Source organism: Curcuma longa, chromosome 2 (genome assembly GCF_044706935.1).
Source record: "Curcuma longa cultivar G26 ecotype Majalengka, Jawa Barat chromosome 2, ITB_CL_G26_1.1, whole genome shotgun sequence".
NCBI lineage: Eukaryota > Viridiplantae > Streptophyta > Magnoliopsida > Zingiberales > Zingiberaceae > Curcuma > Curcuma longa.
The window spans coordinates 14246580-14317056 of NC_133862.1; the positions used below are offsets into that span (position 1 = coordinate 14246580).

Consider the following 70477-nt stretch of genomic DNA (forward strand, 5'->3'; position numbering starts at 1 on the left):
CTAAAATTATCCTTAGAATTCTCATGCTTCCTATTTTCATGATAATTAGCACCAAGATGATAAAATCTATTTCTAACATGCTCATCATGATATAAGGCAATTGCATTATGAAATAATACCTTAGACTTTACCTTAGGAGCTCCCCCTAGGTTTGAGCTTTCTCCTTTGTTCTTGTTTTGATGCCTCCCCCTTGGACATTGATTTCGGTAATGTCCTCTTTGGTTGCATGTGAAGCACACAATGTGCTCTTTGCCTTTTCGCACCAAGGGTTCAATTTCCTTTGGCTTCTCCTTTGTCTTAGGTGTCATTTGAACTTTCTTCTTGATTAATTGTGGGCACTTACTCTTATAGTGCCCTTTGTTCCTACACTCAAAACATATGATATATTTTTTATCTTTATGAATTAAAATTGATATACCTTCATAATTAGAGCTCTCTTGACTTGTTGAGGTGACATGATCTTCCTTATTGACTCCGGATGTGGATGATTCATCTTGTTCCAATGTCAATGTTCTATCCTCCCCCTCAATCCTTGATGTAAGAGTTTCTTCCATATCATCCTCCTTGGATGTTGAGCACCTCTCAACTTCCGAATCCTCAATTTCTTATTCCAATGAGTCTCCCTCTTTGGATTCATCTTCACTTTGCATTGAGGTTGGAACTTCATGAAGCTTGACCAACTTACTCCATAGCTCTTTTGCATCTCGATATTGACCTATCTTGCACAATATATCATTAGGAATTAAATTTACTAATATTTTAGTTACCTTGTCATTTGTCTCCGATTTTTGAAGTTGTTCCTCGGTCCATTTCTTTTTCTTGAGGAGTTTTCCTTTGCTATCCATTGGGGCTTCAAATCCTTCCATTAGAACAAACCATTGCTCTATATCCATCTTCAAGAAATACTCCATTCTTAATTTCCAATGATCAAAACCTCCCAACCCAAATGGTGGAGGTACTCGGATGTCGTATCTGAATCCATCTTGGGGATCCATTCCAAAATTCAAACTCCCTTTAGTGTTGACTTCTTCCGATGGTCAATCGGATGACTTGTTGTTATCAAAGAGCTTAAACTCACACCTTCTTCTTTTTTCTCTAGCTTTGTACTCCTTCCAGTGGTTAGTCCGATGAGGAGTGGCCTTGCTCTGATACCACTTGTTAGGACCTGTGCGAGCTAGAGGGGGTGAATAGCTCCGATCGCTTCTTGTCTTGATCTTATGCTCGTCGTTTGAATGCGCAGCGGAAACCTTGATTCAAACGTGACTCCACATGCACAACTCCTAGATTTTACTTGGTATCCACCTCCTTGAGACGACTAATCCAAGGGTCCACTCTGAGCTATCTACCTCCACTATGAACTCCTCCTTTTCGGATACTTTCCGGAGGCGGAGAAGCCTCTCACAAGTTTGTTCTTACAAGAACACAACAATACAATAAGAAATAGGAATACAAATACAAATTAAAGTAAAAATACCTTTACAAATGAGATCTTACTTTGGATGATTTCTTGTTGCTTGGAATAGCCTCTTGTTGGTATGGAAATGCAGCAGCACTTCGTCCTCAAACCCCCAAGAACTGGCACCTTCTCCTTCAAATGAAATTCTACTTATACAGTTGATGTTAGGGTTGATTTTCACCTATCAGTCGACTGATATCCTCTACCAGTCGACTGATTTGGTCAGCGACCAAATAACGACTTCTGAACCTTTTGAAATCTATCTGATTTTATTGATTTTCAAATATCAGATTCATTTTTGACTGAAACCAATCAATCGAATTGATTCATTTCTATACACTTCTAAAACAACATCAGTCGACTGATTACCTGATCAGTTGAATCGATTTGCTTCTATTCAATTCTGATCCAAATCAGTCGACTGATACACATAATCAGTCGAATCGATTTGAGTAAAAAGATACATCTCTGAATGAGCTTCGTTTCGCACCAAAGATTATCTCATTCTGATATCCGAGTCAAAAGTTATGACCTTCGAAAGTTTGTTATGTCGTTTCCAACTTCCTTTGCATGACATCCGGTCATCCTTGACCTGTCAAGATGTCCCGTTGCCTAGCATATGGTCAACCTTGACCTATCAGGACTTCATCTGACATCTAGTCGAGTCAACCTTGACCTGCCAGGACTTATAGTTGTCTAGTATCTAATTGACCTCAACCTACCAAGACTAGGACTTCATTGTTGTCTAGCATCTGATCAACCTTGACCTGCTAGGACTTCAAATCACCAAGTGTCTGGTCAACCTTGATCCATTTGGACTTTTCTCTTGCCAACTTTCCTATTGGACTTCCGATCACCAAGTGTTCGATCAACCTTGACCCACTTGGACTTTCCATCTCGTGCCAAGTGTCTGGTCCTCCATGACCCACTTGGACTTCCCATCTCGTGTCAAGTGTCTGATCCTCCATGACTCACTTAGACTTTTCACCATCAAGTATTCGGTCAACCTGGACCTACTTGACACCTAACCAATATATTGATCAAATATCAAAATTCAACTCGAATCAAATCGAGCTTGGTCAACTTGATCAACCTTGACCTGAGGATTGATTGCACCAACAGCGACGGAATATTAATGTCGTCGCTAAAAGGCATGATTTAGGATAAAATAAAGCCATCGAAAATTAAAAACTAGCGACGGAATAAATTTTTCGTCGCTAATTCGACGAAATTAATTTTCCATCGCTGTCGCTTAAGTCGTCGCGATTTAGGGTTCCCTGCCCTCTCTTTTTCTCCGCGCGCGCGTTTTCTTCTCAGGCGATCTCTTCTCCCGGTGATCTCTTCCTCCCGACGATCTCTTCTCTTGTCCTGACGATAGTTCCGGCCGTGTCTCCTCCCGGCGGTGAGCCTATTGCTGTCGATTTCCTCCGACGAGCTGCTTTCTCCTCTCTCCGCTTCCCGGCGAGCTGATTTCTACTCTCTCCGCTTCCCGACGAGCTGCTTTCTTCTCTCTCCGGCCTTCTCTCCTACCGGCGGCGAGTTCCTCGCGACTTCCTCTCGGCTAGCTATCTCTCCGGCCTTCTCTCCTATAGGCGGCATACTTCAACAATAAACCCTAAATCCGTTCCTCTTTGCTATGTCGTTGTTCTTATCCTGTTGAGTGTTGGTTTTATTGCCTATTAGTATGTTAGTATGCTCAATGCTTACCATCAAGATGAAGCATAAGGCCTAGGTAACAAATTTGGTTTTACTGCCCTTAAGATGAAGCATAAGAACTTCTTGTCTTTCATCAAGAAGAAGCAAAAGGCCTAGGTAACAAATTTGTTTCTCGTTTTGTTTGGTTCTTCAAATAATCTGCTGCACTCTTCTTGAGAATTTAGTGCATTGATATATGATAAGCTTTAGATAAGTTCATGTTCTAGTTTGATAGTTGATATGTTGAACTAAGTTTATGTTATAGTTTGATAGTTGATAGGTTTTTGAATTCTTTATCATTCCCAATTATTTGTTACAATTGACTGAATTATTTGTTACTCATTTAGTCTATGAGGCATTTTTAGGACTCTAAAGTGTTGTTCTGTTTATATCCTTTGCATCATTAATCCGAAAGTCCTTAATATGTTGCACATAAGATAACATGATATGTCGATTATTTGGTTAGGCATAAGCTTAGTTATCCATCTATCTAGGTTCTGTTGCCAGTAGTTTCTAGGCTTATACCAGAACTATTAGTGTATGCTCAGTTAGTTGTATTTCACATTTGCTTGTTGAATGTGCATAGGTTCAGCTTTTAATAGTGGGTGTTGTGCTTGCTTGTCGTTTGATGCCTCTTATTCCCTGCTTCTCATGTTTCTTAAGTTGTTCCTCGTGTTCTTTCTTGTCCTAGTTCCTTTCTCAATTGTCTCGGCATAAATAAACAGTACCAATTTAACAGCTTGAGGAGCAATCTTAAGAGCATATGGTTGAAATATGTAATTTTAAAAACATATTTAAAAATCAAAAATATTTTAAAATATATTAGAATATGCTATTCGAAAAATATTACTAATTGTAGTATTTTTTAATTTATTTTATTATAATAAATATCAAATATTTATTACATTTTTAATTCCTTTTTAGCCAGATAAAAAAATTATACTAGATTGAATAGACAAGAATATTTTTTTAAATTTCTATTATCTATTTGTTCTTCTATATTTTTTGTATAAGAGCAATTTATTTTCGAAAGTTTCTTTGCTTATTAATGCAATTGCTAAAATAATTCCTTAAAAATAAAATAAAATAAAATAAATGCATTTGCTCCTTCATTGCTCTATAAAAATTTTAAATAATGTGTGCGTTCAATTTAACATATCATTTATATGCAATAAAAATTTGTCTTTGCAGAAGGTTACAATGTATATGAATAAAGCTTGGATGTACAATAGATTAGACGATGGATTTATCCGAGCCGAATTTTATTCTGGAGTTGAAGAGTTTGTAAACTTTGCTAAGAGTCATCCAGAATGCATGAATGGTGCAGAGTTACGGTGTCCGTGCAATCATTGCAAATGCAGAAATAAAGCTTTCCGTGATGAGGATACCGTCAAAGTGCATATATGTAAAAATGGTTTTGTTCCAAACTACTACAATTGGTATTGTCACGGGGAGCCTTATGTCTCAGAACGAATTGGAACTTCGGCTGCTTCTTCATCTGGCACAACTGTTTTAGATGAATCAACATCTAGTGATCAGATGATGCAATCAATGGTTTATGACGCTATTAATGCAGTTGATCCATCTAATGTAGATGAACTACCAACACCTGCAGTCCAGCAACTATATGACATGTTAAAGGCTAGTGAAAGAGAAGTGTGGGAAGGTATTCCATCTGGTCATTCCCAACTATCAGCTACTGCAAGATTATTGAACATCAAAGCTGAACATCATTTCTCAGAACGATGTTACGATGACATTTGTCAATTGATGTCAGAGTTGCTCCCTGCTGATCACCAAATGACTGATAGTTTTTACAGTACAAAGAAATTGGTGAGGGGTTTAGGTTTGCCCGTAGAGAAGATCGATTGTTGTATAAACAATTGCATGATATATTGGAATGAAGACAGTGAACTGATTGAATGCAAATGTTGTGGTCACCCTCGCTACAAGCATCGTAGTCGCATTGCAGGGAAGAAAAAGAAAAATATTGCATGGAAGGTTATGTATTATTTTCCCTTAACTGCTAGACTTCAACGCTTGTATGCATCTGCCGCCACAGCTTCCCACATGAGGTGGCATCATCAGCATATGCACGAAGGAGGTATAATGTGTCATCCTTGTGATTCCCCTGCATGGAAACATCTTGATACAATATTTCCTACATTTGCGATGGAACCACGTAATGTGAGATTGGGACTTTCTGCAGATGGATTTCAACCATTTGGTCAGTCAGGACAACAATATTCATCTTGGCCAGTTATTTTAACACCTTATAATTTACCGCCATGGATGTGCATGAAAGATGAATTTATGTTTCTGACTGTACTTATTCCAGGTCCAACGAACCCGAAAGAGAAGATAGATATTTTCTTGCAACCTCTGATTGCCGAGTTGAATGAATTATGGAATGTAGGATCAGAGACTTATGATGTTGCAAGTAAAACCAATTTTACCTTGCATGCTGCTTTATTATGGACAATTAGTGATTTTCCAGCATACTCAATGTTATCGGGATGGAGCACAGCTGGTAAATTAGCATGCCCACATTGCATGACAGAGTCTGATGCATTTTCATTACCATGCAGTGGAAAGGTATCTTGGTTTGATAATCACCGTAAATTTTTGCCACTTGAACACCCTTTCAGGAGAAATAAGAAAAATTTTCTAAAGAATGTTGAAGTCAGAAAATTACAACCAACAATGAAGTCAGGTGCAGAAATTATTGACCAAATAGACAGTTATGGATTTCTACCAGTATATGATCAAAATTCTGAGGAGATAAATAAATACATTGTCAGGATGTGCAAATGTGGTTGGAAGAAAAGAAGCATTTTCTGGGACCTGCCGTACTGGAAGTTTTTATTGATTCGACATAATTTAGATGTGATGCATGTCGAGAAAAATTTTTTGATAATATATTTAATACAGTGATGAATGTTCCTGGAAGAACTAAAGACACTGCAAAATCACGAGAGGAATTAAAAGTATTGGTTAACAGACCAGAATTACATCAGAATGAAACAACAAGAAAATATCCAAAGGCTTGTTATACATTAGACAGAGAAGGTAAACAAGCTTTATGTAGTTGGTTGAAACAGGTAAAATTCCCTGATGGGTATGCTTCCAACATGGCACGATGCGTGGATATGAATAGGTTAAAAATGTTTGGAATGAAGAGTCATGATTGTCATGTGTTCATGCAAAGACTTATGTCAATAGCTTTTCATGACCTTCTGCCTAATAATGTTTGGCAAGCACTTACAGAACTGAGTCTATTTTTCAGAGATTTGTCTGCCAGGTGTATTATGGCGGCCGATATGCTTAAGCTTGAAAAAGATATTCCTGTCATATTATGTAAGCTTGAGCGTATATTTCCACCAAGTTTTTTTGATTCAATGGAACATCTACCAGTTCACCTACCTTATGAGGCACAATTAGGTGGTCCTGTTCAATATAGATGGATGTATCCCTTTGAAAGATTTTTGAGAAAATTAAAGAATAATGTTCGCAACAAAGCCAGAGTCGAGGGATCTATATGCAATGCTTATTTGGTTGAAGAAGCTACTTCTTTCTGCTCCTATTATTTTGCTGATAATGTCAACACGAGACATCGCAAGAATCCCAGAAATTATGATGATACTCAGCCAATTGATCCTTCATTGCTTTCTATTTTCAAGTTTCCTGGCAAACCATTTGGTGCTTCTAATTCAAGATGGTTAAATCAACAAGAATATCATGCTGCAAGAACATATATACTCCTGAATTGTGAGGAGGTCAAACCATACATAAGGTGAGTTGATTGATATAATCAACTAGTAATCCCTATTTAGTTAATCTTGATATCTGATTAATTTTTATTTAACTTTTAATCCATTTCAGCCTTTACGAACAACAACTTCATTATGAAAATCCATCTATCAGTCAAAGTGAAGTCGAGGAAAAGTTAGAGACAGAATTTGCACTGTGGTTTCAAATCTATGTAAGTTAAAGAATAAAAAATTTTTCATACAGGAATATCAAAGTTTTATCTAATTTATATCATATATATTATTATAGGTGAGCGATCGTAGATTATCAAATGTGGAAGATGGAAGGATAATAAATCTTGCATCTGGACCCCTCCGTAAGATACAAGTATATTCTGGTTACTACGTTAACGGTTTCAAATTCCACGTGACACAACGGGAATCACAAAGATTGACCTTTAATGCTGGTGTTTACGTAAAAGGATCTATCAACAACAATAACTCAGAATTTGATTATTACGGGAGACTCGAAGAAATTATTGAGATTGAATATCCTGCCTTACCCATAAAAAGATGTGTGTTATTCAAATGTTTTTGGTATGATCCGACTCCCAGAACAGGAACCAGAATACACTCAAACTACAATTTAGTTGAGGTTAATGCAAACAAAAGGTTTAACAAGTTTGAACCTTTCATTTTTGCGGTCCAAGCGGGTCAGGTTTTCTATCTTGAATATCCGACGAAGGCAAGAAGAGTTAGTGAATGGTTAGCTGTTTGTCATACGAAGGCCCGTTCAACCATAGAAACACCGAACTCCAACATAGCTCAACACCATGATGCATTTCAAAATGAAGAAGTAGAGACACATTTAGTAGATTCTCAGATTCAAAATTCATCTGTTTTACTTGTAGATGCTAATGTAGCTTACCAGGAGATAGATGATGGAACCAATTCGAGCAGTGAGGAGGTTGTTGAGCTAACTGAGTCTAGTGAGGAGGATCAAGAAAATGTTAATGTTGATGATTGATATCTGCCAGTAAACACATTTTGTAAATATTCTCTCCATTCTCATTTGTTAATGTTGATGTTGATGACTTTTCCATATTTTTATTCTTATTTGCTATCAAAGGTCATCCTCTTATTACATCAATGTTGATCAATGACTTTATCCAAACCTGTTTCTTCATTCTATTTAATTTTACATTATTGTCTCTAAATTCTATTTTAAAATGTGTCAAGTATCAAAATGAAAATTTATTTTAATTGTTTTGTTATTTTAATTCTTTATATTGTTTCCTATGCTATGCTTCTTTCTTTTATATTGAAAGAAGATTAATATTGCTCAATGCTAAGTGATTTAAATCTAAGATGTTAATATTGATCATTCATAGCATGCATTTCATCACTTGAATGCCTCATGCATTTCATCAATTGAATGCCTCATGCATTATGTGATAAGAATAAACAAACAATTAACAAATGGAGATACTAATGCATCCAATTAGAAAGTTAAGTACATTTCCATAGATGTTTCTTGCTTTATTTGCAAAAAAAAGTCTTGAATTGATTTTAATTGTGCATTTCCTATTATATTGTTTCCTTTGAATTCCAAGCCTCGTTGAAACTCTAAATTGATGTTCACATGCTAACAATGTGTTTCCCTTTACTCATTGCTATCTACCCAGCTGTTTACTTATAAAGAGATGCATGCATGAGGCAGCTATAGCATTTAAAACCAAGACCTAAACAGCTCATGTTGTCACCTAAACAGCTATTCTTTTTTGCCATACTTCCATTCATGTATCAGTAGGATTTGAGCTGGTTTAACCTTTAGCCTAGGATGCATACGTAGGATTTGCATTCCAAGGAAATAACTTCTATCTTATTTACTAAATGCATTTGTTTAATTGTAACTTGCATGATTTAAAACCAAGTTATTAATCAATCTTACCATGCATGTGCTTAATGTTTTCTAGTTTTCTATTTGCCTAAGATGCTTAATGCTTAATGCTTAATGTTTTCTAGTTTTCTATTTGATTAATGCTTATTGCTTCATTTCTTTACTGAACTTTGTTATAGCATTTGTTTCTAGAACTTCTCGTTGTATAACTCAAACTTGTAGAAGTATTGATACAAGATAGGATATATAACAACAAGGCATTGTAGCATTCTTGTATGATTAGGTTGCTGGAATTCTTGTATGATTAGGTTGCTGGAATTCTTGTATGATTGTTTAGGTTCTATTAAACATCTCATGAAGTTGCCAGCTTTTTTAAACCTGTTTCTGTCATCTTATGTAGGATCTGCTTTTTTACTGAATGTAGTTCCCCCCAAAAAAATTGATTCCTGACTTATTGTTGACTATTACTAACAGATTTACCTTTGTAGTATTTTTTCATTGTATTTTTTTCCCTCTTCTTCATTTATGATTTTGCAGATATAGATATGTCTGATCAGGCAGCAGCACCAGGTGGCCGGACAGTTTTGAGAGTTGTTGCCGGGTGGTAAGTATTGGTACATTTAGTACTTTTTAATTCATAATTTATTTTATAGCATATGTCTAACATTTACATGATTTTTAATGCAGTTTTACACCAGATGGTCATAAAGTTGCCGCATATATTTCTAGTAAGTTCCGTGAGCGAGTATGTCGTTCAGGGCATACTTGGAGGCATGTCGATGAGGCCATGCGCAGCTTCTACTACGACGAGTTTTTGGTTAGTCATTTTAACCACCTTATAATGAAGTTTTTTTTATTTAGACTAATTATTTTTTTTCTTGCAGAAAAAATATACTTTTGAGCCAGGACATGAGCGGGAGTTTCAAGACGCCTGGAATGCTGCTGCTGGCAAATTATATAAAGATCTGCTATATAAATGCAGATCTAAGGGCACCAGACCATCTTGGATCCCAGAGGACATCTGGGCTGCATGGCAAGCAGTATGGCAAGCAGAAAGATGGCAGGCAAATGCAGAGATAGCTCGGTCCAACAGAAAGACCGAGATAGCTGGCCCTAGCACCGGATCCACAAAACATACAGCTGGATCCCGCTCCATTGTGGAGCATACCTTAGACTTAGTAAGTTTACAATTAATATATTTTTAATTAATTATTAATGTCATTATTTTTATTTAATTATATTTTTGATTTTTCAGGAGCACCAGTTACAGCGTCCTCCTACTTGTTGGGAGATTTTTACAAAGACACACAAGTCTAAGGATGACACTTTTATTGATGCTCGCTCGCAGGCCTTAGACGTAAGAAAATAATTTTTTTATTTATTTTACATTACCGGCATGTAATTATTTTTTCTAATCTTAAATTTTATAATAATTTATTTTTAAACAGGCTGAATATTCAGCTAGAGTTGCACAGGCGTCTGCGCCTGCAGTTGAGGGAGGAGAGAGGCAGGAGCTCTCAACCGACCAGTTGAATGAGATCTACTATGATGTGGTCGGTGGGAGGAAGAAGAGCTCCACCCTCTACGGTCTAGGGTCCCAGGCTCGAGTCGTATATGATCGTGTGATGGCCCCTAGAGCCAGGGGTCGTCCCAGCGGATCAGATTCAGCGATAGAAGCCCTACAAAAAGAAAATCAAGAATTAAGGGATCGACTCGCGGGGCAGCAAGATCGACTCGCTGCATTAGAGGCGCAGGCAGAAAGTCAAGCTCGGCTTGGGCGGCAGATGGCGGCCTGGATGGAGGCCTTCCAGACGCCATCGCAGCCTGCTTTTGATGCGCTGCGAGTGCGATGCGAGGTGCGGACCCTGATACGGAGACTCAGGACCCTAATGCTCCTGATCAGTAGCTATCTGCAAGGTAGGTTAGCATTTCTATTACTTTTAATTTTTTTAAAGTTATTACTTGTAAGCATGCATTATTCAAATAGGTTGTTGGAGTTGTTGCTTGTTGGGCAGCCGGTGTTTTTCCTTGTGTTTGGGCTGATTGAGTATCAATTGGTTAAATAAGAGGGACTCTCAAGGTAAAATGATCTACCTTATACTTTTGGTACAACTATTTCTTTGGCATTGTTTCCATTAATCTGGAATTTATGGATATTGTGGAGTTGTTACAAGGTATTCATTAGGGGGCAACAAGCTAACAAGTTTCTCAGTTATCTTCTTGTATGTACCAATGGATTAGAACGCCTATGAACTAGTGGATGCTTGTATTTTGTTGATCTGATGCAAGTCTATTAGTTTGGCATTTGGGTTAATAATTGAAATTATGTTTTAGGCTTTGTCAGTGTAAAGGCAATATAATGTCTAGTGGCATTAGTTTAGGCTTACTTGAAATTAAGTTTGGCATTAGTTCTAGGCTTAACCCTAGTGGCATGCTTTACGGATATGTTGTAGGAGAGTGGGGTTGGTATGTATAGTTTAAACTCTTGCTAAATTGCACATGCATGCTTTACGGATTGTGTGATCTGATTGCATCAAGTAAAGTGAAAGATTCTTTTTGTATCTTGCTAGCTAATAATTCACCTTTGTGTATTTTGTGTTGCTAGCTAATAACTATTAATGTTACATGCATGACTTGAACTTGCTATCACATTCAGATGAGATTGTTTCCATTTTATAAAATCACTTGATCCACTCCTACTGTGTGCCAATTTAATTCTCAGTGTTTTGAAATAACTTGAAAAAATCCTTTATAATTATGTTGAAATGGAAACCATACTTTTGTAGTTATATTTCACTTCTACAAGCATGTAACCACAACTAAACTATCTTATTCGTTTTTTGCAAGATTTTCTATTTTGCCTCGGCTCGTTTAGATATAATTTTGATCAGTTCTTGTATTTTGACATTTGATGCAGTATCATTGTATCCAGATATTTGTAATTATGTTATTGTATTCAGATTCTATCGGAGTATATTGATATGTGTTGTATTCAGATGTTATATTAGTGTTGTGTTGTATCCAGATATTAATTGTATTCAGATTTTATCGGAGTATATTGTTGGCCTATTTGTGTATTTTTGTTATAATATATTGGTTTTGTTGTTGTGTAAACAGGAAAATCAGCAAAACAGATTAAAATATTGTTAAAAATTTTATTATTAGCGACGGAATTTAAATTCCGTCGCTATTTATCATAATTTTTTTTATTTTTTTTAAATCTTAGCGACGGAATTATAAATTCCGTCGCTAATAACACAATTTTTTTTATTTTTTAAAAAATTATTAGCGACGGAATTTTAATTCTGTTGCTAATTATCGTAATTTTTTTATTTTTTTTAAATCTTAGCGACGGAATTATAATTCCGTCGCTAATAACACAATTTTTTTATTTTTTAAAAAATTATTAGCGACGGAATTTAAAATAGCGACGGAATTTTAGGAATTTAAAATTCCGTCGCTAATTATCGTAATTTTTTTTATTTTTATTTTAATCTTAGCGACGGAATTATAATTCCGTCGCTAATAACACATTTTTTTAATTTTTTTTAAAAAAATTTCGACGGAATTTTAATATCCGTCGCTAATTAGCGACGGAATATTAAATTCCGTCGCAAAAAAAGAAATATTTTATTTTTTAAATTCCAACATAGCGACGGAATATTAGCGACGGAATTTTAAATTCGGTCGCTAATTAGCGACGGAATTTAAAATTCCGTCTCTATTATTTTGCGACGGTTATAAATTCCCTTGCTAATTTTATAGCGACGGAATTGAAATGTCCGTTGCTAATTAGCGACGGAATTTTAAATTCCGTCGCTAAGATGACGTCAACGACCAAAAAAAGCGCGACAAGCTATTTCCGTCGCTAATCAGTCGTTAATGTCGATTAGCGACCGATTAGCGACGGAATCAGTTCGTCGCTATTTGATAATATTTTTGTAGTGCGGTGTCTCGACACTCGGTGTCTCAGCCACTCGGCGTCTCGGCCTCGGCATTTATCGGCAACTCGACTCTCGGCAACTCAACTCTCGACTCTCGGTAGTCGGTCATTCGGCACTCGGCCACTCGGCAGTAGGCCACTCGGCACTTGCCAACTCGGCTCTTGGCAATTGACGACTCGATCATTCGGTTGACTCAGCACTGGTGATCGAGAAAAGACTCATCCCTGCTGGCAGCTTGAAATTATCAGTTCAAGTCATCTCTATAAGTTGATTTGTCTTGTAATTTAATTCAGTAAAGAATTAATTTCTCTGACAAAGATTCTCCAACAACATATACTAAGAGAAGCAATTATTAACGCAGAGGAACATTAACAAGTCTACATGTAATAATGGAGATGTCTGTATTACTCTATAATTCAAGTTTGAAGTTTCTATCTTTAATTTTACAAGGTGTAGTAGGTCCTTACTGTTTAATGATCGTCTTCGTCAAGACACTATTCAGCTGAAGTGGGTTGACCTTTGATTACTACAAAGATCAGTTATTTAGAGGCAATGATTATGTTAGATCCTCCTAGGAGAACTAACTCAATGATCAATAAGTGGATTGAGAACTTGGAATTGAGGTGTGGGAACACTAATTCCCTCTATATATTGTCCTATATATTGTTTTGCATCAAGTGCAGAGTGACGCAGGTAATATTCCTAAAACAATAGAAATAGCAGAAAATGCTGAACTAATGGACTTTAATTAACAATATTAGTATGTATGATATGCCAACATCTTTAATAACTCCAACACATATATTTTAAAAAATAATAAAAAAAGAGCTTCAAATTTCATAATTCAATTTGTCTCAAATCTAGCAAGCAACACATTGGAATAATCTTGTGGTAGTGTGGATATACTTGCTAGAGTTTTATTTATTCTCTTTTGCTATTTTAAATGCAACACGGACAATTAGTGAAGAACAAAAATAGACTTATTGATAAAATTTAAAAAAAAACATGAAGACTTATAAATGGTAGAAAATGACATTTATTTTCAAAAAAATTATTTTTTAAAATACATAAATAAAAGAGTTTTACTATTTTTTGTTAATTATAATTTTCTATTTTATCTGACATAAAAAATTTTTTGTAAAACAAATTGACCTAAGTTATAGTTTAATAATAATAATAAATAAATAATAAAACAATAACGTTTAGTTGAAAGTAAATTTGAACTAATTAATAAATTTTTGTTCACTTTAATTTGATTTAATTATTCAAAAGAATTCAAAATAATTAAAATTCCTTTTTTTTGTCTTTTCCTTGGGTTTAGTAAAATATGAAGGAAAACAAATGCTCTCCAGATTCTGATACTAAATCAATCAGTGTTGGCAAACAATTCGGACAAATTAACATTTGAAAACTTGATTTGATAGGGGTGCGCCAGGCCTGTGTTGTAGTGCAACACACAGGCGACGCTTGAAAACCCCAGCAGCAAGCTACTGTGATGGGCTCTCCCCCACTTAAAAATTAATTTAATATCATAGTGGGCCAATGGCCCACGTATCAGATATTAAACTGATAAGAACAGATACTACACTTGATCTTAGCCAAAAGGCCGAGAAAGGTATGAGTTGCTACATCGAACTTGGTCCTGTTTTATAATCGCTCTTTGTACAATTTGGATAATAGCTTCCGATGTGGGACTATTAAAAATAAGATTCTTTTTATTTCTCTTCTGCAATTCAAGGGAAATGAGAGTTAATCAATCGGATCAGTAGAAGCGACATAAATAACACATTATGTTTATAAGATCTGAAGGCTCAGATTTCATCAAAATTAAATTAAATATAAATGAATTAAATCTGTATGTTGTGCATGTGCCTCTGAGTGTGTAAATTTATTTGGTTTGAATGAATGTGATACAAATTCACATTCAGGATATGCATGGTTCTTTTATTTTGTTTCATATATGTATTACTTTGGTTGTGTTTTATCATGTCAACGTGTTTAGGTAGAGATTGAGAGAATAATAAAGCTTTGATGTAAATATAGGGATTAGGGATGTACAACAAGTAAGAACACAAGCGGTATCTCCTCCTCCGTAGACCACTTACTTTCCTTCGTCTCGTTCGAAGAGTAAGAGGCAACAATTGGTCGTTGCAATTGTGAAAAGATAAATATTTCTTGTATGCCCATCGGTGTAGCAGCATGATTCCATCCTTTCAAACATGTAGCTGCTCTTTGTATTCCATTGTGATGTTAAATAATTTGATCTACGCATTGTTGACATCAATTCAGAAAGCCCCTCCAATGTTAACAGCGAAGATGCATGTTTTGTTCGATGATGGAGGCGACAGACAAATTTGGCTATTTTATCATTGCTGAAGCCGAAGCAATAAGTTCCTATGCTATGGTATGCTTCGCTTTCACCATGAACTAGAGGATGCCTCAACTAGGAGAAAATAGTTGAGGACAAAAAGAATGATGTTTTAAAAAATGAATAAATTAAAAACACTGCAATCACTTCCTCTTTACAAATATCTTAATTTTTTAAAATATAAAATAAAATCATAATAATTTTAAAAAATAACAAAACAATAGTTAAATCATCAACCATGGCTCTCGGGTGATAAAAAAAGAGTAATTGTCACCTTACATTGAAACCATGCTTAGATAGCAACTATTATCCCAACTCGAAACCATGCATAGATATCAGCCTTTCATCAACTTTCCTGACCGCTAAATCTGCGTCTGAAATCTTAAGCCCTCCCAATAGCTAAAAATTTAAAAATTCTGATTTAATAGGGGTGCGCCAGGCCTGTGCTGTAGTGCAACACACAGGCGACGCCTGAAAGCCCCAGCAGCAAGCTACTGTAATGGAGCTCTCCCCCAATTAAAAATTAATTTAATATCATAGTGGGCCAATGGCCCACGTATCAGATATTAAACTGATAAGAACAGATACTACACTTGATCTTAGCCAAAAGGCCGAGAAAGGTATGAGATGCTTCAGCGATCTTTGTTCTTTTTTATAATTGTTCTCTATGTAATTTGCCTTGGTAGTTCCTGATGTGGGACTATTATCTTTTTTCTTCAACTCAAGCATCATAATGTAGAATTTAATGTCGAATCATATAGTTTTTTTTATTTGCGATATCTATGTGATTTTTTATTTATTTGTAATTTTTTCTTGGATTTGAGTTTTGTTAATAAATTGGAAGCATGCCTTCTGCACTTCGATTAATCATTTTATCTTTTATGCATGCAATGCAATCCAAGCGCTACTTTTCTTCAACAACTCTATTCCATAATCAACCAATTGCTCCCGATACTATTCTTTTAAGCACTATAGGTCTAACAAACACTTAAGTAGTCTTTGTAATGAAAAGTAAATATCAACTAATCATATGTGGATTGTTAAGGCCTCAAGGAAGATACTCATTGTGAGATATTACTTTTCTAAGCACTATAGATCCACCAAAGATTTATGGACAAATGCTTGATGGATATGTGTACGCTGGAAGTAAAAAAAAACATTTATAATGAGATATTACGTGCTTGAGCATTTTAGGTTTATCAATCACTTATTGATAATAAATATTTGATTGTGTTGTAAAAAGAAATCAACAAAAATCGTACATGGACTTTTAGGACCTCAAGAAATACTTATTTGATCACTATAGTCACACATGATGCTTACATGCTAGACGAGTTACATATAATGAATTAAAAATATCAATCAAGAACATATGTGGATTTTTAAAACCTTAAAAAAGATATCCACAGTGAAATATTATATGCATACACGAACTTTTAAAACCAAAACAAAGACATCAATGAAGAATTTACCGAATATTTATGATGGCTAAGTGTTTTCATGAGCTATAGGCCATGGAAAATGTTTGCCAAAATAAATTTAAAAATGGACTAATAGAACCTAAAGGAAGATATCCACAAAACTCTTACATATTTGGATCTTTAAAATTAAAACTATGGTGAAACATTACTAGTTTGAGTAGCGTAGAGTTGCCAAAGCATTTTACCTCCTCAAGAATTCAAATGTAATCATCATTAATTTGCATTTTATATTTCATATATAAGTCATCAAATACTTTTGATTAAAAGCACTTGATAATATTATACTACTAAAATAAGTAACATCTCACAATTAATATTTTGTCTAGAGATTTAAATAAGTAATATCGCATACATCATAAATATCTTCCTTAAAATTTAAGACATTTGATTTTACTCAATATGTTTATTAAATAGTTGATTAAGTATTTAGTTACCTTAAGTATTGTGTTAATATATAATATTCGAACAAACTATATCTTACCATGGATGTCTTTGTTGAAGTTCTATAATCTCAAATGTTATTTTTCACTCTGTACTCTAGCAAACAAGCAACTAAAACAAGCTCTTGTTAATGGTAAAAAAGGGATTTGAATGTAGGGGTTATTCTCATTTTATTGATGGTTTCGAATTAGTTCCTCGTGATCGTATTTCTTCTGAATTGAAAAAAAAGATTGAAAATTTATCTTTTCAGAATTATCATCCTAATAAAAAATATATATTATTGTGATAGGTCCTCTTGCTAATCAACTCATCACAAATGTTTTGTGAACCTACTCAAACAATTTATGTCTCACTATGAATGCCTTTGAGGGGTTGACAAATGATGTGGGGGACTCAAAGGCCTTCTAAGAGTACATGTATATTCCTATTTGGTATTCTTTAAGCATAAAAGCAATCAAATATTTACGGGAGATATTCTTCTAAGAAATATTCCTATTTTCTTCTAAGAAAGAAAACAAATTAACTTTGTAAAATTAATATTATTTTGGATAAATAAAAAATGGGTATCCGAGAGAAAGTCGGTTGCACAGTTTTAGAATTCTGAAGATAATTTTGAATTGTTGATTTATTAGTGAGGGATTTTAGACATTTTGAAATCTATTCTCTTTGGATATTTCCATAAATGGCAGCGTGGTTGGACTCGGTTCGGTTTGGTTTAACACTGGTGTCACAGAGTGAGTGGATGCCTCTCGCTAATTTGGTAGTCAATTAACGCCGTAAGACGGTAACAAACGGCGTCCTTCCCGATCCCATCGTCATCGTCCCCGTCGATCGAGGTCATTATCAAGGGTTGGCACTTCGAGCGAAGAGACAGTGTGAGGATGGGCGGAGGCGGAGCGGAGCGATGGTGCGTGGTCACCGGCGGCCGTGGCTTCGCTGCCCGGCACCTGGTCGAGATGCTTCTCCGCACCGACGACTGGTGCGTCCGCGTCGCTGATCTCGCGCCGTCCATCTCGCTTGAGGCCCACGAGGAGGCCGGTGTCCTAGGCCGCGCACTCCGATCTGGCCGCGCCGCCTATGTGTCCGCCGATCTCCGCAATAAAGCACAGGTCGTTAAAGGTGAGTGACATTCTTACCTGAATCCGCCGATCTTCAGTTACTTAATGGGCCAGATCCTCTCTTACAATTTCATAGTTGGAACTGACGGAACTCGATTCTTTATTTACAAGCTTGATACCGTTACTTCCCTGCGCTTAGGTTACACTCTATACTGCTTTAGGAGTTTAATAAAGTAAACTGATGTTTGTTCAGAGTTGCTGTTGATAAATCAGCATCGAATGTTCATAGTTCTTACATGTTTCTAGCTGTCAGTTCGCCCGAACCATATGGACTTCCAAGGAGTTGAGAAATATGAGATAATAACCTCTAGAGCAGTCAGTCGAAAGATATGAAACCACTGCAACTGCCACTTGTTTTTTAACATTTCAACTGCTAGACAACTGATGTTTGATTAGTGTGATCTGTATGCTACTCAGAGTTAGAATTATTTCGGGGATGCACTGTAAATGTTTTTTTGTGTGATACCCGGAATGGGATGCTGTACCTTGATTAACAGAAAAGAAACTATATTAATTTTTGCATATTAGTCTCTTTGTTTATTTGACTGTGGTGTTGAAGCTATGTTAGCAGGTATTGGTTCCTTTAAGAACCAGAGATATTCCAATTTTAGACAATTTTGTTGTTTATAGTCACTCTTCAGTTTGCTTGGGTGACTTAATCTCACCAGATGAATATAAGACTAGCAAGACTCTAATGTTCCTTCTGACTCACTTGTGCAGCTCCAGTCATGGAATAGCTTCTGTGGTGGTAACAGAAAATTGTTCTTAAACTAGGGAGCATCTGCCTTTTATCTTTTGTCTTCAAATGTTGTCACATTTTGAGTACGATATAGTCAACCTGGGATGCAAACCTCAAGATAAAGGAGAATTGGTGAACTAGATTGCAATAAGAAAAATAGATTGTACATTTTCCTTCTAGCAATTCTTGCTGTTCAAGGGGATTTTGTTCCCCTTTTTTGTTCTCTGTTCATCATACTAGTTTTCCTATAGTTATGCAATGTAAGAAAAAAGATACTTTTTAAATTATTTTTAGCGAATGATCTCACTTACACTTGCTTTTTCTTGTTGGTTTCCTTTTACAGCATTTGAAGGAATTGAAGTTGTCTTTCACATGGCTGCTCCTGATTCATCTATCAACAACTACCAGCTTCATTTCTCTGTGAATGTTGATGGTTAGTTTTCATGTCTGTGCTGATTTTAACACTCTAATTTAGCATAAATGCTAGACTGAGTAAAGCATGTCAGTAATGTAACCTGTGTTAGCGCATGCTCAGAACAATTTTTACACATCAATATTTTGGTCAACCTTGATGTTCCTGCAATGAGAGTTATGCATTTTCAGGTACCAGAAATGTAATTGATGCATGTATTGAATGCCAAGTGAAGAGACTAATCTATACTAGTTCTCCTAGTGTGGTGTTTGATGGTGTTCATGGAATTTTCAATGGGGAAGAATCACTTCCATATCCAGAGAAGGTTCTATTTAAAATATTATCTTTCCTGGAAAAGGACCATTTTTTTGTTTTGCGCATTTATCATGTTCTGATTCTCAATTATTTTCCAACATTCTAGTTCAATGATTCATATTCAGAGACTAAAGCAGAAGGAGAAAAGCTGGTTTTAAAAGCTAATGGCAGGAATGGGCTTTTGACATGTTGTATAAGACCTAGCAGTATATTTGGCCCTGGTGACAGATTGTTGGTGCCTTCACTAGTTGCTGCTGCAAAGGCTGGCAAGAGTAAGGTAAAATATTCAACCTATGTGAGAAAATTTTCAAGCAGTTGTGTTTCAGTTTGCAATTGAGATTTTTTTCCTTTTTGGCCTTGAGCAATCTAGTTCTTAATTGAACAAGAAGTCAAGGGTTTTGCTGTTTCAATTATTGATTTTCTGCAGCCATATCTAACTCTGAAGTACATAAAATTCATAAATATATATATGGTAGTTAAAAAAAGTTCTTTCTATTAGTTTGTCTGATGTCCCTGATCTGATTGGTTGTCTTAATGTGTTAGTGCTCTTCAATCAGTGTGTTGTTACTGATCAATATCCTCTTTTTTCCCTTCCATATCAGTATATCATTGGTGATGGGAATAATCTGTATGACTTCACATATGTAGAAAATGTGGCATATGCCCATATATGTGCTGAGCGCACTCTAGCCTCTGAAGAAGGTGCTAAGAAAGCTGCAGGGCAGGTATATCCTTTCTTTTCTTTTCTTTCTGTGACGGTAGCAATAACATACTTTTTACTGCAGGCCTATTTCATAACAAATGGAGAACCAATAAAATTTTGGGAATTCATGTCATTAATACTAGAAGGCCTTGGATATGAAAGGTATGTATAGTTTTTGTGATGATAAGGCCACTTCCTACTTAGTTGCTTAGTTTTGTTATGCTCCCCACTTCAAGGAAGTTTCATAGCATAGATGGAAAAACGTATTTACAGTAAGGATGGATAAGCATAGACCATTTGGTTTTTTTTTTTTTCATATGCTAAATCATATGTATACTTCAGCAAAGATTCTAAAATTGTTCGTAGAAGATGATAAGTCATATTTGAAAGAAATATATAATAAAATGTTGAATTCATTTATTCCAAGATTTTCTTCTTTGGTTCCTCCTGCCATTCTCCACTAACATGTAAGATTTGTGTTTTCGCCTTTTCTTTTGATAATTATCATGAGTTTTTTAATTGCAGGCCAAATACCAAACTTCCTGTTTCTCTTATGATGCCAATTGCTCACTTGGTAGAATGGACATACAAGATCTTTTCACAGTATGGGATGCCTGTGCCCCAGCTGACACCTTCAAGAATTAGACTTTTGTCATGCAATAGGACTTTCAGCTGTTCAAAAGCTAAAGATCATATTGATTATGAGCCTATTGTGTCTCTTAAGGTTTCCAACGGAACTCATTTGACCTCTTATCTATCATTACATAGGTACAACTGTTTCTTTTGTTATATGAGATGTTCTCTTTTGTGAACATAGGATGGTATCCAAAGAACAATCGAGTCATACTCTCATCTTAAAGCTGAGCAGAAAAAAAGAACATCTAAAGTTTCTACGTATTTGGGCGGTGGAAAAGGTATGGATGAACTAACAGTAGATTCATTTGCTTGATGACTTTACTGACAGATACCTCCATTCTGTTTGCAGTTGCTGACACACTTCTTTGGAAAGATAAGAAACAATCATTCACAACGTTGCTTCTGTTTGTTGCCCTATATAACTACTTTTTCGCAAATGGATATACAATGATTACTGCAGTGGCAAAGCTAGTCTCAGTTGTTGCATTGTTCTTGTTTATTCATGGTGCTTTGCCTTCAAATATGTATGAATTTTTTTTATTTCATTGCATGTTATGATTTACCACTATTATCTTTTAGTTTCCTCTGTGGTTTCCGTATTTCTAGTTATTATACTTTTCTATATGGTTGTCTGCAGATTAGGGTATAATATTCAGAAATTGTCACCTTCGTATTTCGAATTGTCAGAAGAGCAGGCACGTAGGCTTGCTCATTCAGCTACTCATATATGGAACAATGGAATTATCATATTGCGCTCACTTTGCAAGGGAAAGGATTGGGCATTGATGTTTAAGGTTTGTCTTACTATATTTGTTAAGTTTTTGCTCCCTAAATTTCTTTACAATTTACATTGCTCTGATAAGATTCTCAATTTCTCAACTAAAATTTAGCTGAAGTGGTCCTGAAGATATTTATGTCTTATGTGGAATCAAACAGGTTGTTTTCTGGTTATTATTTCTCAATGTCCTTGGATACATGTCGCCGCAGACAATGTATAAATTAGGTAAACATTAGTTTTTCTTCTCAACTTATTATACTTAAACGTTGCCATGCTGCTAGTTGTTGATGTAACAAAGAAGCTCTTTGATTTTGTTGCAGGGCTTGCTATAGCGTTCTTTGGTTTGTATGTTTATGATAGATGGGAAGATGAGATCGACAAACATATTAAGGATGCGTACTCCCATGTCAGAAAGTTGACATCGAAGGTTCCCCGAGGCCCTTGAGGCACTAGTGATGTTGGCCACTGCTGGTTTTGTCTGCAGAATTTGATTAGAACATGTTCCAACTTTGCTTTGATTGAGGGAGCTTGAACCCATCTGTGAACTTTGCTGCATATTATTTCTCAATGATGGGTCCTTTGTTGAACTTAACTAATCATGGTAGAACTGTGGATTTTCAGGGCACTGGCAAATTCATCTGCCAAGTGTTTTCTTTTATTTGGAAAACAAAGACCAAGATATATGGATGTGAAGTAGAGGAAAACAAAAGAAACTATCAACTCTAAGATTACTTTAACAAGAAGAATTGGAGGGATGAATTTTTTTTTGCTATGAAGGTGAAAGTTTTTTCAATCAAGTGGTTTCTTTGAAAGCAAAATGAAGCCGCGATAGTTTATAATGAACATGGGTGGTGAGGGCAAAGAGCCTTTCAGAACGGGGGCATCCTTTTCTGGGAGGAATGTTAATCCCATGACCCGATATGAGGTCTGATCTGATAGCTGCCAAGCTTTGAGAAGGAAAGGTAAAGCTGAGATCAGTTATATTCACATTCAATTTTTGACTTCTTGTTGTCAACTGCATTTATTTTGCATAGAGTTCAGTCTGCCAAAGCTTTTGTATCACTTGGTTCGTTGTAGCCCAACTAGTTCACTCGACTAGTTCATCTCTTCCTTTTGTATGGTAGACATGGTCTAGCTTCCAGAACCAGGTCTGACCGCTAGTATCTTTACTCTTCCTTCTTAATCTTCCATATCTGTCCCTCTAGCCAAGTGCTTATATGGCCTAAACCAGGCTCCTAGCCCATGGTATAATAGTAAGGGGTAGAGTGTTTTTCTCCAACAATTAACCATGATTATAAATAAGTTTGAAAATTCTAAAATTCTCTAGTTAAAGTATAATCATATTGGCATTGCCCTATTAAACTTTTTTTTACATTTATTTATGTTGATTATGTGTTAATTATTTTATGTCATTACTCAGCCGAGTTTAGTTTTTGGTTTGCTTTTTAATTCTATGCACCACATTGTATTGTCATACATAAATGATGCATTTCTTTATTATACAACATAAATCATTATATAAATTATTTATTAATTTAACAGATTTAAAAATAAATTCAAATTTTAAATATCCACCATCTATTAATGATGTCTATGTAACTATGTTACATCCAATAGCTACAACTACAGGTTAATTTCCATTATATGGACACGCTATTCGGCACGCCCCGTCCCGTAACACCGGGTCCTGAACTCGGTGCCAGCAACTCGTAGGGCAGCACCCCAGCTCCGCACCGATTCCGCCGACTCGGGTCCGCGTTCCGGCTCTCGATCTCCTCCTCCGCGGCCGCCACCTCCGCTGCGAACGCTCTATATACCGCCGCAGCCTCCTCGTCCGCTGTCCACGCGGCGGCACCGTCCCTCGTCTCCCCGAGGTACTCCTCGTCCGGTGAGTGCGTCGAGAGCGTGTCGACTACCGCCATGAACTTGGTCGCCTGCAGCACGCTGGGCATGGAAGAAAGGAAGAAACAGTGCGGATCGGCGAGGAATGCCTTGTATTCGTCCGCGTCTCGCTCGGGGTCAGGGACGAGCCGCCGCATCAGCGGGGGGCGATTCGGGACGTAACCACCAAGGGGATACTGACCGAAGTTTAGGGCGGCGTGCTGGGCGGATGCTATCCAGATGAGGGTGGTGAGCAGCGCGACGAGGTCGGACGCAGTGTCCAGCGGCGGCCACCACGAGGCGTGGCGGTGGTCCCCGTGACCGACGTCGACGCACTCATGGTACCACGCCTGGAGTTCCGAGTCTGAGCGGACTCTGTTGGGGTCCGAGTCGGGGTAGTAGATCTGGACGTAGGCGCCAACGAAGCGGGTGATGGCGGACCAGAGAAGCAGGCCGTCGTCGGCGTAGGGATAGTCCGGGAGGATGAGGCGGAGGCCGTGCGGCTGCGTGTGGTCTGCAACTGCCATGCCCCTGAAATTTCGCACAAGTATTTGTTAAAAGTCCGCTGAGAGTGTAGATTGGATTGAAGATGACAAGATCCAGTGTGGTAGCGATAGGAAGAGGACGTGCCTTCGGATGAGATCAGCCGGCAACCCTTCGAGGTCAAATCGCCAGTGGTGCTTGTAATAGGCGGCGCTCATCTCCATGCCTATGGGGCCGGGAGTGAAGCAGGACTCTATGACGCCATCGGCATTGATCAGGCTCTGTCGCGCCAGCGCATTGATCTCCAACGTGTACCGCATGTGCGGGTGCAGAAGCTTGAACACCGGATGCATCGTGCTCAGCTGCCTGTGCGCTGCCAATATGAACGGCTCCATCGCCGCGTGCGTCTTCAACCTACGCCATGAACAGGAATCACTTAGCTAAAGGTGATGTTGTTATTACAAATTTGAGTAATGAAGTTGGTACATTTTTATACCAGTGGTTGACGAGTTGATGAACACCAGCGTCGTTTGAGCAGACATGGGCCTTGCCGAGCATCCACAGCCAATTGGTGGTAGCATCACGCGGCGGCATCAACACCATGCTGGGACGGGATGCGCCTGGTTGCTGTGGAGGGAGTCCAAGCTCGATTGCGATCGGTTTCAGTGTCCCAATGGGAGTCAAAAAGAAGAGGGTCCTCGTCGCGTATGCTTTCCGGCCATCCATCATGTTGATTCTGTCGACGAATGGCAGGTATATATCGTGGAAGTCCAACATGAACAGCTTCCCTTCCTCCACAGCCTTTTTTGTATTGATAATAACATGACAAGGGTCAGCTGTAAGGAAATGCTGTGAAAGATAAACACGGTAATGCACTTTGTCTCACCTGTTGGACTGTCAACCCCTCGAGTTGACCGCTTATGTGGGCTTCTGTGATTGCAGATTCAGGCGGGCCATAAATTGCAGGGTCAAGATTGCCTACTGGAGGGAAAGACTGTTCCATAATAGCCTTGTTAGTGTTTGCAACTCAGTTCAATATACAAGTGATGGAGATACACTGCTCGTGGGGGATTGAAGAGGGCGGTGGGATTACCTGAAGCCTCTCTATGCTGACAGGGTTGATCCCTGCAACTGTCTGCCGAGCAAATTCATCATCCCGGAGCCATGCAAACTTGTCCTCTGCAGTGCAAACCACATGAGCATGTCAGCATGAGAACTGGTTCTTGTTAATGTCTACTCACTAGGTTTGTTCTTTCTGTTGCAATTTGATCATTTTCATGGATTTCAACTTCTTAATTTTGATCTCAAAAGTTAATTACTGCTAGACTGCAAAAAAAAAAGTCATAACAAGGAGCATGTTGCTTCACTTACTCGTGAGGATGCTTGGGGTGTCATATCGAAGCAGACCCTCGCTTGATTCTTGTATCTTTTTAACGAATGGGAGCTTCTTGAGGAGTTGTTCCTGGAGGCCAAGCTTCAGGATGAGGCCCTCCTTGTAGAGGTTGTCGATGTGGTGGAACCCTTTGAAGTCATGGTTATCAGCAGAGATGGATGCAATGAGTGACGGGATGAAGCTGTGCAGCACAGCCTTGAGCCTTCCAGCTGCGAAAGCTCCCTGTTTTAGCTCCTCAAATGCCTCATCGCGTGGCACGTAGATCGGATGTGGCTTCTCTACTCGACTCTCAGCTAGCATGTCTGTGCCACGAGATGATGATTCACGGTAAGTTGTTTCCTGACTACGCATTAGTATCAAGGAATTATTCTCTATGGACTTACACTTTTTTTCTGCCTAGTGTTTGTTAATTATCAATACATGAATACAACTTTTGGTGAATCTGAAGGTGTAAAACTGAAAGAATTAGACAAGCATCTGCGATGCTGCTTCTGCCACGCATCTGAAAGTGAATAGTTTCTAGATGATATGAACTTGTTCTTTAAAAGGTTGCTTTTTTAGACAATAATTTAGTCACTCATCCATGGTGGGCCAAGTCAATGATCCATCAATCATCCTCTAAATTTGATCTGTCACGCGGACCACCACACTCAATTATTCTAAGGTCATAGAGTTGGGAGTTTGCACTGATCATGGAGTAATTTCTTGCAATACTGTAGAACAAGTTATGTTAGAGAACTCACTTGTGTCGGTAGGAGGACGGCCAGTCCTGCATCGCCTTGGATATGGGATCTTCTCACCTCCGAGGGTCGGCCTTGCAAACTCAGATCCTCTGTCAGGATTGCCCAAGTCATTGTATGTTGCGTAGTCATATATTCTGTCTGATAACTTCCGAATGCCTTTGCCATCCCCTCTCAGCTCATTGAGCTCGGTTTCCCTGAGTTCCCTAAGTCCTTCAGGCGTCTCAGATGGTAGATATGACTGCACAAGAAGTAACAGAATTGTTTATGGTTAGATTTCTTCAATTTCAAAGCTACAGCTGCTTAAATACTCTACTGCCAGTGAACATCTATCTATCAGCACTTTCTCATCGTTCTATCCTTCAAAAATATGATTCCTATTGTAAATCATGATTGTTGCAGTTGCTCTACGCTGGGAAAATAGCCTTTAAGATTTAGTTGTGTTTCAATCTTGTGCAGAGATTTCTCTGGCTAATTTGGACAGGTCATTATAGATCCATTTGAATGCCAAGGATAATGATATCTAGCCATCGCTTCAAATGGCTGTCAATATCAAGCTAGAAAATTTTGGTACCGACCTTATTGCTGAAGAAAATTCGCTTCTTGGGGAGGTCCTTGGTGGATTGAACCCAAGAGTTGCAGGAGAAATGAACTGGTCCACTCGTAGAGCCTTCGCCTTCGCCTTCGCCTTCGATGACTACACTCTCCAAGAAGAACTCTTTCTGGTGGCGGTTGATCACTGTGATTGCTCCAGGCTCACCGAAGCTGGAGTTCACCTCGAAGTCTGCAGTGTACACCACACGCTCTCCCTTGACGTTCTTCTTCTCGAACCAGTCCTTGATCACCGTCGCTCCGCTCTTCTTTTGCTTTTTGGTTCCTAAGTTGCAGAAGCAAGCCCAAGGACAGTAAGCGAATTGCTCAGGGGAGACATGAAACAAGGTTTATCAATCATGGGGAAGCACAAAGGAAAAAGGATTCAGCAGAATATTTGTTTGCTCTCGAGAGAACAAAGAACAAAGTACAAGATGCCTACTTTTGGGGAATTTGAACTTTCGATCATTGGGGATCTGCAGAGTACTCTAGTTTGCAAAATTACTATATATACTGATTTTTATTCTATAAAAAGTGTTTTTTTTTTTTTAAATCATGACGCAGGAGATCAAGCAGCTCGAGGGTTAATGTTTAGGAACAAACATCTTAAGATTTTTACAAGGCTTACTCGGATCGATCTCGGTGCTGATGAGTTGCAACACCACATTCCGGCCAATCTTATCTGTAAGAGCATCAAGCTGGTTGACGATCACTTCCTTGATATCCTCTTTGTGCTTCCTTCTCACGGTCAGCGCAGCCCTGAGCATGACTTTGCCCGCTCTAGCCTTTTCCCCAGCCACCATCTTGATCACATCCTCATTGATTGCTGCTTTCACCGGCGCTGCCGCGGTCTTCGCGGACCTCAGCCTTCTCCTCCTGCCTTGGCCATCTGGGCAGAGAGCAGGGAAGGCAAGACTCTGCTTGTTCTGATTGCCCCTGAGCAAGAGGGATCCACTGCCGAGGAGGAAAGAAGAAGGTCGGAGAAAACCCATGATCTCACTGCAAGCAGCCATTCTTCTGCCAAAAGGAGGTCAAGTTCTTTGCAAGGTAAAGATGGTTGCTTTCTTGCTGCCCTGTTCTTGGGAGAGACAGAGGAGGTGGTTCAGAGCTGGAAGAGGTAATGTTGTTGGGTGTTACATGTAGCATGTGGGATATATATAAAGCTAATCGCCCATTGATTTCTGGTCTCTGATCTTGTGCACGTTTTTCAGTTTGATTGCTTTTCCAGGGGACTTTCAGGGCAAAAAAGGGTGGATTATTTAATATCGAGACCAAGTCAATTGGGAGGAAAGGAGGTGGATGTTTCGTTGCGGTGGTGCGATGGCTGTGGTTCCTTTTCTAACTGAGCATTCTGATGATCTGACTCTTGACCTTATGATCGTTTTAATATGATGTTTTCTGGGGACTATGTCAGTGTCACAGATAGGTAGGGTAGTGTGTGAAACAAGCTTGTTATTGCTAGAATTTTCAAAGGTCAATTTTGAGGTTTTTCTTTTTATAAAAAAAGGTGGATTGATAAAAATTATTTTTATTGACAATTTACTGAATTATGCATTTAATTATCTTAATTATTTTTTAAGTTAGTAAATCACATATATATTTTTAAAAATATCTTCCATTTATATGCCAACTGTTTAAATAGACGATTGAAGTGGTTGTGAAATTATTATAGACGGTCACTACTAGAGTTGTTAAGTTAAGTTGAGTTAAATTTTTTGATATTTAAATTTTATGATATTTAAGTTTGTTAAATTTTTTGATAAATTTAATAAAGTTCAGTTCAATTCTCTAAAATAAATTAAGTTTTTGAAATGATTATTTAAGTTTGGTTTGATTTTTTTTATGAGTTTGAATTTGATTCAATTTTGATTTCTATTTAATTCATGTTATCGAACTCTCAATTCAAGTTTGCTATTAATTTAAGTTTGTTTGATTGTTTGAAATATTTACATTTAAACTTATTTGATTGGTTATTGAATCTGATAATATAAATTTATTTATTTATTTTAAATTTTTTATTTATTTAGCATGTTGATAAGAATTTTATTGGTGAACATGATTCATAAATATTATTTACGAATGTTTTTCATGAATATTATTCACCAACATTGTTTATGAACATTGTTTACGAACACTGGTTCACGAACGTGATTCATGAACATTAACGAGTTAAACACATATATATTCAAATTTGCTTATTTAGTTTAACGAGTTGTTCAAGTTTATTTATTTAATTGATCTTGTATGTATTGAATAAACATAAATAAATTCTTACCCAGTCGAATAATAAGCTTATTGATGAATGTGCCGTTCATTTATAGCCCTAGCCGCTAGACTATGTGTCTTAGATTTTGTGATTAGGCAATTGCGAAAAGTTGGCCTTGAAATTATAATCAAGTGGTCATCGATCAAACAAAGGGTAGAGGAAGACAGGCAATAAAGAATTGAAAGTGTATTTTTAAGAGAATTGGTACATGATTTGATAATTTAAAAAGTTAGTTAGCTAATTTAGATATTTGAAAAACTTAACTATGTGGTTATGTATCTCTAGGGTTATCAATTCTAGGACCGTTGAGGTAACGGATTTATTTTTTTTTAAAAGTTCTCTTTTTGATAATGATCATTCAAAATTGGAATTTATAACATATTATTTCATATTAGAGAGCTTAAAAATTTATCCTCTCTGGACATGATGCGATGGCACAACATTCAAAATGAAAAATCTATATTGTTGATTGGTGAATGAGAAATCATTAGTACTTTTAAATTTATCTGATAGATAAATCGAGGGAAGATCATTTGGTTCCCGAATTAGTTGAACTCAACGCATCTAGATCATATAAAAAAAAATTAAAGTTCTCTTTTTAAAATATTCATTGAAGACCTCTAATATTCAAAATATTTTTAAATCATTTAAAAAGCTTTTTTAAAAAGGAAAATAATGGGTCATGGGACCCATGTCGGTTGATTGTGTGAAGAACTATTAATGCATATATTTAATTGAAACTATTAAAAAATTATAAATACAGATATTTGATCATTTACCGTGGGTGGAGTAATATCAACCTATATATTTAACTAAATTTTTTTGCAAAGATAGAAATTTGAGCACATGACCTTAGATTAATCAAATATTCAGTTAATCATCAAAAAATAAAATTCTAAAATGTATAAAAATAAAAAAATGTTGAGTATTAAAAGAATAAAAAAATAGTAGGAATTAGGATATTTAAATATTAAAAAATTATAGAACATTTTGATAAAAATCAAAGGGAGATTTGTTAGTGCAGGAAGCACTAGCAGATCGAATCAGAGTTTTGATTATGGAACTAGGATCAAGTTAAGTATATGGTTTGGCTAACCAAGTTGAACTGAGCTTACAGGAGACAGGTTAAGTTCTAGTGCTACTAGGCATGAAGTCTTGGCAGAGTCAAAGTGCACCAGGTAAAGTTTGGGCTTGGTCAGGAGGACCAAGTTGCAGCAGAAGTCTGGGCTTGGTCAGGAGGACCAAGCTGCAGCGGAAGACTGGGCTGATCAGGAGGATCAGTTGTAGCACAAATCCTAGGGGGCAAAGACAGAGCCGAGCACAAAGTCCAACGAGTCAGGAGGACCCAGTTGGCAATCAGGTAAATTCTCCCGAGAGGAGTGGGTGAGGACGCGTTCCCAAGAGGAACATTAGGCGTCGGTCTAACCCAGGATCTCACTGGAGATCCGAAGTTAAGACTCGTAGTTGGTTCGATGAACCAGCTTAATCCTTTACATGTTATTATTTTAGCTAACATCTTTTGCAGGAAGGAAAAGTCAGACGAACGCGAACTCCGGACAAAAAAGTTGGATTTTCGGGTCTGGAGTCGACTCAGATGGGTTCTGGAGTCGACTCCAGCCGAGTCAGCTGGAATCCGGAAGTCTGCGCGTCGACTTTCCGCCAACTCAGCCTGGAGTCGACTCAGGTAAGGTTTTGAGTCGACTCAGGGTCAAAAGTTATCGCCGCTGATGCCACCGCGACTGGAGTCGACCCAGAAGTCAATCGGAGTCGACTCAGGAAGGATAACGGGCGAAGACGATAAAGGTTTATCTGCCACGCAAGCTGGAGTCGACCCAGATCTGCATCTGAGTCGACTCAGCAAGGCTATATAAGCAGCCGCGACCAGCAGCCGAGACATCAATTCAAAAGCCTCCGAACTCTGTTCTCGCGACTCCCGAGCCTTCTATTTTCGACGTCGGTGCTGTACCTGCTCCAAGCTACTCAACTTCACACCGAGGCGCCGAAAATCTACTTCCGGGGAGCGACCGAGAAAGCGAGAAGTTCGGTAACAAAGCAAACTCTGTATTTCCATTCGTTCAAAACTTGTAATCGGTTTTTGTATTGCTTTCTCGATACACTTGCTGCCGGAAAGGGGCAAGTGACTTAGTGGATTGCCCAGAGTAAACGGTCAAGGACCGTGGGCCTTGGAGTAGCAGCGTTGCGCTGTGAACCAAGTAAAAATAAAAAGTGTCACCTGCTTACTTTATCTTTTACGTTTCCGCATCGTTCTCTGTTTTAGCTTCCGTAAGCGTTCGAAGTTTTACGAAAATTGAAAAACGTGCAACGCGCTATTCACCCCCCCTCTAGCGCGTATTCCGATCCTACAAGATTTGGGAATCACGGAGGCACTTTTTTTTTATTTTTAATCACATCCCATCCCACCAACAATAGCTGCTACGACATAAATGATGTTGAATAAGATAAATCTATATTGTAGTAGTTACGAAATTGTAGCTACTACAATATGAATATTATTGAACAAAATAAGTTTATGTTGCAATAGTTATAAAATCGTAGATGCTACAATATTATAATAGCTACGATTTCGTTGATACTACAATATTATAACAGTTACAATTTTGTAACTGTTGTAATGTGAATATTCTTGAATATGTCAAATCCATCTAATACGTTATTTAATATATGTGATAGGAGATGATAATAGTGAATATTATATTTCAAGCAATCTTATCATTTTAAAAAAATGATAAATCTCAGTTAGCCCCATTGACTATCTCTGGGGTGATCGGCTCAGTCCCATGGAAGTTTCCCACCAGCCACCAGGGTAAATCAGGAAATGCACACAGCGGCCAGCCTAGACGCCCAGCATCATTTGATTGCGCTCTCTATTTAGAGAAAAATTCCTACAAATACGTCATAACTAGGGATCGAATCGTAGGTACCTGAGTGACAACGTCCTACCAAATCTTATCATTTTAGAAGAGGGGTTGTGGGGGTGAAAAATCCTTTTGATTAAAAATTTTAAAAAGTTATCCTTCGATGATTTTGAAAAAAATGAGACGTCCTTCTCAATTTTACCCGACATATTTTGATATATATAATTGAGTATTAAAATAAAATTAATAATAAGTAAATTCCTAATAAAGAATCTGTCATAAAATGCAAAAAGAATACATCTCTAAGACTCTAACCATGAAAAAAATCATTAAAAAATAAATTTTAATATGTATGTATGTATGACATTTAGTATATAAGGCGACTTAGCAATTTAGTTTATCACATATTTCACTAGAGCTCCTCCGCCCTCTAGGAATCACAACATCCTCCTATCTAATCTTGATCATTATTTATGGTCCTCGGGACATGATTGAGTTGGTTATTACAAAATAGACTTATTGAAATGGACATGAATCAAATTTCGATGAAGCTGAGACATTATTTTTCAATTTACCTTTTGACAGATGGTCCTAGAGTCGACCGTGTGGGATAGCTGGGGTGGCAGATTCCACCTTTTGCTAAAGAATTGATCACCACTTATGGCTTCCACGGGCATAGTCAAGTTGATACTCGAGTGGTAGATTTATAATAATTGATCACCACACACGTACTTCCCACGTTATATCAAAGTTATGATGGGTAGAGGTTAATGGTGGAGCCAGTCCGAGTGATCTACCCGAGTTGATCTCAGATTGTGAGCTACACCGATGCGACATCCCAAGTTGTCTTCTTGAATTCATTTTCTTAAATTTTTCTTTCTCGCATCCATAAATCCAAACTTTTGCACCGTCAAGCCTCTGAGCTATAGCCCGAGTAGCTGATAATGTGACTCCGCCCATGGTAGAGGTGCAAACTAATGGAATCAAACTGAATAAATATAACAATATTAATATTCAAGTTTAAGTTTAAAAAATATACGTGATATTCAAATTTGATTCGCAATTCAAAAATATAAATAATTTTATCCAATTGAAATGCGAGCTCAAATTCAATTTGAGTGATTCGAAGTTTGATCCGAATAGAATCGAATTATAATTTAAAATGATTTAAAAGTCTAATTCTTTGAATTTTAATTTAAATCTATTTAAATTAAAATTATATAAAAATAATAAAATCTAATTAAGTTCAGAGCGTGAATAATTAAATAAAATATTATAAATTTAAATTCTATTTTTAAAAAATATTATACAAGTTCGTATTCGATTTGAATTTGATAATTTTAAATATAAATTAAATATTTTTTAAACTGATTTGAAAAATGAACTAAATAAATTCGATTTGGTTGCATCGCCGATAGCAAGGCACATTGCTCCTTAAGCCAGTAAATCCGAACTTCCCATTACTTTCCGAAAGATGGATGTTCCGGTCGTTGCACTGTGGATGGTTCCAACGCTGGTTCAAGGCTCGGTCGACGTGCATGCTCTTCGAAGAGAGTCGTCCGGAGAGAAAAGAGATCCTGAAAAACACTTAAAAAAAGGGTTAGAATGACGTCGGAGTTGGGTCCTGACAAGCTACTCCAACTCTCAAGTTAGGATTCGGCGTGAGGAAGAAGTTTTATGACTTGAGGAAATTAGGATAGATATATGTGCGTACCTGTGTCCATGGGCATGAGCAACCTTTTATAGTAATAGCCTTTCATTCTGAAGTATTAGTAACTATTTGAGAAATATTCAAATGTACCTGTTCCGCTTTGAAAAGATCCTGTTTATTTATATATATTTAAGGAGGCGTTCCTATCTTTTTGGAGGAGTTGGTTCTGTTGTACCCGGTAGCTCCGGGAATACGCAAACTGATATGGATCGTCGAGGCTAGTGTTCAACACTATCTCCGTAAACGATATTGCTCCGTTACGGTGCTAACGGATAGCAGCAATTCGTTCCCAAAATACAACGACGAACGTCTCGGAATAGTAGCACTCCAAATTTCGAGATCAACGAACTTTCTCGTAGACTTTTTGGATTCCGAATGCACTAGATGGGATGAATGCACAAGGAAGACTTGAATCGATGAATTCGATGATTTTTTCAGCATCTGGAGGGATCTATTTATACCAAATGAAGAGGTTAAATGTCTTTTGGGTGAGAGGATGTGTTCCTTGAGCTGGATCGATCTGGATCGTCCAATCTGAAGGGTTGTAACCCTTCACATAGCCCACTTCAATCTCATCCATCAGATCTGAAGGGTTGTGACCCTCAGATCTCGCCTATTGTCATCAGCCATCGGATGTGGATCTAATAATCCATTCAATCTGATGCTTCAGATCAAGTCTCATCCCAAGCGGTCAGATCGTGACTCTTCGCGATCCAACGCTCCAGATCGCATCACAAGCGATCCATCACACCTCTTTGATCAACGGTTGCTATCCGTTCGCCTAATCAACAGTCCAGTCATCTCTTCTTGCCCACGTGGATGCCACATAGGCACTGCCACGTCAGATACGATCCTGACACGTCACCCAAGTGCCACGTAGGCACCACAATATCACCTGGAGCATAAATTTAAGCTCCTCAATGCTCCTCGTGATGACGCGTACGTGCAAAGTGCAAAGTGCGCCTACAAAGCGCCCATTGCGCACGTGCGCGAGTGGCGGGCTCACAGGTGCGAGCACTTGCTCGCCCCTGAGAAGAGAGCACCTGATCTTTTGTGTTAACTCCATTAACACAGCATCATTAATAAGGAAAGAAAATACATCAAAAATTTCCGATGTGGGACTATTCTCCCTTGCATTTCCTTATATATAACATTAATGAATAATTAATATTATTTGGGCCGATTTTAAATAATTAATTTCTCATTCACCCTTAATCGATTTTGAGCAAATTAATAGTCTAAATCTATCTACGCGAAACGTAGATTTCGATTTGAAGTCAATTACGACTTTCATCAATTGATGGCATTCCGATTTTTCTACAAAATCGTATTGGTCCATTAAGGCCCCAATATCCAACAGGTTCTGCCTCCTCTGATTTAGGAAGAACGACCATATCTTTAAATAAGTGTCATGTGTTGAAAGTTGATCCTAAACGTCAAGACCGCGTCATGTGGTCGGCACATGAAGCGCAAAGTATGCCGAGACTAAGTTATGAGGTCGGCCCATGAAGCGAGAGGTGTGCCGCATGAAGCGAGAGGTGTGCCGAGACCAAGTCATGAGATCAGCCCATGAAGCGGGAGGTGTGCCGAGACCAAGTCAGGAGGTCGGCACATGAAGCAAGAGGTGTGCCAAGATTAAGTTATGAGATCGGCACGTGAAGCAGAGGATGTGTGTCGAGATCAAGTCATGAGATCGACACGTAAAACAGAGGATGTGCCGAGACCAAATCATGAGGTCGGCATACGCCATAGTAGGCATTCCGAAGCCGATTTATGAGGTCGGCCTACAAGTCAAGGAGTGGGTAGAGACCGAGGTAGAAGGTCGGTTCATATTCAAGGAAGCCAACCAAGTTTAGAATTAGAAGGTCGGTCAAAATTTTCTGAATTAACTAATGTTTATTTTTATTCTTTTTTTCTTTTATATCTTATTATACCCGACGAGTACGTAGTCAATAAACAACCTCACCGGATCAAGAGAGTTTTTCATCGATTTCAAGTGGACAAAAAAATATATAATTATTATATTGGGAAAATATTTCAACGGTCAAAGTTCTGTTCCAAATCAGGGGACTTCGTATTACGCGGCCGCCGGCGTGCGTTTCCACATTTATATGGTAATTAACTTCTCCACCCGGTCGCCTCCCCTGCCTGGTGGAGCTGACGATTCGCGGCCAGCTATTGCTTGCTTGTTTGGAATATTTTTAATTTGACGACGATTGATTTCTTTAATTTAATTAGTTCACGCCAATATATCTATCTATCTATCTATCAATCTATCTAATATCTTTGCCGTCTGGTCCAATTGCTCGATCGCATGGTTTCTGACTGTTGACTTACTTAATCGCTTTGTCGGATTGATCGTCGAGTCAAGATGTAGCTAGAATTTGACCAAGGAAATTAAACTTGACCTGCCTTCATTAACATTAATTCAACTCAAATGCTTCTCTGACTAAAATAATTCCGTACGTGTGTTCAAACTCTGATAAGCGACTTTAATGTTAACTATATATAATCATTGTGTAAATAAATAATTTAATTAATCTAGCGGCCATCATTATATATGAATAAATTTGATATATATATAGAGGTGTGTTAATGGATCGTCCTGCCCTTCAGTTCACTTGCTCATTTCGTTTTTTAAAAATATAAATATAAATATTGTGCTTGGTGTTCCGACATGCACTCCGAATAGATCGAATTGACTCCGGTCTAAAAATCAAATTTATCATGTTCGGCTTGAGCTAATTAACTGCACACCCCTTTGAGCGATCTAATCAAGTAGCCTTTTGGATGGTTGCATCTTGATAGATATTCATCAAGGTTAAAGTGAAAGTTCCTTTTCAAATATAATATTGTCTTGCCAATAATTTTTTTTTTCAAAATACAATAATTTTTACGCTGAAATAAAAATATTTCAAATTTTAAGGCGGATAAAGTTTTAGTTTTATTGGATCGCCAACTGTTGGTGTTGCTCCTCCTTTCGAGCCACATGAGTCCTTGTGTGCTTGTACGTCAATACGCATCGACAATAGCTGACACGATCTATTTGATGATAAGTTAAAACTCTTTTGCAAAAAAAGATAGAATTTGTCATCCCAACAGTCCTACACAATCGGTCTTACGATCATATATAAAGAGATAAATCAAGAAATTACAGTTGATCATGACAGAGGAGGGTATTGCTCGGCTTCCGCCGAGATTCGAACCATTACCCTCTTCTGCAAGTCTGCTCCATCGTAACCAACTCAGCTATGTCAGGAGTGACGATAAGTTAAAACTGAAATAGAGAAGAATGGAAAGAGAGAGAGAGAGAGTGTGTGAGTTCACCTTTATACTAATAATGTTCTTGGGCCACCACATCAATTAGAAACCCGCGCAATCGGTGGCGTGTCAGGTGTCAACCGCGACAACACCGACATCGTACCCCTGACACAATCCAGACACCCATCACAAGTCTCATTTATTGCCATCCTATCTTGTCAGGGATGTTGGAGATCCGAATTGGAGGGATCTATCTCAATATGGAGTGTTCCGGTCTGAGTACAGGATGGGGTACGTAGGTCCCATGGAACTCGGTGCGGTTGACTTTGTGGTGAATTAGTAACCACGTGAAGTCGACAAGAGGAGTTGGCAGGAGGAGTCGATTAGAGGAGTCGATAGAAGGACTCGCTAGGAAAAGTCGGCTAGAGGACTTGATAGGAAGAATCAACTAGAGGACTCGGCAGGAGGAGTTGATTGGAGGACTCGAATGGAGGAGTCGTAGAGAGACTTGATTGAAGAAGTCATGGGAGGAATCGGTTGAAAGAGTCGACAGGAATAAGAAGACTCGACTGAAGGAATCAACTTCTTTAAATGAGATTAGGGTGAAAAGTGATCAATTAAGAAATCTAAATAATAGTATAAAGCAGATAAAAAAATATAATAAAATAAATGAGATAGTAGAAAGAATAATAAAACATATCAATTAGGATAATAAAACATAGCCTCTCTTCTCATGATAATAAAACATACCATATCTAGAACCTCCCTCCCCTTACCTTATATATATGGGAGAGAAGTCAAGGGGCATATCACTTGGAGAGAAATTAAAGAGCACACCTCAATAAAGGGTGTTATAACCATCTTGCCCTTTTGCCTTCTTGTAACCTCCGTGCCCCCCTTTGTTTGTCATGTCACTTCGCTTGCTCGGGAAGTCGGTGGACCAAGACTCGGGAAGTCAATAGTTGGAGGCGGTACTAGTTCTTCACCGTACAAATTAATTTCCAAATCTAATCAACTTGTAGATTTAAACCTCAAGTTTTTTGTCGAAGTGACTTATCCCAAGTGGTAAGCATGGAGACATGCGTTGTTTGAGATTTCGGATTCGAGTCATCTTAGCAACATGTATTTGTTGGCTGAGGTGCTGTTTCGACAGTAAGCTCTTATGAACATAGTGATACCGTGCCTCTAAAAAATTTCTTAGGAGGTTTTCTGATATGAGGTCGTTTTAGTGGTGGGACTGGTCACTATAAAAAGTTTATTCAATACAGTTTTAGTCGAAGTGTCTTATCCCAAGTGGTAAGCATGGAGATGTGTGTTGCCTGAGTTCCGAGTTCGAGCCCTCTTAGCAATATGTATTTGTTGACTGATGTGCTGTTTCGATTCTGTTAGTACCGATGGAATCAAAATATCTCCACAATGACATGATATTGTCCACTTTGGGCTTAAGCCCTCATGGCTTTATTCTTGGGTTCTCCCCAAAAGGCATCATGCCAATGGAGATACTTTCTATCTTTTTAAACTCATGATATTTTCCATGTGTTTTAGATGTGAGACTATGTTTGCACCCTTGCAACCCAACAACCCCCCTCAAACAAAGGACCACAGGCCCCCCTCAAACGTCGTTTTTGATGTCTAAATCCTCGACCCACCAGAACTTTCTGCCCCTCGGTCCACCCGACCTATTAGAACTTCCTGCCTAGTCGCAACTAGGACTTTCTGCCCCTCGGTCCACCCGACCTACTAGAACTTCTTGCCTAGTCGCAACTAGGATTTTCTGCTCCTTGGTCCACCCGACCTACTAGGACTTCCTGCCTAGTCGCAACTGAGACTTTCTGCCCCTCGGTCCACCCGACCTACTAGAACTTCTTGCTTAGTCGCAACTAGGACTTTCTGCTCCTCGGTCCACCCGACCTACTAGGACTTCCTGCCTAGTCGCAACTAGGACTTTCTGCCCCTCGGTCCACCCGATCTACTAGGACTTCCTGTCTAGTCGCAATTAGGACTTTCTGCCCCTCGGTCCACCCGTCCTACTAGGACTTCCTGCCCCTCGGTCCACCCGACCTACTAGGACTTCCTGTCTAATTGCAATTAGGACTTTCTGCCCCTCGGTCCACCCGTCCTACTAGGACTTCCTGCCCTTCGATCCACCCGACCTACTAGGACTTCCTGTCTAATCACAATTAGGACTTTCTGCCCCTCGGTCCACCCGTCCTACTAGGACTTCCTGCCCCTTGATCCACCCGACCTACTAGGACTTCCTGCCTAATGTCTGGTCCTCTTGATTCAAACACGGGAGCACCCACTTCCTTTGTTTAAGATTTAACCCACATGATTAGATCCGGATCATGACTCATCCGGCGGTTAGTCCAGTGAAGAGCAACCTCGCTCTGATACCATTTGTTAGTACCGATGGAATCAAAATATCTCCACAATGGCATGATATTGTCCACTTTGGGTTTAAGCCCTCATGACTTTATTTTTGGGTTCTCCCCAAAATGCCTTAGGCCAATGGAGATACTTTTATCCTTTTAAACCTATGATTTTTTCCATGTGTTTTAGATGTGGGACTATGTTTGCACCCTTGCAACCCAACAGATTCAAGCCATCTTAGCAACATATATTTGTTGACTTAGATGCTGTTTCGATAGTAAGCTCTTATCAACATAGTGGTACCTCTAAAAAATCCCTTAGGGAGTTTTCTGATATGAGCCCGTTTCGGCGGTGGGGCCGGTCACTATAAAAAATTTATCCAATACAGTTAGTCAAAGTGTCTTATCCCAAGTGGTAAACATGGAGATATGTGTTGCCTGAAGTTCCAGGTTCGAGTTCTCTTAGCAACATGTCTTTGTTGACTGAGATACTATTTCGATTCGAGTTATCTTAGCAACATGTATTTGTTGGCTGAGATTCTGTTTTGACAATAAACTCTTATTAACATAGTAGTATCGTACTTTTAAAAAATCTCTTAGGGGATTTTTTGATATGAGCTTAAAATAAGGCTGTTTCTAACAGTGGGGCTCGATTCGCAAATCAATCACAAATTATCTTGTGTTATTTTTATCACGAGTTGATTTATAAATCATGTTATATATGCATGAGATGGGCTAATTAAGTTTAACAGCATGCCAAGGTGGTAGTTTTAACGTATAATCCAGCTAAGTACTGGTCATCGCCGGTCCGTCCATGCACTCAGGCTCGATCGGGCTCTTAGCTTGCTGACTACTCCCTTGCCCATGTTACGTTGGATTAATTGAGCTCAGCACTCGTGCCTGGTTCAACCACAGTTACCTGATCGTCATCACAATATTTAATTAGTTTTAAAATAACCACGTACGTGTCGGAGGAAATGTTTGTGATTATTAAATCACAGTTTAATTAAAAACATTGGAGTAAACATCAAGAGAAGACAGCCACTGGGCGTGCCATGATCAGGTAGCAAAAAGGAAGATATATAGATAGCTAGGAATGAATACTCCACTGAACTCGAGATTTTGAAACCATGCACTCCTTTTTCTTTTCCCCTGTTTGTTTGTTTGTTTGTGGAATGTGACGATCGATCGATCGAGTAGCCAGGAAAGCTATCCATTCATTCCTCGCACTCCTGCCTTGCACTCGCGAGTTGTCATGATCCAACATCGATCGATCATTAACTTAAAAGCTTTTGTCTAATTTAAAGCTACATATCTCGAGTGGTCATCGAACATGCACGTCTCAATAGCCTTAGAATACAAGAAAGGTGGTACAGAAAAACGAGGGGGCCGGGGAAGAAGAGTAGTGGCATGGTGCAACACTTAATGACCATAATAATGACTCTTTGTGGGCACAATAACCCACCGGGCCCCACTCTGAAACACTTGAATGCCCGTGATGTCGATAAATTGACGGTTCAAAACCGATGAAGCTTAGTATGATGATAATGTGGATCTAATTAATCCTCTTTTATATTTTTGATATATTCTTCATGATATCGTCAAACACCTTATAAACTTATCCGATATTAATTGATTATTATTAGGGATGAAGGTTATATATCAAAAGGAAAATTAAAAGCATTAATTGATTTAATTAAATCAATTGATTGTTCTTTAACAGCCAATTAATATTCATTGTTGTGCGCCATAATGATAATTAATTAATTACTGTTTGGCATAGACACATGCAAAATTAATTGATCGATTAATCAATTTCTACCAGCATTCTATTAATTAATTAATTAGTTAGTTAGTTAATTAGTTAATCGGTTAATTACTCCTGCTGCGCATAGCAGTACGTAATTTTAATTAATCAATATGTTATCCACTGCTCAACGTGAATTGATATTCGCCCATACATGCTAGCTAGTGTACTCCTGTCTATAAAACTAGCTAGTGGGGAGTTTATATTGCCTTCGGAGTATAGTTAAGTTGGTTACGATGAGATATACTTATTAAAGTAGACAAGAGTCGAATTTCGATGAAGCTGAAGCAATGTCCTCCTCCGTCGTGGCCCACTGCAATTTTCCTATTTACCTCCTTACAAATGGTTGTAGGATCAATCGTGTAGAACCGTTACTGAAAAAGAGAAGTCTATATTATTATAATATTGGACTAATCCTCGAATAATTTTAGATATTATTTTTTTATTTTATAAATTAATTTATGATGACGTAGTAATGAAATAGTCGTTTATATCTCTATTTCGTTTATTATTAGTTATGAAAACTAAATTTTCAAATACATATATATAGGATTCTGATATCCAGTGCAACTTTATGTGATTGAGTGGTCAGGACGTCTAGATCACTAAGTCGTATTATATGTCTATGGGTCTGAACTAAATAATATAAAATAGACCATTTTATTATGTCAAATAATTATGAAGTTCAGTTTACAAATAACAAATGCCCTAAATACCCAGAAATAATATATTACATCAATAAAAAAGTTAATAAATATTTAAAATAATTACATAAACACTACTCGTCTAGCTATTTTAGTGGCAAAAATATTTATCAAATCTACATAATTTAATTGTTGGACTATTTCTTTCTCAATTGATAACATTGCTAACATTTAATTAGTTTATCCTGTGATATTATTGATTGAAGATAATTCTTGATTAATTTCAACTTTGAAATTATTCTTTTTGCCAATGCAATTGTTACTGGTATAATTAATAAAATTTTATAGGCAATATAATATTTGAGAATAAATCATTCAATTTTACTTAGACATTGTAGTATATCAATTCTTTTTTTTTTCATTTGTTAAATGGCATTTCACAACCATCAACTCCGAACACAACTCATTAATTGATCACCAATAATGTTTAAATGTCCATTGTGACTTAAAAATTATTAAAGTCCCATACAAGACTTCACCAAACTAGTTAAAGGCTCAGTCTCCAAATTTAATAAAAATCTAAAAATCTTTTGATATTGCTTAAATGGTTAAAACCGAATTTGAAGAGAAGATCGAGCTTTTAATTTAAAGTTTCAAATTCACAATGAAAGTAATTTAAAGTTCTATAATCTATTCAAACAGTGTGTGTGATTTTTTTTTTAATAAAAAAGTCTGAATTCATCAAAATTGAATAATAACAAAATGACACTTTTCTTGATTATAAAACATAAATGAAGACTGGATATATTATGTATTCTATTTGATTTACTCATTATCTGTTCAATTTCTTTTTCACATTATTCAAAAAAATCAATGTCAGGTGAACTTGCAACCAAATAAATAGATGTATGTGTTGGATCGAGTTGAACCGATTAGAGGAGGGTGAATAGGCGGTTAAGAAGAATAACACTTGTCTTTTTCTTTTTTTTTTTTTTTAAAAAAAATATGGTTATAACTAGATCGTTGCTTCCAAAGCGGTTAACGCTTAATTAGAACTCCTTTAGACGGAGAAGCCTTTACAGTTGTAGCATAAAGACTTAGAAAGAGAATTACAAAGTAATTGATGATTAGACTTCTAAAACTCTAAGTCTTATTTATAGTCCAAGAGAATAGATCTGGATCGTTGATTGTAGATGAACTTTCTCTTAACCGTTGATCCGTTGATGCGATCCTAACCATTGATCGGAGATAGGCTTTAATTCGTAGCCGTTGATTAAATAAGGATAAACTTTATCTTTAATAAAAGATAAAGAGAATTATTCTTAATAAAAATTAAGTATTTATCTTTTATATTATAAAAGATAAAATTGATCAAATTTTATCTTTTCTTTTTTAAAAGTCACGTCCAAAAGGTCCAAGTCTAAGTCTTCTACTCCGGCAAAGTCAACAGTTAAAGTCAACATATTTGACTTTTATTGAGTTTTTATAAAATCGTCGGTTGGGTGGGTTCTGGCCAACCGGAGTTAGGCTCACTCGAATCCGACTTCGGCCTTTTGGCGCCCCTCGAGCATTCTTTCCTTCCAGCTTCTCGTTCCTCGGCTGTTAGTTGACTCGCACCGCTTACTCAAGTCGGCTCCAATGCCATTCTAGTCGACCTGAGTACCATTATAAAACTTACCGCGTGGCTCGCACGTAAAACCCACATTTTCACCCCCTTTTTACCCCATTTTATCATTTTCTCGCGCCGCATGAAGAGCCTTTTCAGCACCAAAACCTTCCTAATACTATGAAAATGCCCAAGTAATCCCTAAACTTTCCTAAATTAGTTAAGTTCCAGTTATTTTTGTTATTAAATTAGTAATTTTTATGTTTAGACGAGCAAAAAGAGGATGTGAGGCTGGGACCTCTAGGACCCCTAATACAGACCCTAGGTTTCCCACATAGGAGTTTAGACATAGATTTGAGGAGTTATCTTTTATCTCACTACATTGTAGATATTTAGATAGGGGATTCTGCATGAGATCTTGTTGATTACCTGTTGATCAAATTGTTTCTTTCTTTAAATGAGCATTTTTCTCTAAATTTAGGTTCAATTCTCATTTCACTTGCCATTTGTATAGCTTCATTCATGGCACTAGCAAACCCCTCTTCTAGAATTTCGTCAGAAATTGATCAGTCCTTATAAGAAGTTGATTGCAATATTAATATTCATATATTCAAATTGAATAAACTTACGTACAATATTTATTGCTCGTAACAAGTTATATGACATTACCATTCCAAGCTAGAACTCAAAACTCTCAAGATTATATAGTGCTAAATTCTCAGTATCACTCTTTGTTTTAGAATCTTTAGCAACTTCTGCTAAGTCAAGTAAAATATCTCTTATATGTACAATTTGCTCTTTTATGACTTTTACACTTTCAACATGACTTTCCCAACGGGTATGTGATAATGTCCTAATGGTCCTAGGCACCTTATCTTTAAAATTTTTTTATCTCTTTGTAGAGGAAGAAAACAATGTGTAAATGTGTTGCACCACTCCAAAGAAGGACTTGACTTTAGGACAACATTCCACCATATCAACTAAGGCTAAGGCTGTAAATGAATCGAAACACATATGAGTTCAGCTCGTTTATGTTGGGTCTAAAGGATGTCCACATCTCCACAATGACATGATATTGTCCACTTTGGGCCTAAGCCCTCATGGTTTTGTTCTTGGGCTCTCCCCAAAAGGCCTCATGCCAATGGAGATACTTTCATCCTTTTAAACCCATGATCTTTCCCATGTGTTTTAGATGTGAGACTATGTTTGCACCTTTTGCAACCCAACAATCCCCCATTTCTCAAACAAAGGACCACTGGAAGCTCCGGCTGCCATGTTCTCATGGTTCGGCTGCCATTTCTCATGGTCCGGCTGTCATGTCCTCATGATCCGACTGGCATGTCCCTCATGGTCCGGCTGCCATGTCCCTCATGGTCCGAGCCTCCCCTACTTCCTTTATTTTCCCCGAGGGTTCCCACATGGTTAGATCTGGATCATGGCTCATCCGACGGTTAGTCCGGTGAAGAGCGGCCTCGCTCTGATACCAATTGTAGGGTCTAAAGAATGTCCGCATCTCCACAATGGCATGATATTGTCCACTTTGGGCCTAAGCCCTCATGGTTTTGTTCTTGGGCTCTCCCCAAAAGGCCTCATGATCTTTCCCAATGGAGATATAACACCTTTCTTTAAAATTTTTTTTATCCTTTTAAACCCATGATCTTTAGGACAACATTCCACCATATCCATGTGTTTTAGATGTGGGACTATGTTTGCACCATAAGATCAATTTAAACAAGCTGGAACAACCAACAGTTAATGAGTTTCATGAACAACGTTCGTGAATAATATTTATGAGTAATGTTCGTGAAAAATATTTATGAACCATGTTTATCAATAAAACTCTCATTAACATGCAAAATAAAGAAAGAAAGTTTCAAAATCAACAAATAAATTCATATTATCAAGCTCAATAATCAACCAACAAACTTAAAATGTAAAAGTTTCAAACAATCAAACAGAGGAGAACGAGGGAGAAAGATTGATGACGGCGATAAAAGATCCGCCCGCTTTAACATCAAATCCAATATATTGTCTAATCCATGATCCGCCGGCTTTTACTTCCAACTCATTATACCTTCTCTCTTTCTTCTGTGCACTTCTCGCTTCTTATTTAGTTGATTAATTTAATTGTCCTCCCACTTTTTTTTTCCCTTTTGAAATTCCACAATATCATTTAAACGTCAAACTACAAGCATTTTCCGCAATTTACAACACTCAACTTCTCAACATAAAGTATTCTATTCATTATAAAGTCATGACGGCCATTTCTGAAGTCAAATGGCATAGCAAACCCCTTCAAAGTCAATCCCAATTAATTAAAGAAAAATATCCAGTAATACATCCTAATTACTCGAACCATCAATACTTAATTAATTATTAAACATCTTACTGTTGCATAATGTCCGGAGCTCATCTAAAGATATATTTGATTTTATTATTGGGTTCCTCACAAAATTTATTTAAAACGTAATTTAAAATTTTAAAGGGACGTAATTTAGCACACACAAAGTCTTAAAAATCAAATCGCCTCATAATAAAATTAATTGGTCGTATTATGATGAACAAGTAAATAATTAACTATATGTACTTGAAAATTTATTTTTTTTAAAACATGTTCGTGTTCATAATTTCATAAAATTTATATCCGAGAAGAATTCGAACATCAATATCATATATGTAATCTTTAAGAACAATGCATTACAAAAATAAACAACAGTGGAAATAAAAAAAAAGAAGCTGTGAAGAACGAAGCAAGAAATTAACGCGTCGATGATTCAGGCGTGACCGGAAACCCAATCCCGTGACGTGTGGTCGGAAAGGCCACGAACGACGCGCTAGCGAGGAGCCCAACCACGACCGGCACCGCCGCCACCACCTGCGCCATGGTGTCCGACTCGATCGGATAGAAGCACGAGACCACGTTGTGGTCCGCCAACGCGACGGCGACGAACACGATCAGCGTCATAAACGCGTGCACAAAGTCGATGGGCGTCAGCTTGTACTTGGCCGCGAGCGCCGGCGGAGGCGAGGGACCGCCGTCGATGATGATCAGGCCTCCGTAGCTGGCCAGGCCGTAGCGGACGCATCCGGTGACGGGGTCGGTGAAGCTGTCGGTGAAGGGGAGGACGAAGGAGGTAAAGGCGCAGAAGCAGAGGAGGGCGAGGGTCATCATCTGGTTGACTGAAACAGGGCAGATCCCGTTGTCGGTGACGACGGGAGAGAGGACGCGGAAGGCGATGGCGGTGCCGGTGGGGAGGTACTTAACGAGATCGGCGCTGCTCTTGTAGGCCCGTTGCAGCAGAGTTGGCGGCGGAGGCAGCCTCTTGAGATGATCGTGGTCATCGCTGTAGGACAAAAGATACTGATTGTCGTCGTCGCGGTGGCGGTCGTCGCCGGCGGCTAATCCTTGGCTAGTAGACATTCTAATAATTATTTAAATTAGAAATGTAGCAGTTGACATGCAGAGGGGACGTGTTGTATATATATATATATATAATGAAGAAGATAGGAATTGCTTGGAAGGCTCGTCGATTGCATCATTTAACTTCTTTGAAAAGGATAAGGTACCGACTCCGCGATCAAAATAACCAGGTGTAGATTGCTTACTATTCATTTTTTAACAAATGCATAAATTTCATTTTAATTTTAATGGAATGAGCTTCATCGCTTGGGATGTTTATATGAGAAAGCGACCGTGAAAATCAAAGCCTTGCCTTAATTATTTGGTTAGTTATTCTGAAATGAGCGTAGTTCAACCTCATCAAAAGGTCAGTAATCAATATTGACTGTTAAGTCTATTCCAAACAGAGAATTTTGCTGATCAAGTGCGATCAATCCAGCTTCCACATTAAGATCAGGCCCTAATATAAGTCATCAGTGGAACATCAGTTCTCTGTTTCCACAATCAATGACAAAATACCAAAAAAGGTACAATGCAGACATATGATAGTCACTGATTATCCTCTAAATACTTAAACACACATCCATTACGTGAATCGAGCATACACACCAAGGTCACATTAAAGGAGAATTGGATTTATAGCGTATCGAAATGCTTAGGTTTAGACGAATTGAAATATTTTCTTTTCAGATTTTATTTGGCTTCGCTATTCAAAGTTTGCTAATGAATTTTATCGATAAATTACCCCTGATATACAACCCTTTCAACTCAAAATCTAGCAAAAATATTGAATTATCAAAAACATACTTCAAATTTGAAGTCTAAATATTTATAAAGAGATTGATTTCTTTTCATTAATAAATATATCTTTTTATCAAATGATGCAACCATCACACTTTTTCATCCAAAAGACACATAGATGCAACAATTTAAATAAAATAGTGCAACAGAGAGACATTATTTCTTACAATCTCTTACAACCACTCTACCATCGATTAGTCTTACAAGGTCCATTGAAGTCAACTTTCTTTAGGTTCAGCGCAGCATGAGCGAATCTAGGAAGAGCTTAGTGAAAACTATCGCACCCACTGTATTCAAAGAACTGCACAAAGGTACATTATCCACGACTTGACAAAGACAATCAAATAACAAGTAAAATCACAGAATTAGAGTCCAAGGAAAGAATCACAGTAATATGATGTATTCATAAGGAAACAACCAACTAAATTTTATACACTCTGATGCCGGTGTCATAGATGACGTGACTCTCTCTCTAAGGTAAAAGTCAAGAGTTAAACGGGAGTTAAGCCTAGGGCTGATTTGGCAATGTTAGTCAAATGGACTAATGTCAATATTTGTCTTTTGTGGATTCAACAAACTGTGCATGTTCCCAAGACACATGACCACATAAAGAGCATTTATGAAGCTGTCATAGAGGATGTCCTTGAACCCTTTTTTCCTGAACATAATACCAAAAAGAAACAGAAGGAAAGGACATCCGTCAAAGATTGTCTTCTCATATACTTACATAATGGGAGAGCTCTAGCAAAAAAGGAGACTTCTTCTTCCTCTTCTTCCAAGGGAGGACTCTTCCTCTTCGGTCGAATAGGGGCTACTTCTTCTTCTTCTTCTTCCGCTTCTGCAGAGGGGGCTGGTTTGATTTTCTAAACTCTTCTTTTCTTCTTCTTCTACATTTTCATTTTTTCTTCCATGGAATACTAACTTGAGCATCAGAGTGGTTTGCCGGGACTTCCCGGCACCATTCTCACATCCTGTTGAAGTGTATTTTAGGTTCTCATCATCCTCTCCCTCGAGCTCCGCTAGGAAGCTGCACACGTCGGATCGTTCGTTGATTAGTGGTTTGACCATCCACGGTATTTAACTGGAACACACTCCATTAAGTTTGTGACGGTATAATTGATCAAAGCATCAAACAGATTTAAGCAAATATAGCCAAAGTGAGGTAAGAAATGATTCTTCCTTTGATCTCCAGCACATAGCATCTCGTCAGTCTTTACATGAAGATCAAGAAGACAAGAAGGAATTGCTCAACCATCTGAGCAACAACCAGCTTTCTCTGAGGGTTTGTTCCGGTTGAGAATAGCTCCTGGACACGTCACCGGAAACCTAGCTCGCCGTAGGGTGGGATCGGTGGAGAAGAAGAAGGAAGAAGGAAGAAGAAGAAGAAGAAGCTTGAGGACCGCCGGACCTGCGAGCACAACAACCGTCAGTAGGAAGGCCGGGTGTTGCCCCGGCGCGACCACTCCGACGCTCAAGTTAGGGGCAGTGGAGGAAGGAGGAAGATAAACAGTAGAGAATAATCGAGAGAATAGAAAGTTGCAAGTGAGAACCAGAGAGGTACCTGTGGAGGGGAGTGGTCTGTTTATAGAAGGACTATTAATGCACCTGTCACGTCAGCATTTAAGAAAGGTCTTCTCATGATTAATGAGGTGGCAGGGATAATCAATCTCGCTGTCCTATCGTTAATAAAGCTATCTTTAGTCACTGTTGGGATATTCAGCAGGGATATGGTATTAATTAAAGGGGGCGTGGGCTTGTCAGAGAATAATGATGAGGTGAACTAGGACTTATTGGCAAATGTAAGTAAGACAGGTACACGGGTCCAGCGAATTGTCGTAGGCGTGAGAGGATTTGGCCGGACGGCTGTGATACAGGCGGAGCATATCAGGCTCTAGCCGGCTGGGAGGATCCGGATAAGCTCTTGCCGGACAAGAGGATCCGGCGAGGCACCCTCTGCCGGCCGGCTAGGCACCTGCCGGATAGGAGGATCCGGCTAGGCACCTGCCGGACATGAGGATCCGGCTAGGCACCTGCCGGACGGATCCGGCTAGGCACCTGCCGGACATGAGGATCCGGCTAGGCACCTGCCGGACATGAGGATCCGGCTAGGCACCTGCCGGACAGGAGGATCCGGCTAGGCACCTGCCACCTGCCGGCTAGGCACGGATAGGAGGATCCGGCTAGGCACCTGCCGGACATGAGGATCCGGCTAGGCACCTGCCGGATAGGAGGATCCGGCTAGGCACCTGCCGGACAGGAGGATCCGGCTAGGCACCTGCCGGACATGAGGATCCGGCTAGGCACCTGCCGGACATGAGGATCCGGCTAGGCACCTGCCGGACATGAGGATCCGGCTAGGCACCTGCCGGACATGAGGATCCGGCTAGGCACCTGCCGGATAGGAGGATCCGGCTAGGCACCTGCCGGATAGGAGGATCCGGAGGGGGCTCTAGCTGGGTATACGGACCATTCAGGGAGAAACCAGTTTAAGACACAAGTCAAGTCCGGGTTAGACCCTTGGTTTATCCCCGGAACATAAGCCTCCCCACTAGTCTAGTCGAAGGGAGCGGGGAGCGTACTGACTAGGCTCAGTCAGACTTGTGTCTTAGTTGGGCCCAAGGCTTGACTTAGTGACCTGGAAGATAGAGAGAGAGAGAGACGCAGGTGGGCCCGGGTCTACCTGCATCACTTAAGCAACCTAATTGCCTGCAACACGTGTTCGTGCGGGGTTGGTGGGTGCGGAAAAAAGGCGGTTTTACCAGGCGAAGCATGGGTGGGTGTCTTGTCCGAGGCATGAGTAATGATGATATTGGGAGCGGGCGAATCCTTCTTGGAGAGCGTGCGGACACCGTTTAGTCTTCTTCTCGGGGTGCGCATGGATTTTATAAGGTGACCTTTCAAATCCGTGGGTTGGGGGGCTATAAATAGGGATGATAGCGCGCGTTCCTGTTATCACTCTCGAGCAATACTCCTGCGAGAGGCGCACCAAGATCGGAACCGCGGCCATGGACATCGACGGCGAAGGATCCGAAACGGGTTCCACCACGCACCCCCATGTTTCGAATGAGATGGAGACACGGGTGCAGGTGGCTCTCTATCGAGCCCGTGTAGCGGAGGAGAGATTGAAGCGCGTCGAGGAGGAGCTGATCCAGGCTAAGCTGGAGATCCTGAGGCTTCAGGACATCATCAAGGTAAGGGCTACCCAAGGCAGCGTTGTAGCGGGTCATGTTGAGGGATCCACTTCCTCGGTGCTGAACCTGCTGGAGAAGATACAGGAGGAGATGGGGTTTATGCAAACTGCGGTCAGGAGGCTGCCCCGTGACCCTTCTTCGGAGTGATCGTCTACTTACTTCTGCTATGTCACTGCTAATGTAATGGCTCGCTTATGCTAATAAAAATCTTGTTTATTGTAAATGTAATGTATTATCTAGTGCGTAAAAAGCAAGGTTCATTAGGATAAGAGGGATGGAACAGATTACTGCTAGGCTTGAGTTGGAACGCTATCAGAGGAGTGTGCTGAACCAACCGAGAGAGAGAGAGAGCGGGACAATTAAGCCGATAATTAAACTGATATGCGGTGTTAAGGAGAATAAGTTGTGGAGACGCGTGTCACGCTATGACTGGCGGTATTTACAGCAAGTACTGGCGTCGTGTGGGCGGTGAGGGGCGTTACCATTCCCGAAATAAGCAATAAAAGAGGCGTGCTCTTCTTTTTTGTCTTTTCGTATGCAGCGTCTGACATCAGCAAAACCGTTCGGAGAAACGTGCTCAGATCCGACGGCTCCAATGAGATCCCGCCTTTTCCTTATCCCTGATCTGATGGCCATGGAGAGTTAGGGTTCCGATACATAACCGGCGTGAGTTCTCGAAAGATGCATCTCGCACTCTTCTTCCTCGCGCCTCCCTTCTGCCGTCGACACTTCTGCCTCAGGCGTCTACAGTGCTCTTCTTTCCCTTCTTCGGCGATCTTTCCGACGTAAGCTTCCCCTTCCTATCCTAGTTTGCATTTTTGGCCTTCGTATTTCTTTCGCTTTCGGGGTTGTCGGCATGTCAGGGTCTAACCAAGCTTGGTATGAGTCCATGATTTCGGTTTTTGATAGCGAGACTAGGTCAGCGATAAGGGAGCGATTTGGGATCCCCCGTCAGTATAAGATTAAGGTACCTAAGAGCCATCATCGTCCACACCTTCCTCCTCCCGGTTATCAGACTTTCTTCCTTGACCAGTTGGAAGGAGGTCTTCGGTTCCCTGTTCCTGACTTCTTTCTGAGGGTGGCCGCGTATTTTGGTGTCCCAGTTAACCAATTCGCTCCCAATACTTTTCGGTTTCTAGCTTGCACTTGTATCCTCTTTCATGTGTATGACATTCCTCTACACCCGACGATCCTCCACTACTTTTTTTTATCCCAAGAAGGGAGAAGAGGGAGTCTTTTATCTGAATGCACGTCCTCACCACAAATTCTTAGCTGAGTTCCCGTCATCTGTGAAGTTTTGGAGGACGAGGTTCTTCTTCGTTCGTCCCCCGAGCCCTATTCGTGTTACCGATTGGCAGGATGAGACGCCGCCTCCTCCTCGGCTAGCCAACTATAAGTCGCATGCAGCCTACCAATCCGCCTTCCAGGTGATAAACGGTTTGCTGTTCCATACGGACCGGCTGCTTAGTGAAGAGGGTCTGCTATTTCAAGCCGGTCTGAGCCCCGTTGCTGCGGAGCTGTCTCAGCCACTCAGTAAGTAGATGTTTCTTTTCTTAGTTCACCGATTTCTAATTTCATATATTTCTCTGTTGGTTTGCAGAGGATCTTTTGATGGCGGCTTCGCTGAACAAGTTCATCAAATGGGACCGGGCCTCCTTTAAAAAATCAGCAGCACCCATTCCTTCTGAAGGGAGTCCGGTACCAGCCGCGTCGGCTGGCAGTCAAGCGGCCGCAGCCGGGTCTGAGACGAGGTCTCAGAGGGCTGTAGAGAAGAGACCCCTACCAGAAGAGGTTAAGGAGAGGGAGCTTCGGTCTAAAAAACCTCGATCTGACAAATCAGGTGGGAAGGCTCCTCAGGCCTCGAAGTCCCGTACCCCAGAACCGTCGGGAAAAGAGCCTTCGACTGCCAAAGCGCTGACGATCAAGGAGCCAGACCCTGAACAAGCATCTCGACCGCGCCCGATTACCTTTGATCCAAGGAAGTTGAAGCAAAAGGCGAGGCCGGAACCGGCGGCCAAAGTAAAACCGAAGAAGAAAAAATCCAGTCCAGCCAGGGCCCCACCGTCTACTCCAGGAACTGGATCGAGCCGTCAGGCGGAGCGCCCAACTGAAGGAGAAGACGATCCGGCAGGAACGGAGCCGGGTACGTCACCAGGGCACCCATCGGCCGGTCGTGCAGAGGAACTGAAAGGGAAGGACTTTTTCAAATGGACAAAAAAAAATCTAATTTTATATTGGGAAAATATTTCAACGGTCAAACTTCTGTTCCAAATCGGGGGACTTCGTATTATGCGGCCGCCGGCGTGCGTTTTCACATTTATATGGTAATTAACTTCTCCACCCGGTCGTCTCGCCTGCCTGGTGGAGCGGACCATTCGCGGCCAGCTATTGCTTGCTTGTTTGGAATATTTTTGACGACAATTGCTTTCCTTAATTAGTTCACGCCAATATATCTATCTATCTATCTATCTAATATCTTTGCATGCCGTCTGGTCCAATTGCTCGATCGCATGGTTTCTGACTGTTGACTTAAACCGCTTTGTCGGATTGATCGTGAGTCAAGATGTAGCTAGAATTTGACCAAGGAAATTAAACTTGACCTGCCTTCATTAATTTTAATTAATTCAACTCAAATCCTTCTCTGACTAAAATAATTCATTCCGTACGTGTGTTCAAACTCTGATAAGGGACTTTAATGTTAACTATATATAATCATTGTGTAAATAAATAATTTAATTAATCTAGCTAGTGGCCATCATCGTATATGAATAAATTTGATAGAGGTGTGAATGGATCGTCCTGCGCTTCAGTTCACTTGATCATTTCGTTTTTTTTAAAAAAAATATAAATAAAAATAAAGATAAAAATATTGTGCTTGGTGTTCCGACATGCACGCCGAATAGATCGAATTGACTGCGGTCTAAAATCAAATTTATTATGTTCGGCTCGAGCCAATTAAGCACATGAGGATAGATCGTGGCTGCACACCCCTTTGGGCGATCCAATTAAGTAGCCTTTTGGATGGTTGCATCTTGATAGATATTCATCAAGGTTAAAGTGAAAGTTCCTTTTCAAATATCCTATTGTTGTTAGTAAGTTTTTAATCTTTTTTTTTCAAAATACAATAATTTTTACGCTGAAATAAAAATATTTCAAATATTAAGGCAGTTAAAGTTTTAGTTTTATTGGATCGACAACTGTTGGTGTGGCTCCTCCTTTGGAGGCACATGAGTCCTTGTGTGCTTGTACGTCAACACACATCGACGATGGCTGACATGATCTCTTTGACGATAAGTTAGTACTGAAACTGAGAAGAATGGAAGGGAAGCGAGTATGTACTTCTGTAAAAAAAAAAAAATGGAATTCGTCATCTTAGCAGTTTCACACGGTCCGCCTCACAACCTGTGAGGGAAGCGAGTATGTACACATACGAGAGAGAGTGAGAGAGAGCTCATCTATGTCGGTCTTCATCTACACTTTTGTGTTGGGTTGCAAGGGTGCAAATATAGTCCCACATCTAAAGTACATGGAAAAAATCATGGGGTTAAAATGATGAAAAGTATCTCCATTGGTATGAGGCCTTTTGGGGAGAGCCCAAGAACAAAGCCATGAGGGTTTAGGCCCAAAGTGGACAATATCATACCATTGTGGAGATATTTTGATTCCATCGGTACTAACATTTTGTACTAATAAGGATTATTGTCCATGTACTTGGCCACCACATCAGTTCGGGATCAGCTCAATCGGTGGTGTGTCAGGTGTCAACCATGACAACACCAACATGGTACCCTTTTACACAGTCCGTACATCCATCGCAAGTCTCATTTGTTGCCGCCTATTTTGTCAGGGACGTCAGAGATCCGGATTGGAGGGATCTATCTCAATAGAGAGTGTTCCAATCTGAGTACAGGATGGGGCAGATTCATGGAACTCAGTGTGGTTGACTTTGTACTGGATCAGCAACCACGTGAAGTCGGTAGGAGAAGTTGACTAGAGGAGTCGACAGGAGAACTCAATAGGAAAAATTGACTAGAGGACTTGATATGATGAGTCAACCAGAGGACTCGGCTAAAAGAGTCGTAGAAGGACTTGACTGAAAAAGTCGTAGGAGGAATCGATTGAAGGAGTGGATAGGAATGGAAAGACTCGATTGAAGGAATCAATTTTTTAAATCAGCTTCAAGCAAAAAGTGATCAATTCTTAGAGAGAGGAGAGAGTAACACGCATCATATGGCTCACCGGGAGTTACCCGGTGAGGTTCTTCTGTTACCTAAGTCATTAGAGAATCCAAATAATAGTATAAAGTGAAGAAAAGAAATACAATAAAGTAAATGTAATAGTAGGAAGAATAAAACATATCAAATTATGACAATAAAACATAGCCTCTCTTCTCATGCTAATAAAACATACCATATCCCTTTTTAGAATTAACCTTCCTCCCCTTACCTTATACATAGGGGAGAGAAGTAAGGGATATTTCTCTTGGAGAGAAATCAAGAGATAGACCTCAATAAAGGGTGTTATAACCATCTTGGTCTTTTGCTTTCTTGTAACCTCCATGCCCCTTCGTTTGTTATGTCTCTTCACTTGTTCGAGAAGTTGGAAGACCGAGACTCAGGAAGTCAATAGTCAGAGGCGGTTACTAGTTCTTCATCGTACATATTAATTTCCAAATTTAATCAACTTGTAGATTTAAAACCTCAAGTTTTCGGTGGAAAGATAATCATGAAACGTTGGTTATGGAGCGATGTGTCATTCGTGCTTTTCAATTTATTTTGATGACTAATAAAAATTTTTTGTGAGATTGAGCTAGTCACCTCCAATATTAATTGATTCGAAAAGTTGAATATTTAGATTACCAAAAACAACCTCCAAGTTTAAGTAAAATTAAGGTCTATCAAATTGACAATATTAATTCAAAAAAAATCAAAATTTAATTTTAGGTTATACACTATAGGCCGATTCGCAAATCAATCACAAATTATCTTGTGTTATTTTTATCACGAGTTGATTTATAAATCAGGTTTGTTATGGGTGTAAGGGAGTGGATCACGGTTAGTCAAGTCCGAAAGAACCTATCAGTCTGGCCCTCAGCCTCACAAAGCCGAGCCGGATCCCCGAGTTGGGTTCAGAGCATCGCATGGTGCGGATCGAACTGAGTCCCCGGATCCTCACTCGAAGTCAGATCAAATCCCACCCTCTCAAACACCCGCCGAATCCCTTGGGTCGGCGTGGGAACCTAGCCGGACCCACAATAAAGCAGGCTCCTTCAGGACGACGCGGCTTCATACGGACATCTCCCGAGACGGCTCGGATCTCCTGGCACCTCTATTCCGAGCCGAGCGGGCTGAATTGGAGGAATCAGGTAGGACCCGACGAACGACAGTACTTCGCTAAGGGTGTCGTAGCCGGATCGAGGCTCGCCCTCTCGAATACTCGGTATCGAATCCCCGCGCAATATCCGACGAGCCGATACTAAAACCGAGCTGGATCCTCGAGTCGAGCTCATAGCGTCACGACGCCCAGATCGAGCCACCCTCGTCACCTCACCCCCGAGCCGAGACGACCCATTCGGGCGTAAGGCCCGCCGGCTTTACCTTGCTGCCCCGGCCCTATACAGGTTTTTCTCCTTTCCCCCAAAGACCACTCCCCCATCATGCGGTTGTGAATGTCCTTCCTGCCTCCCTCTGCAACTCATCATGGCAATGCATACGTGTGTGACATGACCCCCCTTTAATACAAGTCAGCGATGGGACGTATGCGCTGACTATACCCTGCCTCCTGACACATTCATAACGGTGATGGGACTTCAGTCACATCTGTGACATGACATAACATCCTCGATTTATATAAAAGGTTAGCTCTGTACTGAGGAGGAGGTATGCAATCTCACAAACTCTCTCTCTTTTCACTCTCATTTTCTTCCTCCTCCTCGACAGAAGCTAACTTAAGCATCGGAGTGGTCGCGCCGGGGCAACCCCTGGCCTTCTACTCTCGTTTCTTGTGCTCGTGCAGGTTCCAGAAGCTCCACACCTTCCTCTCCACCCAAGCTCGCTCAAGTGAGGTGCTGAAGAAGCTGCGCACCCAGAAGCGGATCTCAACAGGAACATATTTTGGCGTCGTCTGTGGGAACACAAAAAGTCCTAGTTTGAGACATGCCAATGGATGACCCGCAGCGACCTCACCTCCTCACCATGACTCAAGAAGACTTCGACCGGGCCGTGGCTGCGGCAGTCCACGCCCTGTCAAGGAACCAGCACGAAGCTCCAGCTCCTCCATCCTCTGATCTCCACAAGACCAGCGGAAGTCCCCCTGGCCCCGGCTCGACGACTATTCACGCCTGTGGAAGCTCCGCGAGTCCCTTCTATGAGACCCATGCAAGAGGCCGACTACTATGACGCCTCCATGGAGTCCGCTGCTGACCAGGCTCCGGTCAGAGATCCTGCCCGAGGAAAGGGTCCTGAAACGGGAGAAGGAAGCGGAATGAACAGCTCTCCCTTCGCGTGCCGAATCCTAGACGAGGAGCTACCCCGACACTTCCAGACTCCCCAGTTCCCCGATTACACGGGATCTACCGACCCGGAAGATCATATCGGACGGTTTGAAAATGCTGCACTGCTTCACCAATACACCGACGCCATCAAGTGCAGAGTCTTCTCGACGACCCTATCCGGATCGGCGCTGCGATGGTTCAGTCGGTTACCTCCGGCTTCCATCGGCTCTTTTGCTGACTTCAAGGACTCATTCTTGAGGCACTTTGCCACCAGCCGCACATACCGCAAGACCGCGACGGACCTCTTCTCCACTAAGCAGAGGTCTCGGGAACCGTTGAAGGATTACGTACATCGCTTCAACCAAGTCGCGCAAGAGGTGCCCGACGCCACCTCAGAGGTCCTCGTGAGCGCCTTCTCTCAAGGCTTGATAGATGGAGACTTCTTCAAGATCCTTGATCAAGAAGCCGCCCGCGAACTTCGACATCCTCTTGAGTCGGGCTGTCAAATACATCCATGTGGAGGAAGCTCAATCCTCCCGACGCAAAGAAACCGACTCTAACCAGCAGAGTGGCCCCAGTCGGAACCCTCCGGCTGCCGCCCGAGCCGAGCGGAGGCCTCCGCCTCAACTACAACGGAGGCCCGACGCGGATCCTCATATCGCACCCGCCAAGTCCAACCACCGTGCCATTCACGCCGTGGCCAGCCAGCCGGACCAGGCCACCGGAGGCTGCCGATGGTTGCCGCGCTTCTGCGCCTACCATCAATCTCAGAGCCACGCCACTAGCGAATGCCACCAGTATGCCCGAGAGCTTCGTCGAGCTGCTGAACAACGGGCGCAAGGACCTCCTGCGCCGAGGCCACAGAGATCGCCCGCCCGACGGATCAATCGGGAAGCACGGCCGCCTTCTCCTCGGCCCGCTCGCACCCGAGACCATTCTCCCAGACGGTCTGCACCTCCACCTCGACGGGAGGTGCCCCGAAATGTCCAAGTCCCTCGTCAGGAAGACGCTCCTGACGACAACCACAATAATGCTCCCCGAGGCAGCATCCACATGATCACAGGGGGAGCCACCGACGGAGACTCTCACCGAGCCCGCAAGGCGCATAACCGACAGCTCGAAGTATACGGAGTCGGCAAAGGCCGACTGATGGAGGGCCCGATTATTGGATTCGGGCCTCAGGACTTAGAAGGCATCGAAGTGCCACATGACGATGCCTTGGTCATCCACGCCACCGTCGCCAACTACGACATCGCCCGAGTCTTCGTGGATACGGGCAGCTCGGTCAACATCATCTTCAAGAGGGCGTTTGACCAGATGCAGATTGATGAGGCCGATCTGCAGCCCATGGCCACTTCACTCTTTGGATTCACAGGGAACGAAGTCCAACCCCTTGGGCAAATCACCCTGGCAATCTCCATGGGCGAGGAGCCGCTGCGGAGGACTCGGCGCGTCCCCTTCATCATAGTAGATGCACCCTCCGCCTACAACGTCATACTAGGGAGGCCGACTCTGAGCGCCTTCTCGGCTGTGGTCTCCACTTACCACCAGAAGATGAAGTTCCCAGTAGGAGACCAAGTCGGCGAAGCCCGAGGAGACCAACTGACCTCCCGAAGATGCTATGTGGACATGGTCCGGACCGAGGCCAAGAAGAACCGGAGAATCCAAGGGGCCGAAATCCATGCGGTCCAGGAGGCGCCGTCCGCCGCGAGCTTTGAAGGTAAAGAGTCTTTGCAGGTCTGCCCGGACCGAGCCGAGACGATTGTGCAAGTCGCGGCCGACTTACCTCCAGAGCTGAAGGAAGAGCTTGGCGCCTGCCTCCTCCGAAACCAAGATGTGTTCGCATGGACATCCGGAGACCTCACCGGCGTCTCTCCTTCCGTCGCGGTCCACCGACTCAATGTCATGCCCGGCGCCCGCCCCGTCAAGCAGAAAAGAAGACACTTCGGCCCGGAGCAGAACAAGATCATCCGGGAGGAGGTGCAGAAGCTCCTGAAGGCAGGACACATCAAGGAGGTGCACTTCCCGACTTGGTTGTCCAACGTGGTGCTCGTGCCGAAGCCAGGCAACAAGTGGCGAGTCTGCGTGGATTTTCGAGATCTCAACAAAGCCTGCCCGAAGGATTGCTACCCCCTGCCAAGGATTGATCAGCTGGTGGACTCCACTGCCGGGTGTGAATATATATGTATGCTAGACGCCTACCAAGGCTACCATCAAATTCCACTCGATGTAACTGACCAAGACAAAGTCAGCTTTATAACAGCCGATGACACTTTTTGTTACACCGTGATGCCGTTTGGACTTAAAAATGCGGGAGCCACATACCAACGTTTGATGGACCGAGTGTTCCAGCATCAACAAGGCAGGAACATTGAAGTATATGTCGATGACATATTGATAAAGACCACTCAGGGAGGAACACTTATTGCCGACATCGAAGAAACCTGCAACACCTTACGTCGCTACGGGCTCAAGTTGAATCCAGCTAAGTGCCTGTTCGGAGTCCGAGTCGGCCGATTCCTGGGTACATAGTGACTGAAAGGGGAATCGAGGCTAACCCAGAGAAGGTGCAAGCCTTAGCACAGATGGCTCCTCCACGGAACCTCCGTGAAGCTCAACGACTAGTCGGGCGCATCACGGCCTTGTCTCGGTTCATCTCCCGTTCGGCGGAGCGCAACCTGCCATTCTTCAAAATCTTGAGGAAAGCTCAGCGGTTCGAGTGGAATGCCGAATGCGACAAAGCCTTCGAAGAACTCAAGGAATATCTCAACCAACTGCCCCGACAAGCGAAGCCACTCCCAGGAGAACCACTATGGATGTACCTCTCCGCTACCGACTCGGCTGTCAGCTCGGTCCTAGTCAAAGATGAGGGACAGAACCAGCAACCCATCTACTTCTCAAGTCATTTGCTGAAAGATGCCGAGACTCGGTACACTGGCTTGGAGAAGCTAGCATGGATTTTGGTCCTGTCGGCTCGACGGCTCCGGCCCTACTTCCTGTCACATCCAATCACGGTGCTAACCAACAGCAATTTGGGGCGGGTACTCACCCAACCCGAAGCATCAGGAAGACTCATCAAATGGACGGTTGAGCTCGGTGAGTACGACATCCAGTACCAACCTCGCACTGCCATCAAAGCTCAGGCGCTAGCTGACTTCCTCGTAGAAATACCCAAGGATGAGGCAGAAGAAGAATGGAAGGTATATGTGGATGGGTCCTCCAACAAGCAAGGAAGCGGAGTCGGCGTACTACTGGTTTCTCCCAAGGGAGAAGAGATCCGGCTCGCCATCCAGCTCAGTTTCAAAGCCTCAAACAACGAAGCTGAATATGAAGCCGTTCTTGCTGGCCTTCAAGCGGCCAAACGGATGGGAGCGGCTCGAATATTACTCCGCTCCGATTCTCAGCTGGTGTCTCAACAAGTGGAGGGAAGCTATGAAATCAAAAATGACCGGCTCCGCAAATATGTGGCAGCCTTCATGAAGATGAAAGCTGAATTTCAAGAGGTCTCCCTCCAGAAGATCCCCCGAGCCGAGAACTGTAAAGCCGACGAAGCTCGCCAGAATGGCTAGCTCCGTCACCGAGTGGACGGATGAAGAGGCGATCACCCAAGTGGCATTTGTGGCACAGATAGATCAAACTTCCGGCTCGCCAGAGCCGAATGACTGGAGAACCCCGATACTTGCCTACCTCCAGACTGGCGAGACACCATCAGACCCCGATCAAGTGCGCCTCCTCAAGAGGAGAGCTTCCTCGATTCACAATAATCGGAGATCAGTTGTACCGGCGAGCCTTCTCACGGCCATTGCTCAAATGTCTTGGGCCAGAGGATGCAGACTACGTGTTGAGGGAAGCCCATCAAGGCTGTTGCGGCAACCATCCAGGAGGCCGATCGTTGGCGCGGAAAGTCCTTCTAGTCGGATACTTCTGGCCGACCCTTCAAGCGGATCGGCTAAGCTAGTGTCCACCTGCCTTCACTGCCAGAAGTACCAGCCCTTCAGCAAACATCCCACGGAACAACTGAAGGCGGCGACCATTGCAACAATCATGTCCATTCGACCAATGGGGAATGGATATAGTCGGACCATTCCCGATTGGTCCACAGCAAAAGAAGTTCCTGTTGGTCGCCGTCGATTACTTCTCTAAGTGGGTGGAAGCCGAAGCCTTGGCACGGATCACGGAGGACGCGGTGCTGAAATTCCTGTGGAAAAATATTATCTGTCGATATGGCATCCCGCATCGGCTCGTCTCCGACAATGGACGACAGTTCCAAGGGGAAAAAACTACAAGAGTGGTGCCAAGGACTTGGCATTCAACAAGCCTTCACCTCAGTCGCCTACCCGCAAGCCAATGGACAGACGGAAGTTGTCAACCGAGAGATAGTGCGTGGCCTAAAAACTAAGCTCGATCATGAAGGAGGCAGCTGGGTGGAAGAACTCCCCTGCATCCTTTGGGCTTATCGGACTACGCCAAGAGAAGCTACCGGCATGACACCCTTCCACTTGGTGTACGGCGGAGAAGCGGTAGTCCCCATGGAGATAGGGGTCGAGTCGGATCGGCGACAATACTACGACGAAGACAATGATGGCCGAAGGCTCATGGAGTTAGACCTCGTCTCCGAAGCCCGAGACAAAGCTTCCACTCGACTGACAGCTTACCGACAGCGCATGTGCCGCACCTACAACAAACGAGTCATCCCGTGAACTTTCCAAGTGGGTGACTTAGTCTGGAAAAAAGTCAAGCCAGTTGGAGATGTCGGCAAGCTCGAGCCACCATGGGAAGGCCCGTACCGAATCGTCAAGAAAATAAGTTCCGGCGCCTACTACTTATCCGACTCCTCCGACAAAGAACTGACAAGACCATGGAATGCCACTCACCTCCGTCCCTACCAGACTTGACGACTACCGGAGAATCTCTCCTTTCTTTATCTGCCTTTGCCTTTGTACTTCTCCATGTAAACGTTCCTGACAATAGAAGTACTTTTTCAGGCAACAACCGTCTCAGTCTCCTTGGAGTCTCATCTCTCTAAGTCCCCAGGTTCAACCTCCCCCGACTCGGACATAGTCGGGGTCGAGCTCACTTTCAGGTCTCGGACCTGCTCCATCAGCAAACACCCTTTTCAGGGTTCAACCTCCCCCGACTCGGACATAGTCGGGGTCGAGCTCATTCAGGTCTCGGACCTGCTCCATCAGCAATTGTCCTTTTCAGGGTTCAACCTCCCCCGACTCGGACATAGTCGGGGTCGAGCTCAATTCAGGTCTCGGACCTGCTCCATCAGCAATTGCCCTTTTCAGGGTTCAACCTCCCCCGACTCGGACATAGTCGGGGTCGAGCTCAATTCAGGTCTCGGACCTGCTCCATCAGCAATTGTCCTTTTCAGGGTTCAACCTCCCCCGACTCGGACATAGTCGGGGTCGAGCTCAATTCAGGTCTCGGACCTGCTCCATCAGCAATTGTCCTTTTCAGGGTTCAACCTCCCCCGACTCGGACATAGTCGGGGTCGAGCTCAATTCAGGTCTCGGACCTGCTCCATCAGCAATTGCCCTTTTCAGGGTTCAACCTCCCCCGACTCGGACATAGTCGGGGTCGAGCTCAATTCAGGTCTCGGACCTGCTCCATCAGCAATTGCCCTTTTTAGGGTTCAACCTCCCCCGACTCGGACATAGTCGGGGTCGAGCTCAATTCAGGTCTCGGACCTGCTCCATCAGCAATTGCCCTTTTCAGGGTTCAACCTCCCCCGACTCGGACATAGTCGGGGTCGAGCTCAATTCAGGTCTCGGACCTGCTCCATCAGCACTTGACCTTCTCAGGGTTCAATCTCTCCCGACTCGGACATAGGGTCGGGGTCGAAGCCATTCTCGGACACTCCATCCGACTCCTGACTACAACGGCCTCTCCCACGCCTAGCCTCTCGAGCTGACTGCCCGATCAAGACCGACCCCTCGGCCTAAGACTCATCTCGGTTAAGCGCGCCGGTCCAAAAACTGGCCTCTCGTGACCTAGGCCCTTGACTTCTAACATTCTCGCCCTCCTTACCTCGAGAAACCCGTTATGAAGTTCGCCGAATTACATGTTATTACGTTTCCTCACTCGAAGGAAACGCTACAAGTCGAGAAAGCATCCAAGAATGTTTCGATAACAAAAAGCATAGGCAACGTAGACGATCTATTTTCATTAAGATTCTGAGCAAAACTACATCATTTTCTTGGCCAAGTCGGTTACATCATTTTCCTTTTCTTATCCGACTCCGGCAGCTCGGCCCACACCTTGTTAATATCTAAGAAAGTCCAAGGAGGTGCCAGGGGGAATCACCCCCGCCTGGCACACTTGCTTCAAGGCTCCCTCAAAGCCATACTGGAGCATCTTCGCCGTCCTCTTCTGATACTGGGTGGCGTACTCCTTTGACTCCAGCCAGGCTTCTTTGGCTAGCCTTGAGCCGTTCCTCCTCGTCAATCTTGTAGGCAGCTAGCTCGCCACTGGACTCGGCCAAGAGGTTGTCAACGACCTGCTGCCCTTCCTTCAGGTCCTTGAGCTGCTCTTTTATTCGTGCCGAGTCCCCAAGCGCCTTCGCCAGTTCCTTGTCCCGCTGGGCTAGTTGGGCTCGGACTTGCTGCAGCTCCTCTTCCTTAGCCTTCACCGTCAGCTCCAACGCCTTCCGCCCTGTCTTCGGCCGAGAACATTCGGACTCGGTAGCGGTGGGCCTCCTGGAAGCTTTTTGTCGCCTCCGCACGAGCCGCAGCCGCCTCAGTGCGGGCGGTAGCCGCCTCGGCGCGGGCATCGCTGAGCTCTCGCCACTGCACTGAATCTCGAGCCATCACATTTTCAGTTTGCTGCTCCAGGAAGTGGAGGTGGCGGTAAATCTCAGGCAGGCGGTGGTGTAGCTCGAGGTGCTTGGCCCAGACCTACAATACACATCACCTGTTAATCCGTAGCTACTGCAGAAAAAGCATTATATGACTTACCCTCATCAGATTATAGCTGCCGCAGTTGAGCAAATCCAACGTCGACAACGCGGAGAAGCTGTCGGCGCCGCGCACGACTCGTATCCGATCCATGACGCCGGTGACCTCCTCCCACCGGAAAGGCGCGTCCGCTGCAATACTGGGCCTTGCTCTCAGAAGCTCCGGCCGGACCCTGGCTGAAGACGGGAGGGCAGCTGGATCTCCGCTACCCCCGATGGACCTGAAGAAGCGATGGCAGGGCAACCGTGGCGGCCGCCTCGCTAACATGGGTAGAGGTCGGCTCTTGCGGCTCGGCCGCTTCCTCTCGCAGCTCGGCCGCTTCCTCTTGCTGAGTCGGCATCGCCGTTCGCCGAGCCGATATCATTGCTTCTTGCGAGCCGGTATCGCTTTCTAGGCTCGACCGCCGCCACCTCGATGGAGCCGATGTCTGCTTCGATCATCTCAGAGACTTCCTCCTTCTGTATAGCAATCAGCTTCGCTGTCCGCCCCGGAGTTGACGGTGACTCGTCAGCCCCCGATTGGAGATTCTGTCGGGGCTTTCGGCTCGGGCTACCTAATTTCAGTTCGGAACCGACTTCGTTAATTTCTTCGGACGTTTATCTTTACTGGCTGACGGGCGCTTCGAGGTCGAGTGGGAAGACATTCGCCTCTCGGGCGCACCCGCCCCCTGAGCCTCTGTTGAAACAGGGGGTGTCAGCATCGCTTCAAACGACGCTTTGTCCCACTTCAAGTACTTATTCGTCGAGGCGGCCATCCAGAGTTCGTCTGCAAGCATAAAAGGATAAATTCAAATTAGTTCTTACATAAAATCGAATGATACTAGACTTTACCAGGGGCTCGGGCAACTCCGCTGCTATGGGGCTCAGCCGCGCCCGATACAAGAGTCCCTCCTTGCCTACCAATTGCTCGACGTCATACTTCAATCCGTTCAACAGTTCAGGACACCTCTTTGAATACCGAGTCCTCCTTATATAGGCCCCAGGGTGGCTGACTCAGGAGTTCAGCCGCCACTCGGATGGAAAGGTGAAAGGACTCGGAGGGCGAAGAAAGAAGAATTTATCCTTCCATCCCTTGTGGGAGGTTGGATAATTATCGAGAAAGTTACATCCTATTCGGGCATTGAAAAAGAAGACCCCTCCTCATTCATCTTCGGGAAAAAGAAGGAATGGAAGGTAAAGGGGTTCAAAGGAATATGGTACACCTTAAACACTAAGCAGACTCCGCAAAGAAGTCGGAAAGAGTTCGGAGCTAACTGGTTGAGGGGAATGCCAAAGTACCCGAGACCTCCTAGAAGAACTTGGGAATGGGGAACCGGAGCCTCCTTCCAGATGACCTTGGAAAAAGATCAAGTAGCCGGGAGGAGGAAGACGGGGACGATGGCGTCGCTTGGGAACCCTAATCCTATACTCTCTGGGGATGACATACCTCTGCTTGATATTGACCGAGACTCTTTGGTGAAACTCAGAGACCTTGGATTCATACCACACTTCTTCGGAACTGACGACATTCCTAAAACCTACTGCTATGGACTCCTATGAGAGGGAACAAAGAACGGGAAGAAAAGGTAAGGCCGAAGCTTACTGAGAAGGAAGGACGGTTCGTCAGAGAAGGAAAGAATGAAGGTTCCAGGATTCGCGCGATCAATGATATAGGCGCTTTGCGCCTGTGTCTCAACCCCTTTTTATTCAAACCCCGGCGAACCTCCATCGTCTGATCAAGCGGCTGCAAAGGGCAGAATTTAAATCCACCGCACGATAAGCACATTTCCCCAAGCAGATCTCCTGCCGTCATGATGTCGATTTGCCAATCCCATCGGATGTCACGCCTCATTAAATGCATTCCTTGGAAAAGACCTCCTCCATCCCTTGCACGTGCGCGCCGCCATAACATACCTTCGGCGACCAACGATCAGTCGCCACGTGTCCCTCAGAGTTCGACATCGATTCAGGAACCTAAGTGTTTACGATCCAAGCACCTCTAACCTCTATAGGACTCGGGCTCGGGTCCGATCTATATAGTTGCACTCGGACTCCCCTCAAACAGACGCTAGTGATCCACCCGTATCCGGCCCGAGCAGACGCTATGGCTCCCAGCGCAGCCTATGGCTCTGATCCTAAGGATACTCTTGAGCCTATTTTCCGTTCGGAGCGAATGTTTACTCCAAGCCAAATCTCTACTCAGAACGGCTGCCCACCTGAGTCGATCCCTTGGCCTAGCTCCTCATCGGCCGACTCCTATAAACCTACGGACATGGCCGACTCACTTGTGTGAACCTCATGACTCGGATCCGAGTCGATCGTCTCCATGGCCCAAGGGCCAAGTCTCCAAAAAAGATTCTCTCAGATGAGCGGACCAAAATATAGCAACGCGCCAACTGTTTCATTTCATTAATCTAGAAATTTGAAGATACAAAAGTCAAGCACGCAGAGCACATTAAAATTCACCCTCTCTTTCGAATTCGGGCAACTCTACCCACACTCTATTTATATCTAAAGTATCGAAGGAGAAACCGGAGGGGGAACAACCCCCCCCCCCCCCCCCCCCCCGCCTCGCCGACTTGCTTCAGTGCTCCCTCAAAGCCGCGTTGCAGCATCAGAGTCGTCTTCTGTTCGAATAGATCCATGTACTCTTCCGACTGCAGCCAGACTTCTTTAGCAGCTTGAACGCGGCTAGCTTCCTCCTCCTTATAAGCGTCCAAGTCGGCCCGGGCCCTTTCCAAGTCGGCTCATGATTGCTCCAGCTCCACCTCGAGGAGTTTTCGTCCCTTCGCCACCTCTTCCGCCTGCTTCTTCAGGGCGTCGGACTCCTCTAGTATGCGGGACAGCTCCTCCTCCTCTGAGCCAGCTGATCTCGAGCCCTTTTCAGCTGTTCTTGATCTTTGGCCCGAGTCATCTCCAAGCTCTGCTCTAGAGCCTCCACCTTATCTTGGACCCCAAGCAGCTCGGCTCGGTATTGATCTGCCTCCTCCTTGCACTTAGCCGCGCTCTCTCGCTCCCGGACCAGTTTCGGGCCTCAGACTTTCAATTCTTGTAGCTCTTTATCTATAGTGGCAAACTTGCGGTTCAAACGGAGCAGCCGACTGTGCAACTCCATGTGTTCGATCCAAAACTATTGGGGGAAGAGAAGCAAGATGATAGATGTACTTTGAGCGAGACCTGTCGAGGGAAAAGGAAGAGACTTACCCTCAAACAATGAGAGTTGGTGCGGTAGCTGAGCTCAGAGGTGGTGATTTCCTGAAACGAATCGGCGCCACGTATGGCTCGGACCCAGTTCATCATTCCCATCATCTCTTCAGAGGTGAAAGGAGCGTCCGCCGGCACAGAGGTGAACTTCATCCCTCTGAAAATTAGTTGAAGGGAAGGAGGTCTGTGCCCCTTCCGAGGAGCCCGCGGGACCCGACCCCGCAAGTCCCCTGGCCCCCGATGCCGAAGCGGCAGCCGTCGGCTCGGTCCCGAACACCCGATCACCAGGAGTCGGCGCCCTTTCCATCACCTCCATCAATGGAGATATCGGCTCGGCCTCTCCGGTCTCGGTCTCGGCTGTGATCGCCATTTGTCCTTCCTCCGGCGCCAGGCAAACCACCTCAGCCCCTGCCGATTGGGGTAGCTGTCCCGGTTCGACCGTCAGCGGCGCTGGCTCTACGCCAGTCGAAATTGGAACCGATCTATCAGCCTCGGGGGCGTCTACCTTCTTCACACATTTCGCCTTCTTTTCTCCCTTCTCCGAAGATCGGTGGTAATGCTTCTTGTGGGATTCAGAGGGCTTGGGGGGGACGCTCCCTCTCGGCTCACGCCGGTCGCACGCTTGACTCCTCTCGGGTCAGCTCCGTCGCCCGAGTAGAGACTTCGATCTCGGGCGCCGCAACCTCAGCCCTTCCTTGCTCCGGGGTCTCCACATTTGGAATCGTGGCCGGGGTCGCGGGAGTCGCGAAAGCCCCGAGGACCGCCTTGTCCCACTTCAGGTATTTGTTCATTGACACCGCCATCCAGGTGTCAGCTACATACAAACAAATGGACTCAGTTAGTTCTTACAAAAGTCCGAGTATTTCTACTTCTTATCGAGTGGCTGTGACAGTCCGACAACAATCGAGCTCAGGCCTCCTCTGTACAGCATCCCTTCCTGGCTCACGAGCTTGTTGACGTCGAATTTCAACCCCTTCAACGTCTCGGACATCGACATGACTTTAGGGTCATTCTTGTGAAGTCGCAGCATAGGAGGAGCCAGGAGTTCGCGTTGCCACTTTGCGGGGAAAGGAATCGGACTCGGGAACTGGATGAAGAAGAACTTCCTCTTCCATCCCTTGTGGGAAGTCGGATACTTGTCAAGAAAGTTCACCCCAGGCTTGGCGTTGAAGTAGAAGACACCATCTTCTTTCTTCTTCGGGTAGAAGAACAAGTGGAAGACGGAGGGACGCAGAGGGATTTGATATAAGCGAAAGACGAGGACAACTCCGCAGAGAAGTTGAAAGGAATTAGGAGCCAGTTGGTTCAGCGGAATGTGGAAGTAAGCCGACACGGCTCGGAAAAACTCCGAAACCGGGAATCGGAGACCTCCCTCAAGTTGACCTTGGAAGAAGGCTAAACAGTCTGGCGAGGGTAAACAAGGCCTCTGGTCCAGCTCGGGAACTCTAATCCTATGGTCGGCAGGTATCTCATAGGCTAACCTAGTCATAGACCTAGATTCTGGGGGAAAAGTGGACTCTATGGACTCGTACCAAGGACCGGACCCCTCTTCCGAAGCCATTTCTAATAAAGGAGGAGGAAGAAGAGGGCAGAAACTTACTTGACAGCAAAGGCGATGACAAGCGCAGAAAGATAGAGGACTAGAACGGGAGGCAGACGAACGAAGAAGAAGAAGCACAGAAAATGCGGTCATGTGGCCGCCGCGCGTTCGTTACCTCGCTCCATATATTCAACACCCTAGCCTTTCAGAATGGTCTGATCGGGCAGCGGAGAATAGGTGGGATCAATTGTCAGCCATCCGATGAGCTCGCTCTGCGAGGCAGATCCTCCGCATCATGATAGCGATTTGCACATCCCATCGGACATCACGCCCGCACGCCCTAATTTATGACTCCTCGGAAATGATTCCGCCACATCATCAAAGTACCATACCATTGGTGGCGCGGCAAACCACGCTTGTCATCGCCAAACCTGCAGGAATCACTATCTTTCTCTCTCAAGGACAAAGGTGGCTCGACCACTCGAGGCACGATCTCAGCTCCGGCTTGGTTCACGCCCACCCACGCACTGGTCTAGTCAGTCAAACTCACGTCTCTTTCGACTAGACTAGTAGGGAGGCTTGTGTTATGGGCATAAGGGAACGAATCACGGTTAGTCAAGTCCGAAAGCAACCTATCAGTTTGGCCCAGAACGTTACAGAGCCGAGCCGGATCCTCGAGTCGGGTTCAGAGCATCTCATGGCACGGATTGAACTGAATCCCCGGCTCTACGGTCCCGAGTCAAGTCTTACAAGTCAAGTCGGGGAAATCGGATCTGATGGAAAGCCCCTGCCGCGGCTTCAAGTCCTCTCCCTAAGGCTCTCCACTCTCGAGTCAACCGATCCAACTCCCCACCCTCATTCGAAGTCGGATTAAATCTCATCCTCTCAAACACTCACCGAATCCCTCCAGTCGGCGCGGGAACCTAGCCGGACCCATAAGGAAGCAGGCTCCTTCAGGACGACGCGGCTTCAAGTGGACATCTTCTCCCGAAATGGTTCGGATCCCGAACCGAATTGACCCATTCGGACGTAGGACATGCCAATCTCCCGATTCTGTCCTGGCTCAATACAGACTTATCTTTCTTTCCCAAAGACCACTCCTCATCATGTAGTTGTGAATGTCCTCCTGCCACTTCTACAACTCATCATGACGATGCACATGTGTGACATGACCCCCTCTTTAATATAAGTCAGCGATGGGACGTATGCGCTGACTATATCCTGCCCTCTGACACGTTCATAACGGTGATTGGACTTCAGTCATATCTGTGACATGACATAACATCCTCGATTTATATAAAAGGTTAATTCTGTACTGAAGGAGGTATGCAATCTCATAAACTCACCTCTTTTCGCTCTCCCTTCTCCTATCCTCTCCATCAATTAACTTAAGCATCGGAGTGGTCGCGTCGGGGCAACTCTTGGCCTTCCTACTCACGTTTCTTGTGCTCACAGGATCCAGAAGCTCCTCACCTTTGTCTCCGCCCAAGCTCGCTCAAGTGAGGTGCTAAAGAGGCTGCACACCCAGAAACGAATCTCAACAGAAAC

The 70477-nt window shown here is 42.2% G+C and overlaps 6 protein-coding genes, 1 long non-coding RNA gene, 2 other non-coding genes and 1 pseudogene across 9 annotated transcripts; 6 read left to right on the top strand and 4 right to left on the bottom strand.

Annotated features, from left to right (window-relative positions):
- Positions 1–9518: 9518 nt before the first annotated feature.
- LOC141821673 (uncharacterized) lies at positions 9519–10847 on the top strand. Its single transcript, XM_074709036.1, has 5 exons — positions 9519–9617; positions 9685–9978; positions 10056–10157; positions 10249–10656; positions 10788–10847. The coding sequence occupies exons 1-5, from the start codon at positions 9588–9590 to the stop codon at positions 10845–10847; spliced, it is 894 nt and encodes a 297-aa protein (XP_074565137.1). The 5' UTR covers positions 9519–9587.
- Positions 10848–14165: 3318 nt separating this feature from the next.
- LOC141822591 (U2 spliceosomal RNA) lies at positions 14166–14363 on the bottom strand. The gene has a single exon (XR_012601319.1). It is a non-coding gene; the product is annotated as a U2 spliceosomal RNA (small nuclear RNA).
- Positions 14364–15537: 1174 nt separating this feature from the next.
- On the bottom strand, positions 15538–15736 carry LOC141822593 (U2 spliceosomal RNA). Its single transcript, XR_012601321.1, has one exon. It is a non-coding gene; the product is annotated as a U2 spliceosomal RNA (small nuclear RNA).
- Positions 15737–17871: 2135 nt separating this feature from the next.
- On the top strand, positions 17872–22355 carry LOC141821039 (3beta-hydroxysteroid-dehydrogenase/decarboxylase-like). The gene is made up of 12 exons (XM_074708393.1): positions 17872–18153; positions 19235–19324; positions 19495–19628; positions 19725–19895; positions 20221–20343; positions 20404–20483; positions 20847–21045; positions 21139–21235; positions 21307–21481; positions 21595–21751; positions 21894–21960; positions 22056–22355. The coding sequence occupies exons 1-12, from the start codon at positions 17916–17918 to the stop codon at positions 22178–22180; spliced, it is 1656 nt and encodes a 551-aa protein (XP_074564494.1). The 5' UTR covers positions 17872–17915; the 3' UTR covers positions 22181–22355.
- A 957-nt stretch (positions 22356–23312) lies between these two features.
- Positions 23313–27836, bottom strand: LOC141820567 (putative lipoxygenase 6). Its single transcript, XM_074707900.1, has 9 exons — positions 27452–27836; positions 26811–27109; positions 26236–26473; positions 25471–25794; positions 25193–25278; positions 24986–25093; positions 24596–24900; positions 24247–24513; positions 23313–24147 (listed from the first exon to the last, which is right to left on the bottom strand). The coding sequence occupies exons 1-9, from the start codon at positions 27834–27836 to the stop codon at positions 23376–23378; spliced, it is 2784 nt and encodes a 927-aa protein (XP_074564001.1). The 3' UTR covers positions 23313–23375.
- On the top strand, positions 26430–28377 carry LOC141820576 (uncharacterized). The gene is made up of 3 exons (XR_012601147.1): positions 26430–26502; positions 26692–27940; positions 28035–28377. It is a non-coding gene; the product is annotated as an uncharacterized LOC141820576 (long non-coding RNA).
- A 17644-nt stretch (positions 28378–46021) lies between these two features.
- On the bottom strand, positions 46022–46823 carry LOC141816140 (protein DMP7-like; annotated as a pseudogene).
- Positions 46824–57160: 10337 nt separating this feature from the next.
- Positions 57161–59780, top strand: LOC141821674 (uncharacterized). The gene is made up of 2 exons (XM_074709037.1): positions 57161–57652; positions 57714–59780. The coding sequence occupies exons 1-2, from the start codon at positions 57161–57163 to the stop codon at positions 59778–59780; spliced, it is 2559 nt and encodes an 852-aa protein (XP_074565138.1).
- Positions 59781–59833: 53 nt separating this feature from the next.
- On the top strand, positions 59834–61391 carry LOC141821675 (uncharacterized). Its single transcript, XM_074709038.1, has 2 exons — positions 59834–60655; positions 60750–61391. The coding sequence occupies exons 1-2, from the start codon at positions 59834–59836 to the stop codon at positions 61389–61391; spliced, it is 1464 nt and encodes a 487-aa protein (XP_074565139.1).
- An 80-nt stretch (positions 61392–61471) lies between these two features.
- LOC141821676 (uncharacterized) lies at positions 61472–61948 on the top strand. The gene has a single exon (XM_074709039.1). It carries the CDS (start codon positions 61472–61474, stop codon positions 61946–61948), a length of 477 nt encoding a protein of 158 aa, XP_074565140.1.
- The last annotated feature ends 8529 nt before the right edge of the window (positions 61949–70477 follow it).

Excerpts from the sequence above, each read along its gene's own strand:
- LOC141821673 (XM_074709036.1), top strand. The coding sequence starts at position 9,588 with ATGCGCAGCTTCTACTACGACGAGTTTTTG. Across the intron at positions 9,979-10,055 it reads TGGAGCATACCTTAGACTTA|GAGCACCAGTTACAGCGTCC; the intron begins GTAAGTTTACAA and ends TTGATTTTTCAG. Across the intron at positions 10,158-10,248 it reads CTCGCTCGCAGGCCTTAGAC|GCTGAATATTCAGCTAGAGT; the intron begins GTAAGAAAATAA and ends ATTTTTAAACAG.
- LOC141821039 (XM_074708393.1), top strand. The coding sequence starts at position 17,916 with ATGGGCGGAGGCGGAGCGGAGCGATGGTGCGTGGTCACCGGCGGCCGT. Across the intron at positions 21,046-21,138 it reads AGCCTATTGTGTCTCTTAAG|GATGGTATCCAAAGAACAAT; the intron begins GTTTCCAACGGA and ends TTGTGAACATAG. Across the intron at positions 21,482-21,594 it reads GGTGCTTTGCCTTCAAATAT|ATTAGGGTATAATATTCAGA; the intron begins GTATGAATTTTT and ends GGTTGTCTGCAG.
- LOC141820567 (XM_074707900.1), bottom strand. The coding sequence starts at position 27,836 with ATGGCTGCTTGCAGTGAGATCATGGGTTTTCTCCGACCTTCTTCTTTC. Across the intron at positions 25,279-25,470 it reads CACCCCAAGCATCCTCACGA|AGGACAAGTTTGCATGGCTC; the intron begins GTAAGTGAAGCA and ends TTTGCACTGCAG. Across the intron at positions 24,901-24,985 it reads AGGGGTTGACAGTCCAACAG|GCTGTGGAGGAAGGGAAGCT; the intron begins GTGAGACAAAGT and ends AATACAAAAAAG.
- LOC141821674 (XM_074709037.1), top strand. The coding sequence starts at position 57,161 with ATGGAGTCCGCTGCTGACCAGGCTCCGGTCAGAGATCCTGCCCGAGGA. Across the intron at positions 57,653-57,713 it reads ACGCCACCTCAGAGGTCCTC|CCGCCCGCGAACTTCGACAT; the intron begins GTGAGCGCCTTC and ends TTGATCAAGAAG.
- LOC141821675 (XM_074709038.1), top strand. The coding sequence starts at position 59,834 with ATGGCTCCTCCACGGAACCTCCGTGAAGCTCAACGACTAGTCGGGCGC. Across the intron at positions 60,656-60,749 it reads TCCGCTCCGATTCTCAGCTG|AGGTCTCCCTCCAGAAGATC; the intron begins GTGTCTCAACAA and ends CTGAATTTCAAG.
- LOC141821676 (XM_074709039.1), top strand. The coding sequence starts at position 61,472 with ATGGCATCCCGCATCGGCTCGTCTCCGACAATGGACGACAGTTCCAAG.